This window comes from Cryptomeria japonica, chromosome 9, assembly GCF_030272615.1.
Source record: "Cryptomeria japonica chromosome 9, Sugi_1.0, whole genome shotgun sequence".
Lineage (NCBI taxonomy): Eukaryota > Viridiplantae > Streptophyta > Pinopsida > Cupressales > Cupressaceae > Cryptomeria > Cryptomeria japonica.
In genome coordinates, this window is record NC_081413.1 from 574,600,039 (window position 1) to 574,672,127 (window position 72,089).

Here is a 72,089-nt window from a genome sequence, read left to right on the forward strand (position 1 = left end):
CAACTTTAGTCTCCCTGGACCAGAATATCATCGGAATCAATATACAAATCTAAGATCCATAGATCTTCTGCTCGACGAATAGGTCTCTAGTAACAATTTGCACTGTTCTGCACTGATCCGGACTTCACCCATCCTAAATTTAGTGGAGAAGGAATTTACTAACAAAGATGAGAGTGACAGTATTAGGATTTGAAGAATTGAAGGCCTTGTATGACGATGACCCAGATTTTGTAGAACCTTGGAAAGAATGTAGAGAACTAGTAATGGTAGATAGAAGAAAGTGGTTGGATTACTTCATTCAGGATGGGATGTTATTAAGAGGAGTTCAATTGTGCATACTTAAGAGTTATATGAGGGAGAATCTGATAAAGGAGAAACACAGTGGAGGATTGGCTGGACATTTTGGTATTGATAAAACAATAACATTGGTGAGTGAGCAATAATTTTGGCCCCAGATTCATAAGGATGTTAAGAAATATGTGCAAAGTTGTAGAGTTTTTCAAGTTGCAAAGAGTAGTAGTAATAATGTGGGATTGTATAAATCTTTGACAGTACCGGTAAGACCTTGGGAGGATATAAGCATGGATTATATTTTGTACTTGGATTGCCTAAAACACTGAGAGGGAATGATTCTATATTTGTGGTAGTGGATAGATTCTCAAAGATGGCTCATTTCATACCTTGTAAGAAGACATTAGATGCATTACATGTAGTAGACCTATTTTTCAAGGAAGTGGTGAGATTGCATGGATTACCTAAGAGCATAGTTTTAGACAGAGACACTAAGTTTGTTGGCTATTTTTGGAGAACACTTTAGAAGAAGATGAAGACAGATTTGAAGTTCAGTTCTACTTTTCATCCACAAACTGATGGATAGACAAAAGTAGTTAACCGGAGTTTGGGAAATTTGTTGAGATGTTTAGTTGGAGATAAAACCGGAAGTTGGGATTTGATTCTTGCACAAGCCAAGTTTGCCTACAACAATTCAGTAAACAAGAGTACCGAAAGAACACCTTTTGAGATTGTTACCAGAGTGCATCCTAGAGGTATATCAAAATTGAGAGATATTAGTAGTGAATACCAGAGAAGTTCAAAAGAAGAAGACTTTGTAGATCACATGGTAGCCTTGCATTTTTAGGTTAAGAAACATTTGGATGACATGAACAACAAGTATAAGGAGAACTCAGATGAGAAGAGGAGACATGAGGAGTTTGAAGTTGGCAATGAATTGATGGTATATCTGAGAAAAGAGAGATTCCCGATTGGAACTTATAAGAAATTACAGATGAAAAAGTTTGGACCTTGCAAGATTTTGAGGAAGTTCAGTTCTGGGAATGTATATGAAGTGGAGTTACTAGATAGTCTGAGTATTTCACCTGTGTTTAACATTGCAAATCATCATGAGTATCATGAACTAGAATTCAATGAGGACAGTATTGCAGACTTGAAGAATCAGTTGCCCCGGAAGGAACCAGATCAGATTGAAGAAAATTTGGACAACAGGATTGGGTGTAGTACTCAGAGCAGTCAATATAAGGAGTATCTTGTGAAGTGGAAGGATAGACTAGTTGAAGATTCATCTTGGATTTTTCAGGCAAAGGTAGACCACCTTGGTTTTCCTCTGACCCCAGAAAAGTGAGAGGCTCACTTTTTCAATAACCCTAGATGTCTAAAGCAGGAGCATCCCTGGTTCATAGAAATATTGCATCAACCAAAAACATTTTCTTTATGTTTTGCTTTTTGTTTGCAGTTTCAACATCTCTTTCTGTGTGTCCCAGTTTTGGCTCATCTGATCCTGTGGAGTTGGATTCTACTTGAAGACTTGTTCATCTTTCTCATTTCTAGACTGCATTGCATTTGGATCATTTTCTGGCAAGATATCGTTATTGGTTTCCTTGACAGTTTCCTATTACCGGTTGACAGTTCTTGTTACCGATTGCCTGGACCTATTTTGGTGATCTACTAGAACCCTTTCGAAGCTTGTAGAGCCTTGGGCATTGATTTCGATGTTCCTTGGTGTATGGCTGATCTTTTCCCATGATCTACACTTCATCCTTTGGATTTTTTTGAGGAATCTCTTGGCAGAGGCCGAGCTTGTTGATTTTACACGTTAGGTCTTGTTCTTCGGGTTTTGATCCCTTTTTGGGCCGGCCGGATCCCTTGGATTGTATATATAATTATAATTGTGCATTAGAATGGAATCAATGGAGGAATCAGATAGCTAGACTGAGCATAGAAGATAGATCTTAAGATTCAATGTCCCGGTTGTGACCTATTCTATACTTTGAGCATGTTCTAGCAGGCCTTTGAGCTGGTTATGTTGTAACCCGGTTGTTATCGATTGGTTGTAATCAATTTTCATGAAATAAAATAATCTTTTTTGTATTTCCTCCATCATATCTTTGTGTTTCCGTTGTGTTTACTCTTGCTAACCGGTTTGGATTGATCTCTTTGAGGTCCCTCCTCACTGGTGATTGCTTCAGAAATGCAATTAAAATTTGTGATAGAAATAAATATTAAATGTTTTTACTTTCATGTCCCTTAAAACACTTTCCATGGAATGTGGAGACACATGAGAATGACATGGGAATGTAAGATTGATGCCAACTATCCTAACATTCTCCCACTTGACATTATATATTTCAATTAGATCCAGGAGATACAAATGATAATATAAATTATAATGATCAAGGCCCATAACCTTCCTACACCAAGACAACTTATCCGTGATCACTAACTTTGTAAGAGAATCTACAACATTATCCAAAGAGTCAACCTTTTCAATTAATACCTTACCATTCTCAGCCATCTCTTGCACAAAAAGATACTAAACATCAAAATTCTTAGTATAGTCATGATACATAAGATTTTTGGCCAAACATATGGCACTTTGATTATCACTTTGAATCATCAATGTCCTATGATTAAGATCAATATCATTACCGAGTCTCTATAACCATACCACCTCCTTATAGGAATGTGTAGCAACCATATAATTTGCTTTAGTGGAGAACAATGCAACTTTAGGCTTTCTTTTACTAATCCAACTCACTATCTCTCCTAACAAAGAAAATAAATAGCCAATAGTGGACCTCTAATTATACCATCCACGTACTCAATCTACATCAAAAAATACTTGTATGTTTAATGAATTGACCACACCATTATTAAAATGATAAACCAAATAGTAATTATAAGTACCTTGCAAATATCTAAACACCTTTTTAACAAAATTCTAATATCTTTGTCATGGTTAGAAATAAACCTACTCAAAACTCCCACTACTTGGGCTATATATCTAGTCTAGAGAAAATCATTGCGTACAACAAACTACCAGTGAAACTAGCATAAGGAACCTTAAAAATCTCATCAAAATTAGGACACATGTCTAAGCTCAACTTAGTACCAATTGAAAATGAAATATTGACTAGATTACAGTCCTACATATTAAACCTTTGTAAACTGGCATCCACATACTTTGATTTGACCAAATCTTTTTTTGAATCTCTAGTCATTGTTCATATCCATCCCAAGGAGATATTCTGCATCCCCCAAGTCCTTCATATCAAATATGCCAAATATATGAGCCTTTATCTCCCTAATCATCTCCTTTCTATTACCTACAAACAACATGTCATGAACATATAAGAAAATACTTAGTGTCTAATCATCAATAACCTTAATATAAACATAGTGATCCTCCTCACGCTTAACATAGCCCAAATTCAATGTAAAGACATCAAACTTCTAGTACCACATCCTAGGTGACTATTTAAAACCATATATATATATTTAACCTATAAACCAAGTGTTCATTTCCCTTCACAACAAAATAATTAGGTTATCACATACAAATCTCCTCCTCAAGATCCCCATGCAAGAAAGTAATTTTAACATCTATTTTCTCTATTTCAAAATCACAAGCAATAGTAATAGATGATAGGAATCTAATAGTATTCAACTTAGAAATAATAGAGAAAATTTCACCTAAATCAACTCCCTCTCTTTTGGAGTGTCCATTGGCCACCATTTTGGTCTTGTACCACTCTAATTTACCATTTGCACCAAATTTCTTTTTAAATGTCCACTTAAAATCACTAGGCTTTCTTCCTTTGGGAAAACTAACAAGATCCCAAGTGTCACAACTATCCAACACCATCATCACCTCTTGCATGGATTGCATCCGAGACTCATTTTATTCTATTGAGAAAGCCTCCTTGAAAGATCTAGGTTCATTGTCGATACTTAACAAAATTAAAACACAATAGAAATCTAGTGGACTATAATCGTCAACTGAATTATGTTATCTTTTGAACCTTCTCAAGTTAGTATAATGGTCTCTGCATTCTCTTCTTCTTCTTTTGTGTGCTCTTTATGCAAATATTTTAAATCCTTTGAACCCTCTTCTTCTTCTTCATTCTTAAGTCCATGTAATTATTATTCCACAAGTGCATCTTCCTACTTCTCAATTTTTATCTCAAGTGCACTATTTTTTGTCTTATCATTCTCCTTTGTTTTTTCTTCACCTATGTAAGTTCTAAACTCCATGAAAATCACATATCTGGAAAAGATAATTTTTACAGGTTAGTAGAAACAAATTTTATAACCTTTTACATTGTCATCATAACCAATTAAGATGCATTTATGAGCTTTTCGATTTAGTTTAGACAACTTCTCTTAAGGAACATGAATAAAATCCTCATAACCAAAGACCCTTAAGTATGAAACTGAAGTCTTTCTACCTATCCATACTTCATAGGGATTTTCATCCACAAAAGTTGGACAAGGAGATCTATTAATCAAAGGCTCTTTGATTGTAACCCAATTGTTTCTAAACTAAGGCTCTAAATTCCTTAAACTTAGTGAAAAAAATAGATTTTGAACACAAAATAAATCCAAGTGTATCTTAAGACATCATCAATGAAAGTAACAATATACCAGTATTCTCCAAAAGAATCAAATTCCATTAGTCCAAACATATTTTAATGAATGATCTCTATTAATCTCATATCCTTATTAGTACTACTAGGAAAAGATGATCTATTGTATTTATGAAACACATAATGCTCATATAAACTATTTTTGCCCATAGAATAATTAGAAATACCATCAACCAACTATTTACTAGCAATGGTCTTAAAACCTTTTTCACTTATGTGACACAATCTACGATTCCATAGTTGGTAACAAGGTAGTGAACAGAGAGGGAGGGTGAATTAGTTTGCACACAAACTCTACACAACTCAAATTTAAATTCAGATCTGATAATTAATAGTTAAAGCACAAATCAACACCACTTCAATAACACACATAACACCAAGATATTTGATGTGGAAAACCTGGTCAAGGGAAAAACCACAGTGGGAACGTACCCACAATGAGATGATACCCTATTAGGAGTAAATGAAATATTACAATGGGGAATGCACATGCATTTAGACACACTGCCTAGAGCTCACTCCTCAACACAATAAAAAAGAGGGCTACAACCCTTAGGAAGACTCATTGTCTTACAAAAAGATTCGGATTACATCCAAAGATTCATGAACTAATAGAATAGTATCTCCTCATGCCTAGTTATAGTTCTAGTTAAGCACAAACTGATCTACTCTACCACACTTCCTTCACACTTCCGAAAGATCAAAACACTTTCTCACACACTTATTCGATCACATACTTGTAGATACCACACAGATACAACTCACAAATGAATATTACATCAATTTATACAAATCATCAACCTATATTTCAAGGTTGGCTCAACCCTTAACACAAATTACAAAATATAACCTCACACACTACAATAACACATGTTGACCAAAACAATATCGGCTAAGACATAGTTTGGACCTAAATAATTTCCTCGAACATGAAACACCTCCAAGAATTACGCCTCAAACATCTGCAACACGCTACAACTATCATGAATGTCACATAACACGAAAAACGCCACCGAATCAAGAAAATGATCAATAACACGCACAATGATCAATACGGACCAACAATGTGGATAGAACATGATCTAGAAACATCCACAAGTAATGTGAATTACCACATAAACAACTGCAACATCACCACTTGAATCTTCATCACCATTATACCGAACCTCAAGAACACTAATTGAACTGATTGTCAAACTAAAAAATTCACTTGCGGACCTCCAAATCACAAACCATCAGAATTGAGGACACACGTGAACCTCCCAAACACTCTACCAAATCTGAAAAACTAAGATTTGCAATTTTGGAGAAATGTGAAGCAAAAAATAGAACACAAAACACCACAACTAGCTAAACAACCAACCTCAATACCGGACCTCACAACTCGAGAAAATCACCATGCGGACCACAAAAACTTATGTTGAATCAACTAGAGATACTTAATATAAAAATATTTTAATCCACAACAACTCAACTGCAACACACTGGCAAAACCAACTCATTTAATCTGATTATAACACTAGAACACACAAAAGAATATGTTGACATCAATGACAAAACACTGTTCCAACAAACTCTCAACAATATCCAACAATCTCCCCTTTTGGCATTGATGACAACATATGAATATGAAAAACAATCAATGCAAAGAAATAAAACAATCTCCACATATCAATTTTCAATACAAATATTCACTCTCTCCCCCTTAGGATATTACACTATTTTTCACATGACTCTCTCTCCCTTTGATATAAATGCCAAAGACATAAATTACACAAAAACTCTCAACAATCTCTAGTCAAACACTCGTTGAACAACTCACAACACTGACTACTCCCCTTGAGTAGCAACCACCACTCATCAATTTGAATCACAAGATATCTCTATCAAATTCATCTGACTGATGCAAATCCATGCATCTTAGTTCTCATTGGGAGGGGCAATTACCCCTATCTTCTCTTTGAGATACTCAAAGATATCTTTAGGCAAAGGCTTCATGAATATATTTGTAATTTGTTCCCACGTAGACATATTCTCCAATCTAACTTCCTTCTCATTTACCTTCTCTCTCCACAAATGAAACTTGATTGATATATGCTTTTTCTTGGAATGCAACACCATATTCTTAGAAATATCGATAGCTCTTAAATTATCACAATATATAGCATTAGGAACATCATAAACAACTCTGATATCCTTCAACATCTACTTCATCCAAATTAGGTATGTACAATTGCTAGCAGTAGCAATGTATTCACCCTCTACAGTAGATAAAGTAATGGTATTCTGCTTCTTACTTGTCCATGAAATCAATCTCTTTCCGAAGAATAATGCACCATCACTAGTACTCTTTCAGTCATGAACATCACCTGCCCAATCAACATCAGTAAAAGAACTCAAACTAAAGTCATCATCTTTAGGAGACCACAAACCAAAATCAACTATCCCTTTCAAATATTTGAATATCCTCTTCATTTTAACAACATGATATTCTTAGGATAAGCTTGAAATATAGCAACAAGACATACAACATTCATTATATCCAGCCTAGCCTGAGTCAAATAAAGTAGTTCACCAATCATAGACTTGTATCTAGTTTGATTTTCTTTCAGAGAATCATCATCCTTTGTGAAATTGCATCTGGTCACCATAGGAGTACCAACAAGCTTAGCATCATCCAAACCAAACTTCTTCAACAATTCCCTTACATACTTAGACTACGATATAAAAATACCTTTACCTAACTGAGAAATTTGCAATCCCAAAAAAATATCATCTCACCAATCATAGACATCTCAAATTCATTTTGCATATCATTAGCAAACTTCTTGCACAAACCATCATTTCCACCAAAAATAACATCATCAACAAATACCTCAACAATCAAAATGATATCATTGTAAATCTTGAAATACAAATTACTATCAACAGTACCTTTATTGAATTCAAGCTTCATCAAATACCTATCCAATCTGGCATACCAATCTCTAGGGGCTTTCTTCATCCCATACAATGCTTTCTTCAATTTGCAAACCCTATCCTTTTCATCTATCAACTGAAATCCATTCGGTTGCTCAATATAGACTTCTTCCAGCTCACCATTAAGAAAAGCTGACTTGACATCCATCTGATAAACTTTAAAATCTTTGTAAGCAGCATAAGCAAGAAATAATCTAATAGTTTGAATTCTAGCTGCCAAAGAAAAAGTCTCCTCAAAATCAATACCTTCCATCTGAGAATATCCTTTACAAACAAGTCTGGCATTATTCCTAACAACTTAACCTTGTTCATTTAATTTATTCCAAAAGACCCACTTAGTTCCAATTAAATTTTTATCCTTAGGTATGGGAACAAGAATCCATGTATTATTCTTTTCATTCCAATTCAAATCTTTTTCCATTACTTTAATCTAATTTTCATCTTTACATGTTTCATCAACATCCTTAGGTTCAATCTTAGAAATCAAGCAATACTCTTCAGTAATTCTTCTAATCATCACACCTTTATTCTTATCACCTATGATCTGATTCTATGAATGATTCAATCTTACATACTTGAGAGTCTTATGATTTTCTTGGTTTCTGGACTCTTGAACTCTATCTTCTGCACTAGCACCTTCTCCTTCATTCATAGGCTTTTCCGGAACACTCTGATTTTGATTCAGGGTCTGCATTTTCTGTTCTTTATCTGAACTGACATCCTAATCATCTGAATCATATCTGCAAGATCTAATCTTTCTTTCATTGCATTCATCAACTTTCACATTAGCACTCTCAACTATCTTCCTCAATCTCTTGTTATAACATCGGTAGGCTTTTCTTTTAGTAGAATAACCAAGATATATTCCTTCATCACATATAGCATCAAATTTTCCTAAATCTTCATCTCTTCTGATATAGCATTAACTTCCAAAAATTCTAAAATATCTAACAGTAGAAGCATGACAAAACCTTAACTCATAAGGAGTCTTACTGGTATCACCTTTAATGTTCACCCAGTTAAGAGTATACATAGCAGTACTCACAACTTCTCTCCAATAGTTATGTGGAACATTTTCTTCAATCATCATGGTTCTAGAATCTTCTTGAATTGTCATGTTCTTCCTCTCCACAACACCATTATGTTGAGGGTGTTGAGGGGTCCACATAATAAATAATTGTCTCCTCAGCCCATACTCTTCACAAAATGCATTGAACTCACCGGAAGTAAATTCACCACCTCTGTCAGATTTCAGACACTTCATCTTTAATCCTATCTCACTTTCAACCATAGTTTTGAAAATCTTGAACTTCTCCAAGGCTTCAGATTTCTCACTTAAGAAAGTAACCCCCATCATCCTTGAATAGTCATCAATCAGCAACTTGAAGTACATGTCTCCCTACAATCTTCTCACTCTAGAAGGACCACACAAATCAGTATGCACAAGATCCAACTATCCATTAAAAGTATATTATTTTCTTTTGAAAGTAACTCTTGTTTGCTTCCCTAATTGACATTCCTTACATACCAGATTAGAAGGCTTTATCAACTTAGGCAAATCTCTCAGTCCTCTTCCCTTTCTTCTTTTATCAATTCGGATATTAGTATTAATGGTTCCCACATATGGAATTATGCCTCTAAATGTAAATAAAGTATAGCTAAAGGAGTGATCTGGAAAGTTGGAAATGGTAAGAAAGTTAAATTCTGGGAGGATCCCTGGCTTTTTGATAAACCTTTGATAGAAATCAATGAATGGGCCCCCTATGCTCCCTCTTGTATAAGATCTTTTGGCTCCTTAGTTGCTGAGTACTAGACTGGTAACAAATGGCAAAATATTGAAAGCATCCACCCAAGCCTCTCTAAGCTCAAGATCCATTTGTCTGTGGTTTGGTTGTGTCACAACCCTCCTTTATCACTTTTTGATATGATGCAATTCTATTATATTTTTGTTTGAGCTATTGAAAATGATTGAATAAATATTATAAAAGAATAAATAATGGACCCACACACACACTTGGAGAATATAATTCAAAAGGCATTATTTATTTTTATTTTCCCATTCCCAATTATGGCACATGTTGTAGGAGGAATTAGAAGCTTCTAGAGGAATCTTCAATACCTTGCATGTAACTCCTCCACTAAGATTTTAATCAATTTTGCATGAGTCCAATATTGGAAAAGAATCTCATTCTTAATTAATTTCTCTAGATAGTGGAATTAAGGGATTTTTCCTATTTATTGTATGCAAGTTTTCATAAGAGGGAGTTGATTATGTTTTGAAGAAAATTTCCCAATTTCCTTCTTGTTAGTAGTAGGATCTTCTTTGGTAGTCACATTTTTCATTGTAGGATTGTTAAGTTGTTCTTGAAGATTTATCTCAAGTTGCAAGGAAGGATCTAAGAAGATAGCTAGAAGATTGGAGAGGATTCAACATCGAGCTTCGATAAGTCAGGTTCTCTTCTTTTATGAGAAATTTGTAATATCAAAACAAATATAGCTTCTAGATCTTTTCTTCACAAAAAAAATTAGATTGTAAATCTTTTTTCTATTTAGGGATAAATATTGATAAAGGTACTTTCCATATAATGCATGTAAAAGATAGCTTTATTATTTGTTTAATTTTCTTTAGAATATATATATATATATATATATATATATATATATATATCAGATCTTGCTTTTGCTTTTCAAAAAAAAAAAAAGAGATTTTCTAGATCTGTGCAAAAATCATATTTCCTTATTTAAATTTATTTTTCTGAGATTAAACTCCTCTCTGTGTGATTAAATGATAATCACTTGTGTATGAATCTTGTTCCTTATTATTCTTCTCTTAAATTCATTACTCTCGCTCTTGGAATGGAAATCTGAATGTAAATCTTATTTCTGTAATTAAATCTTACTTCCCTGTGAATAATCTTACCTCTGTGAGAATATAAGTTTGATCATCTGTATATGAAGTTATTTAAAAATCTTCTTGTGAGTAAAAACCCATTTCTCTCTCTCTGAATGTAGATTTGATCATTTGTGTGTAAAGCTTAATCCCTTAATTAATTCATTTTCCTTTGAGAGCAGTCTTACTTCTCTGTGAACAGAAAACATCTGGAAATAAAGTATAAACTTCATTATTCTCTGTGGAAATAAAGTATAAATCTCCCTCTGTGAATATTAGTTCCTGTAAATCTTTCTTGGAAAGCCTTGTTTATCTCATCGTAATCATCTACCTATCTCTGTGATAATTTAATTATCTGTACAATGTTGAAACAAATTTATTTCTCTGTATTATTTCATCCCCGTGATTAAATCCTTATCCTCATTTCTTTCACATTAATATCTCTCTTATACATATATCTTTGATGCTATTAAATAAATTAGAATAACAATAAAACTATATATATATATATATATATATATACACACACATTATTGTTGAAATTTATGCAAAGCAAAAATAAATATATAAAGTAGTGCATGAAAAAGTATGAAGAAATCCGTAGTTTTAACTTCATCCGAGCATGGAATAGCGGGCCAATTGCAGGAGGGGGCAAAGTTATTACCACCACATGGGAGTGGTACCCTCCACTAACCTTGCAGTCACTGTTACGGCAGTGGCCGCAGGGTAGTGGGGGGGGGGACCATGACAGTCCCCTCATCACTGTGGGCCTACTCCTGCAGGTCCGCAGTGGTGATGGGACCCGTGGGCCCCACTCCCACTTGCCCCTTTTTCTTTAAAAAAAAAAGCCACTATAAAATTAAACCATGGCAAATTTGGACTTTGTAAATTTATTTTTTTTAATTTTCAAATTTTAGTTTAATAAAAATTTAACTTAGGTAAATTTGAAATTTATCATCTTTAGTAAATTTTATAATTAATTTATTTTTAGCAATTTTCTAATTGTAAATTAAATTGTATTAAATTTTATAATTGGAATTTTATAAAAATTACTTAAGATTCATTGGGTCACTTAGATGACATTTTGGACTCATTAAAGGCAATTAATTCATATTGATATGATTTAAACCAAATGTCTAAGCTAATCGCTATTTTTGGGACTAGTGACTTTATAAGTGACTATTCTCATGATAGATATCAACACATTGCTTAACCTTGCATGTAACTTACACTATCCTTGCTTCATGCAAATAACTCATACATTATTTGCATTTATTAATGACAAATTTACATTTTCTTCGTCTCCATGCAAGTGACACATTTAATTATTAATATGCAAATTTCATAATTGTCATTCTTATGCAAGTTATATTTCAAGTTTTTAATTTAGTTATGGTTTTTATTCCACGTGGTTCATCAAGTAGTTATTTCAATTAATTAAACTTTGCAATGTCCAATTATGTACGTTCAATTCATAATTATTTTCAAGCATGATGTTTTTCATAGCTTCTTAGTTAGAAAAATAAATAAAGGAAGTCGGAAAACCAAAATCTAGCAGCGTTCGGTATATATAATGCCTTTGGGTCACGCTTATGGGTAATGTCGTCATGTTGAACTACTGCACTTAACACCTAATAAAGCTGCATCAACGACGTTTGTGGCATCATCCCTATAAATCATCGGGGAGTAATAAGGGACACTTGGAAGTTAAAATCCAAGGGGTGGGTAATCCCCCTTGGATCGATAATCTAATAAGATAATCGTTAAATAATTTTTACATCCGTTTAGTTAAACCATAGTAAACCCCCTTTAGGGTTGATTAAGTGAAATGCTTTTATGAAATTGATTTAATCTCGAAGGGTTGTCGATTGACAATTGGTCAAGGGTGACGCTTATGATAGGTATTAGGATCTAGTTGTTTTAGGCCACAAGCAATATGCCATCTTGAGCCTTTGGTTAAGTGCTACCACCGTGGGTAGAAACCACAGAGAAACTATCTAGGACATTGACCCTAGAAAGGGTTGCATACCCACTAATCAGTTTACATCAAACCATAGAGTAAAAAAAATAGAACTGCATACTTTATGCCTTGATCCCGTGTCGAAATGGGTATGTAGGCAGTCTAGGGATGGAGTTGTCCCTAGTACTCAGGCGTTCGTGGGTGGGGTCTAGGCTTGGTAAGAAGAAGGATTGAGTAGAATCCTAATTTGAAAGATAAGTATAATAAAAAGGAAAAAGTAATTCAATGCATACTCAGAAGGAATCCCGTATGGATTTGCTTGACTTCCCGAGGCTTTAAGCCAAATTCCGAGGCGGAATTCAAGCTTGTATTATGTTATTTTAATTTCTCCTAAGGACGGCGACCTTGGTGCACTCCTATTAGAAGAGTGTAGTACTTAGTGAGTGACTCAGGACTTGAATGGTCCTGATGAGTCTAAGTCTCTAGCCAGAGCACCTCCTATCCCAATTGGATAGTTGCCTACCCTGTATGGGTAGATGCCTATCTGGTATTGGATAGATGAAATCCCCTGCTCCGTATGGATAGATGCCTAACCCGTATGGTTAGATGCTCATCCTGGATGGATGAATTCCTAATCCTAATGGATGGATGCCCATAGTATGCGATTGAATCAAACACAAATGATTAAATTAAACAAAAAAAAAAAAGTGGTCGAATTTTGTTGGGTTAAGTAAAGTGGGTTATTACATGTGGTATGAGAGAAAAGGTTCAAATCTAGGCCTTGTGCTCACTTCAATTTACACAATTAAGAGAATGTTTTACAATGGTAGAAATTAAATTTTAAAATCTTAAATCAAGAACTAACTACATAATTTAATTTTCAAGTAAAACCCTAGAATGGCTAGAGGAAGAGGAAGAGGAAGGGGTAATGGAAGACATACTACCACTAGGAGACAAAGGGAAGCTAACCATGAGGAAAATCATGAAGAAAACCATGAAGAAAACCATGAGGAAGCCCATGAAGGAAATCAACATAACCAAGGGAATAACGAATATGGGGTCGAGGCTATAATCAACCTTCTAACCAAACAATGGGATAAAATCAACTTCCTGGAGCAATCAATGTAGGACATTAGGGCAAGATAGAATGACATTGAAAATCAAAGTGGTACTGAAAATGGGAACCCTGGTAGCAATCAGGGGAATATGGTGGGCAATAGAAAAGAAAATAACATATTGGAACTCTCTAAGGATTTGAAGAAAATCACCCCTCCTAAGTTCGATGGGAGGCAAATTGGTGAAGGAGTTGAAAATTGGTTAAATGAAATGGAAAAGTATTTTGAACTAAGAGATTTTAGCAAAACAACCAAGGCCTTATGGGGTTCCTATCAACTCACAGGGGAGGCAGCTAGTTGGTGGATCAACACCAAGGAACAAAATGGGTATAGCAGGGATACGATCACATGGGATCAATTTGTTCACCACTTCCAAGAAAGGTGGCTCCCTCAATTGTTCTTTGATGAGAAGGTGACATAATTTCATAATCTACATCAAGGTCCCCTATCAGTCCAACAATATTGGGATAAGTTCGCCAAATTGCTTAAGTATGTACCTATGTACCAGAAAGATGAAGTTCATTTTGGGACTAAATACCAACATAGGGGCAGAGGTTGACATGCATGGACCCAAAAACATGAATGAAGTACTTGAAAAGTCCCTAAGGCAGGAGAGGAAGATTCAAACACTAGTAGGGCAGAACTATAATGGGAACCACTCTTTTAAAAGAAAGCAGGAATTCAAGGGGAACACTAACTTCAACAAAGGTCAAAGGAATAATTCTTCTGAAAGAAGGCCACCCCCTAATAAATATCAGAGGAATGGAAATAATAATAATAACAGGGGCAATAATAATAGAGGAAACTATAATAGGAATGACTAGCAGAATAGGATAACCTATCCACCTAGGGCCAATGAAATAAGGAATGATCCCCCTAGGAATCAAGGCAGGAGGGGTCCTCTAAGTGGATGCTTCATGTGTGGGGGAAACCATTTTGCTAGAGAGTGTCCTAGGATGCAAGGTCAGATTAGGGCCAATCAACCCCAACAAGGGCCCCAACAAAGGATTCATGCAGCAGTTAGGAACCGAAGAGCAAGATTCCAGAATGTTCCCATGGAAACTACAGGTACACTATTTGAACAACCAATTTCAATTCTAATTGACACTAGGTCATCTGAATGTTTCATCTCACCTAAATTAGTAAGAAAATATGCATTAAAATTTAATCAAATGGAGTCATTATGGATGGTTCAATATGGGGATAAGGCAACTAGGGAAGTAACTAAGTGTTTGTCGAGGGCAAGGGTATAATTTCCTGAGTTTGAAACAAGGGTAGATCTCTATGTGGCACCCCTAGGATTATATGGTGTAATTATTGGAATGAGTTGGTTAATAGATCATCAAGCTAATGTATATTGCTATGAAAAAGTTATTGAATGCTTGGATGATGGGGGGAGAAGGGTCAAAATCCAAGGAAAGTTTAATCCCATTAATATAGAAACCATATCAGCCATGCAATTAAAGAAGGAAAGAAGAAGAGAAGGCCTAATCTATATGGTTGAAATTGATGAAGGAAAAGAGGAAAATACCCCAACCTTTGAAAATACCCCTTTCTTAAAAGAATTCAAGAATGTATTTCCAGAAGAATTACCCGGCTTACCCCCTAAAAGGAAGTTTGACTTTTCTATCGATGTACTACTAGGAGCAGAACCGGTATCAAGGGCACCTTACCAAATGAACACAACTGAATTACAACAGCTCAAAATGCAACTAGAGGAAATCTTAGCTAAGGGATTAATAAGGCCAAGTGTATCACCATGGGGAGCACCAGTCTTATTCGTTAAAAAGAAGGATGGAACCTTAAGGCTATGCATCGACTATAGGATGTTGAAAAAGGTCACAATAAATAATAGGTATCCCTTACCTCGAATAGAGGATCTTTTTGACCAAATGAAAGGAGCAGTAGTTTTCTCGAAGATAGACCTTCGATCAGGAAATCATCAACTCAAAATTAAGGAGGAGGACATTCTGAAGACAACTTTCAGGACTAGATATGGGCATTATGAATTCACAGTAGTTCCTTTTGGTGTAACCAATTCCCCAACTGCATTTATGAACCTAATGAATAGTGTACTCCATGACTACTTGGACAAATTTGTTTTGGTATTTCTGGATGACATATTGATTTACTCTAGGAATGAGGAGGAACATTTAGTACACCTACAAATTGTTTTGCAAAGGTTGAGGGAACATAAGTTATATGGGAAACTGTCAAAATGTGCCTTCTTCGAGGAAAAGATTCACTACCTTGGGCATATAATATCAAAGGAAGGAATAGTAGTTGATCCAGATAAGATAAAGGCAATAGTGGAATGGCTGATCCCTAAAAATGTTTCAGAGGTAAGAAGCTTTATGGGGCTAGCAGGGTACTATAGGAGGTTTGTGGAAGGATTCTCTAAGATAGCAAACCCCATCACCTCATTACAGAGGAAGGGTAAAAGGTTTGTGTGGATAGAACAAAGTGATAAGGCATTCCAAATTTTGAAGGGAAAACTAACTTCAACACCCATTCTAAAAGTACCAGATCTGAATGGACACTTCATAGTCATAACTGACACTTCTATCGAAGGTTTAGGAGGAGTACTTGTCCAAGATGAAGGGGTAGTAGCTTACGAATCAAGGAAGCTAAAGACGCATGAAGTTAATTATGCACCCCATGACTTAGAGTTAGCAACGATTGTGCATGCCCTACAAAAATGGAGACACTTCCTACTTAGGAAGCCCTTTGAGTTAAAGTCAGATAACCAAGGACTAAAGTACATCTTTACCCAACCCAACTTAAATGCAAGACAAAGAAGGTGGTTAGAATTTCTAAGTGAATATGATTTTGAAATTGAATATATTAAGGGGAAGGAAAATAGGGTGGCAGATGCTTTAAGTAGGAGGAGACACTTGATGACTATATCAACATTCAAAACATCTTTCAAAAGGCAAGTAATGGATGAGCAGGGACATGACCCATGGTATGAGCAAGTCAAATTGACTTTAAATATGATCCAACCGATCCTAAGGTTGAAGGGTATGCATTAGATGAACATGGGTTGCTCAGATACAATAATAGAGTCTATATTCCTAATTTAGGAGACTTAAGGAAAGTATGATGAATACTAAGAGAGGGGGGTGAATTAGTATGCCAAAAATCATTGCACTTAAACACCTAAACAGTCTGAAGATAAATTGGTAAATCAATTTAACAGACAGACCAGTTAATACACATGCAAACCAAAATGCAAATAAAGCATTCACCCACACAAGCAATACAACCATAACACAAGATATTTGACATGGAAACCCAACTGGGAAAAACCACGGTGAGATGGAACTCACAAGTCACTATCTGTAGAATAGAAACCAGACTGGTTAAGGTCTTACAATGTTCTTCACTAGAACAGATCCTGTTAGGAATCTCAATCTCTGTTAGGAGATAAGTTCAATTAAAGACTACCTTGCTAGAGGATTTTAGATTCACAGAGGTGAACCACCTTGTTAGAGGATTTTACAAAAGCTTTTGGGCCTACCCAGTTAAGGGCTACAGACTTGTCAAAGATGTGAGTAATCAACAAGTGTTTGATCTATCTAATAGCACAAACTGCTTGGTTAGATCTAGTATAGCTCATTGCTAATGCATTCCAACATTACTTCAGTCTTCTCTCTCTCTCACTCAATTACAACTTGATCTTCTCAGATAAGATCACTCTTACAACAACTCATCAACCACCTTAAACCCTAGTCACAACATAAACCCTTTTCCGCAACAACCTAAAACCCTAGACATGATGTCCTTTTAAAGGAATCTGATTTCATGTCGGTCCAATAAGATTACATTACAATTTCCTAGGTTCAATGAATCTAGACATACTCAGTAACACGACACAAGAAGCACCGTCAGTGTGTCAGCACCATCAAACAATCGGTGGATTGGTAACTCATCACAAAATGCCGGTTGGTAACTCATCACAGAGTATTACCGGTTCATACAAAATATCAGTTGCCGGTTTGGCAAATGAAGACTGGTAAGAATGTGTTATGATGCTTTGCTCCCTCGTACCACTTGGAATCTACGAACCGCTTGGGATCGACATGTCGCTTCAGACCGGGAAACACATTATGCAAAATCACCAACAGTCTAAAGACTAGAATACAACATACCGGTTGGAACAGATATCGGTTGAGCTCTAGCTCATATATATAAAGTGGATCTCAATGCAAGTGTGTGTCCATCAATGACAATCACAACATAAACATAAAAAATGCCAACAATCTCCCCCTTTGGCATTGATGGCAACACTTAGGAAAATAAAATTTTGACATCTAAGTGTTTTACAACAAAAACATGCCATTAACAAAATTGCTCCCCCTAAGCATATACACTATCCCTTAATCAATACAATGTATAGAAATTTTGCATACAGTGCATAAACATTGAGATATCAGAGCATAAAGCATATATCAAAATTTTAAAGCCAGATACTTCTCCCTATTCTTCTCCAAAATAGATAGAGTACTTCTCCCCCTTTGCCAACAATGACAAAGTATCGTTGAACAACCCTGTTTCCATTTGATATTAAAATAATAAAAGTTTATGACAACAAGGATTAATATTTGTCAAAAATTGATTTATAGTCCTGCAAAAATTGTTTCATGGATAGAGACCAGGACTCAAGTAGGGAGGTGGCCACTTCTTTCTCTGTTTGCATCTGGGATACCTATTCTTCCATGGCATCAACTGTGCTCATCTCCTGCGTAACACTTCTGAAGAATTTGTAGATGTGGAAGTAAAACCAGTTGAAGCTCCTGCAAATCCATAGACCGTGTACTGATCTCTTGCTCCATTTTGGCTGACTAGATCTAAAACTGGTGAACGGTTTGCCCATAATTTGCAAAGGAATCATAAGGTGGCTTAAATGTGCTTAAGTAAGACTGTAAGTTTGTTTGAAGCTTTTGCTTCTGGGCTAGCACATCATCGCAGAATAGATGGGGTTGACAGATTTTGCTTAGTAGCAGATTTCCCTCATCCAAAGCATCCCCTATATCCTTTTGGTCTTTCAGCAGTTCAGACCGGAGTTCATTCAACTTCTTCACCAGAGCAATGTTAAGAGACTTTTGATGCTCTTTCTTGAAATTTGCCTCAGCTGCTTCTTCCAGGCTCTGCACCTGATCATCCACTATAGTACATAGTAGCTTAAGCTGTGCTAGTGATGATTCAGTGTTGGGAAGATTGGTACTGGGGATCAAACCGGTAAGGGTGTCTATAGCCGCTTGAATTATGTCTTGCTCCTTTTTTCTTCGAATGATTTCAAGGTGCTCTTGAGAAACCTTGATGCTCTGCATAAGCTTCAACTCACTTGCAGACTGGAGATCGATAGGACTGGAGATATCAGCTAGTTTGTCTTGACTCCCGGTTGCCTTCAGAGTCTCCATCTATGTGCTCTTCATCACTTCCACTGCCTTGTCCGCTTTGCTTTTCTCCACTACCTTGTCTTCTTCTTCCTTCTTCTTTTCTTGGTCCTTGTCTTCTACTTCTTTCTTTTTCTTCTCAGCTTCCTTCCTCTTCTCCTCTTCTTCCTCTTCCTTCTTCTTCTTTTCTTCTTCCTTCTTCTTCTTTTCTTCTTCCTTCTTCTTCTTTTCTTCCTTATCCTCTTCTTCTTTCTTTTTCCTCTCATCTTCCTTCCTCTTCTCCTCTTCTTCTTTCTTTTTCCTCTCATCTTCTTGCTTCTTTTTCTCTTCATCTTTTCTTTTCTCCTCTTCCTCTTTTCTCTTCTCTTCGTCTTTCCTCTTCTCTTCCTCTTTCTGCTTTTTCTCATCTTCATCCCTCTTCTTCTTCTCTGCCTGTTCCTCAACCACTTCCTGTGTGTCCTTGGCTTGCTCACTGCCCTATTTGGCTTGTTGCCCCTGTTCTGTTCCCTCATAAGGTATGTCTTGAGTGACATCTTCTATGTCCAGGGCATCGACATCAATAGTGTCGATTGGTTTTTCAACCGGGTTTCCTTCTTCATCAAAAACTTCATCCGGTTTGGATATAACCGGTTCTTTTTTCACTTGTAGGTTGGCCATATGTGCTTTGTGAGAATTGATAGCATAATCCATATGCTGATGAGTGTCTTTTTCAATATCATCAATTCTCCCCTCTAATAGCCAGAGTCTTCTTCTCCTTGTGAAGAAGAGTCCTTTATTTTGGTCAAAAACATCAAATAATTCTGAGTTTGAGAGGTCGGGGAAGTAGTGTGCAAAGACTTTCTCCCTAATCTCCTGTTCTTGTTCTATGGCAATGCGCCATTTATTATCTAATGCCTTATATAATGAATCTGGTGTCTGAGATTTAATCTCTAGTGATCGATCAATTTTACACAAATAAATAATAATCTCCTGTAGTACTTCATCTTTCTCCTCACCATTAAAATCATCATAATAATCTACTAAATCGTGCAGTAATTGTCTCCTAATATTCTTTATTGTCTTTTGATAATGTGTCAAAGGTTTGTATGAGGAGATATCAATATTTACTAGTGCGGATGCTGTCGGTTCATTCTTCTTCATCTTCTTTGTCTGTCTGGCCTTCTTTGGCATCTCCTCAGACTCAGTCTCTTTAGAGTCTGGTTCATTTGACTTAGTCTTCCTTTTTCTTTCAAAGACTTTTGCTGGTGCCACTTCCAGTTTCTTCTTTGCAGGTGACCACTTGGTCACTCTTGGAGTTGCAGTAGTAGCCAGTGCCGATGTTGTAGGCACTGCCTTTGCTTTCTTTGTTGCCGGTTCTTTTCCTTTCTTAACAAAGGGTTCCTCGACCGGTGCAATCCTCTCCAGATAGGTTCTGGTCCTCTTAGCCTTAGGATCAAGAGTTGAGGCAATAAGGGTTGAGGCATACCCTTCTAGCATATCATACATCACCTCATAGCCCATTGGCTCCACTTCTTCCATTCTAGGCTCAACAACCTCCATTAAGCATTTGTCCACCTAGATGGTGAAACAGATGTCATCTTCATATTTCTTAACAATATCACCTGAGATCCTCACCCTTTGACTCATCTTCCTTCTGAACTCATCAAAATACTTGTTTAGCACATCAGGGTAACCGATTCCGATTGCTTGAATGCTTTCCTTGATCTGCTTGGTTACCGGTTGGTCAGGAGACCACTGAACATCTCCTACTCCAGGAAAGTAGCCTTGGAAATAGAAAAACAACCCAACCAATAGTTGTCCAAACTTGAATCTCAGTGCATTATCCTATTTAATCGACTTCAGATTAGACAGGAGTTGCCTTTGTATACCGGTGCACAGGTCAAATGATGCATCCTCTTTAATCATCTGGTAAGCGGCATTTACCACTGCAGTAGATACAAAATTAATCCTGTTGGCTGAGAATGTTCTGTAGCCTATCACCATGCAGGCGTACTTCACCAGATCATCCTTGATAGGATTAACTGTCATACCTCATGAGTTGCTTGTTGAACCGGTGAGCTTGGCCATTTCTGTTTTTCTTATCGTTCTTAGGGCTGGCACTTCCCCTGTGTTGCAGAAATCAGTGACTGCATGAATTTCTTATGGCGTGATATCATGCGTCCTCTCCAGGTACATCTTGTCACCATGGACTCTGCTCAAAATGATCCTAATATGATCCTCTATAAAGTCTTCTAGAAAGTATATTGCATTATGGAGTTTCTTCTTCTCTAAGATACTAAATTCCGGTTTGATTTTCTTGTCCTTGCTGCAAAATAAACCTAACTGGGTGTGAATAGCTAAAGACCCTAGGTCTTCTATTTTGCAATCAATATAGTCAGAGATTCCCTCTTCTACTATTACTCCAGCCGGAACTTGTGATAAGGCATTATATTTGGACTTCCTTTGAATGAAACTTTCTGACTCAATGGATGTACTAGAACTAGTATGAGATGCGGAAGCCATTGTAGAGTATTTCAAGAACACAAAAAATACCTTTAAAACATGAATTTAGGGCTTCCTGATTCTCCTTCACTCCACACTCCGTCGGTTGCTGAATCACCACTTTGTGTTCACCTGACCATTTGCAAATTGAATTTGAATCTCCTTCACGATTTGTCAATCTCTTGAAATCTTAGCTCAAATCGCCTTTTCTTCACTCTGCACTTTGAAAAACTTTTCTTCGCTCAAAAACAGATAGTGACAAATGATTTGAAATATGCTTTTATACATGTCTCTCACCTTCCACCATTAATACTCCTCTATTAGGGCGTAAACCCTAATTTGCCTTTTTACCATTTCCAGTCTTCTGCCAAGCAATGGGTATCATATACTGGTTAAGGTCTTTTACTGGTGTAAACTGGGGGTTCGAAAACATTTCGCCGTTTGCTCCCCCTAAGCCTTTTTGGAACTTAATTTGCTGGTTCCGATATTTCCACACTAGGTGCAGAAACCGGTTCCTCTTCCAACATTGTTGGTTTCTTCCTCCAGGTCTTGTTCATGTTCGCTTGAACTATTTCAACATCAATTTCTCCTTCCTCAGTGACCGTTATATCATCAGATATATTCTTTTTGCTTCTGCAGAATCTTGCAATGTGACCCGGTTTGTTGCAATGATAGCAAACCAATCCAGGTGCTCTCCAAGGTCCATTGTTCATGTTTCCATTCTTCCTTCTGCATGTAGCAACAGTGTGACCATGACCATGACAAATCCAATAGTTTTCTCTCCATTCAGTTGCTGGTGGATAACCATTGTTACTTGACTGATAATTGTAAGCATTAAACCGGTTAGGGTTCTGGTTCACAAAAGATTCCTAACCAGCTTCTTGGGTCCTCTGAGGATATCTTCCGGTGTTGTTCATGATAGACCTGCATTCAGATGCTCTATGCCCAAACTTGTTGCATGCATAACAATGACCGTTGAACTTATTGGATCTAGGTACATTGTTAATATACTAGGGAAATGTAACAGTTGTTTCCTTTTTTGTTTTAAACTAATCATGAACTATAGACTCTTTTGGATACATTCAATAAGTGCATCGGGACAATGCACAAATTAAGGGGGGGAGGATGTCACAACCCTCCTTTATCACTTTTTGATTTGATGCAATTCTATTATATTTTTGGTTGAGCTATTGAAAATGATTGAATAAATATTATAAAAGAATAAATAATGGACCCACACACACACTTGGAGAATATAATTCAAAAGGTATTATTTATTTTTATTTTTATTTTCCCATTCCCAATTATGGTACATGTTGTAGGAGGAATTAGAAGCTTCTAGAGGAATCTTCAATACCTTGCATGTAACTCCCCCACTAAGATTTTAATCAATTTTGCATGAGTCCAATATTGGAAAAGAATCTTATTCTTAATTAATTTCTCTAGATAGTGGAATTAAGGGATTTTTCCTATATATTGTATGCAAGTTTTCATAAGAGGGAGTTGATTATGTTTTGAAGAAAATTTCCCAATTTCCTTGTTATTAGTAGTAGGATCTTCTTTGGTAGTCACATTTTCGTTGTAGGATTGTTAAACTTGTTCTTGAAGATTTATCTCAAGTTGCAAGGAAGGATCTAAGAAGATAGCTAGAAGATTGGAGAGGATTCAACATCGAGCTTCAATAAGTCAGGTTCTCTTCTTTTATGAGAAATTTGTATTATCAAAAAAAATATAGCTTCTAGATATTTTCTTCACAAAAAAAATTAGATTGTAAATATTTTTTTTATTTAGGGATAAATATTGATAAAGGTACTTGCCGTATATTGCATGTAAAAGATAGCTTTATTATATGTTTAATTTTCTTTATATATATATATATATATATATATATATATATATATATATATATATAAGATCTTGCTTTTTCTTTTCAAAAAAAAAAAAGAGATTTTCTAGATCTATGCAAAAATCATATTTCCTTATTTAAATTTCTTTTTCTGAGATTAAACTCCTCTCTGTGTGATTAAATGATAATCACTTGTCTATGAATCCTGTTCCTTATTATTCTTCTCTTAAATTCATTACTCTCGCTCTTGGAATGGAAATCTAAATGTAAATCTTATTTTTGTAATTAAATCTTACTTCCCTATGAATAATCTTACCTCTGTGAGAATATAAGTTTGATCATCTATATATGAAGTTATTTAAAAATCTTCCTGTGAGTAAAAAACCATTTCTCTCTCTCTGAATGTAGATTTGATCATTTGTGTGTAAAGCTTAATCCCTTAATTAATTCATTTTCCTCTGAGAGCAGTCTTACTTCTCTGTGAACATAAAACATCTGGAAATAAAGTATAAACTTCATTATTCTCTGTGGAAATAAAGTATAAATCTCCCTCTGTGAATATTAGTTTCTGTAAATCTTTCTTGGAAAGCCTTGTTTATCTCAGTGTAATCATCTACCTATCTCTGTGATAATTTAATTATCTGTCCAATGCTGAAACAGATTTATTTCTTCGTATTATTTCATCCTTGTGATTAAATCCTTATCCTCATTTCTTTCACATTAATATTTCTCTTATACATATATCTTTTATGCTATTAAATAAACTGGAATAACAATAAAACTATATATATATATATACATTATTGTTGAAATTTATGCAAAGCAAAAATAAATATATATAGTAGTGCACGAAAAAGTATGAAGAAATCCGTAGATTTAACTTCGTTCGTGCATGGAATAGCGGGCCAATTGCAGGAGGGGGCAGAGTTATTACCACCGCAGGGGAGTGGTACCCTTCACTAACCTTGTGGTCACTGTTACAGCAGTGGTCGCAGGGTAGTGGGGGGGACCACAGTGGTGCCCTCATCACTGCGAGCCTACTCGCGCAGGTCCGCAGTGGTGATGGGACCCGTGGGCCCCACTCCCACTTGCCCCTTTTTCTTTAAAAAAAAAAGCCACTATAAACTTAAACCATGGCAAATTTGGACTTTGTAAATATTTTTTTTTTATTTTCAAATTTTAGTTTAATAAAAATTTAACTTAGGTAAATTTGAAATTTATCATCTTTAGTAAATTTTATAATTAATTTATTTTTAGCAATTTTTTAATTGTAAATTAAATTGTATTAAATTTTATAATTGGAATTTTTTTTAAATTACTTAAGATTCATTGGGTCACTTAGATGACATTTTGGACTCATTAAAGGCAATTAATTCATGTTGATATGATTTAAACCAAATGTCTAAGCTAATCGCTATTTTTGGGACTAGTGACTTTATAAGTGATTATTCTCATGATAGAAATCAACACATTGCTTAACCTTGCATGTAACTTACACTATCCTTGCTTCATGCGAATCACTCATACATTATTTGCATTTATTAATGACAAAGTTACATCTTCTTCGTCTCCATGCAAGTGACACGTTTAATTATTAATATGCAAATTTCACAATTGTCATTATTATGCAAGTTATATTTCAAGTTTTTAATTTAGTCATGGTTTTTATTCCATGTGGTTCATCAAGTAGTTGTTTCAATTAATTAAACTTTGCAATGTCCAATTATGTACGTTCAATTCATAATTATTTTCAAGCATGATGTTTTTCATAGCTTCTTAGTTAGAAAACTAAATAAAGGAAGTCGGAAAACCAAAACCTAGCAGCGTTTGGTATATACAGTGCCTCTGGGTCATGCTTACGGGTAATGTCGTCGTGTTGAACTACTGCACTTAACGCCTAATAAATCTGCATCAATGACGTCTATGGCATCATCCCTATAAATCGTCGGAGAGTAATAAGGGACACTTGAAAGTTAAAATCCAAGGGGCAGGTAATTCTCCTTGGATCGATAATCTAATAAGATAATCCTTAAATGATTTTTACATCCGTTGAGTTAAACCATAGTAAACCCCCTTTAGGGTTGATTAAGTGAAATGCTTTTATGAAATTGATTTAATCTCGAAGAGTTGTTGTCGATTGACAATTGGTCAAGGGTGATGCTTATTATAGGTATTAGGATCTAGTTGTTTTAGGCCACGAGCAATAGGCCATCTTGAGCCTTTGCTTAAGTGCTACCACCGTGGGTAGCAACCGCAGAGAAACTGTCTGGGACATTGACCTTAGAAAGGTTTGCGTACCCACTAATCAGTTTACAACAAACCATAGAGTAAAAAAAATAGAACTACATACTTTACGCCTTGATCTCGTGTCGAAACGGGTATGTAGGCAGTCTAGGGATGGAGTTGTCCCTAGTACTCAGGTGTTCGTGGGTGGGGTCTACGCTTGGTAAGAAGAAGGATTGAGTAGAATCCTAATTTGAAAGATAAGTATAATAAAAAGGAAAAAGTAATTCAATGCATACTCGGAAGGAATCCTATATGGATTCGCTTGACTTCTCGAGGCTTTAAGCCAAATTCCAAGGCAGAATTCAAGCTTGTACTATGTTATTTTAATTTCTCCTAAGGACGGCGACCTCGGTGCACTCCTATTAGAAGCGTGTAGTACTTAGTGAGTGACTTAGGACTCGAATGGTCCTAATGAGTCTAAGTCTCTGGCCAGAGCACCTCCTATCCTAATTGGATAGATGCCCACCCCATATGGGTAGATGCCTATCCCATATTGGATAGATGAAATCCCTTGCTGCGTATGGACAGATGCCTAACCCATATGGTTAGATACTCATCCCAGATGGATGAATGCCTAATCCTAATGGATGGATGCCCAGAGTATGCAATTGAATCAAACACAAATGATTAAATTAAACAAAAAAAAAGTGGTTGAATTTTGTTGGGTTAAGTAAATTGGGTTATTACAGGTTGAACAAAGAGGTTGACTCCCTAACCTGGAAACATTATCCCAAAGGTACCCATACTATTTTATCTATGTATAGTGTTTTGTCCCCTAATCCTTTAGGTAATCCCTTCTGGTCTAAAGTTTGGATTAGAGGCCTTGCCCCCAAGATCAATTTCTTCTTCTGGACCATCCTCCATAATAAAATTTTGACCCTTGACAACCTGAAATGTAGAGGCTTTGTTATCCCTAATAGATGTGCTTTATGCCTTCAAGAGGAAGAGTCTGTGGACCACCTTGCCATATACTGCCCCTTCTCAGCCTCAATCTGGGAAAGATTTCTCAATATTTTTAGCATTGTCTGTATGTTTCCCAACAGCATCACAGATCCCGTTTTCCTCCTGGAACATAAAATGGACTAATTCTTTTTTGAGATCTTTGTGGCAGCTCTCGCTTCCTTAGATCCTATGGGGACTATGGAAAGAAAGAAATAATCAAATCTTCAGGGATGTTTCCCTCAATCAGTATATTGTGTTCCAGAAAATCCAATGGGCGATTCAGGAAAATATAGAGATTATTGAGGGTCCTTGTTTTTCGAACAATTCACTGGAAGCAAATATTTTAAGGGTGTGGAACATGAAGAGTACCAATAGTCCAAACTTCAATCATAATAAAAGGCTTGAAGCCAAATGGCAAACCCCCCCTCATGGTTGGTTCAAAGTTAATTTTGACGGTGCTGCCAAAGGTAACCTGGGTCCTTTAGGCTGTGGAGCTGTTCTAAGAGATGATAAAGGAATGTGCAAGGAAATGGTTGATGTCCCTATTGGAATTCAAACTAATAATAAAGTCGAAGCTATGGCTGCTCTCCAAGGTATCCTCCTAGCAAAAAAATGGAATTGTCCCCACTTATGGGTTGAAGGGGACTCAAACAACATTATTATCTCTGCTAAAGACCTTATTAGTACCTTTAAAAATAGCTACATTTCCCACATTTATAGGGAGGCCAATGGCTCTGCTGACTGGGCTACCATTGCGGCTGTTAACAAGGAAGCAATTACCACGTGGATGAGAGAACAAGGACTCCCCAAAGATGTCAGGCAAATTATTTGCTATGATCATTATAGAAGTACTCTTAAGATACTTGATGGACAGGATAATTATGAAAAGAACTGACTTGAGTACTTTGAGTCATTATAATAATGAGAGACTCATTTATTATATTACCAATACCATAAGTTCCCATGCTTTCTGGGTGACTTTGATAGTTTTGAAAAGCTCACCAGCTAATCTGCTTTGCAAGCTTCAAAATTTGGTGTTGAACAGTGACAATATGGGTGGTAACATGAGGCGATTTGAACCAAGTAGCTGTAAAGAATGGAAATAGAAGGAGGAGGTTTGAGGTATTTTGCATAAGGGTGGCTTCTCGAAATTCATGGAGAGACTCCATGGTCGAGACGACATGGTCACCAGTTTTTTCTATAAGAATTGGAAAAAGGGCATGCTAAAAATGGGAGACCAAACTGTAGAAATCGATGAAGATTTAATTGCTCAAGCTACGGGCCTCACAAGAGAAGGGTGCAACTTATACAGAGATAGGAAAGTCAGTAGGGAAGCTATTGAAAGATACCCAGACACCAAGAAAGAGAAAAAATGACTGGTAAAGTTGAGCAAAACCTACTACCCGCACAGGGATTTTGCCAAACCCTGGCGGGAAGTCCTCTTTGTTTTAATGTGATACATCACTCTAGATGGTAGGTTCACTAAAGTTTATGGTTTTCACTTTGTTCTACTGAATCACTTTAGGCACAATGATAAGGTTATCTTCTCTTATTTTCTGCTTTGTTCAATGAATGCGTCCCTCAAGGCCTACAAAGAGAACCCACGGGGTGATACGGCCATGCACCAAGGCCTTATGGTTCTAATCTATGACCATCTTAAGGCCAACCAAATTGCTCAGATGCAGACCTCTATGGATTCTGAGGATGAGGGGTCTGACCCTGCCTTCTCAGAGGAAGAGGAGTCTGAAAGTGACCCTTCGACTAATACTGACAATAGCATGGATGTCTTGGATTATGAAAGTGGGAAGAAGAGGAAATACATCAAAACCAGACCCTCGTCCTCTAAGGGCAAAAAACCTAAAGGTAGACCCCTGATTAGCATTTCTTTGGAAGAGGAGATTTCAGATGACTCTGAGGAGGAGTACCCTCAAGGGCGGCTGAAGAAGAAGACAAAAGCTCACACCCAAGCCAGGAAAATGCACAAGAAGAAAGAGGAGACTGTTAAGGAACCAGAAGCCCACAAGCAGTTAAGGGCCCTAGAAGATTATCATAATCTAGAAAAGGAGACCATGGAAGAGGCTCTTAGGGTTGTTGACACAACCATCTAGCACACCCCTAAAGAGGAAAAGGCAACCCCTGGAAAAGTTGACACCCCCTCTAACCCTCCCCCCAAGGGTTTGCAAGGTTTCATGGAAACTATGGAGTGGCTCATCAATGGTTACAAGAAAGCTATGGACGAAAATAAAAAACTGTAACAAAATCTTGATCCTAGAAACCATCAATACAGGGGAAGGGAAGACCATGGCCAACTTCATAGAGGACCTGAAAAGCACCATTACCAAAGTTGAAGACATAAGAGATGCTTTCAACCCTAGGTTTGAAAAAATTGAGAAGGATTTGCTAGAAAGAAAGAATCTTGCTGACACTAACAACCACACTCTCACAGAAACAGAGCCTTAGCATCCTGAAGATTTCAGCCAACAACACCAACACTCTCATCAACAAACTGGATGATGAAAAGGAAATCTTGGACATTGACCTGGAAATGGAAGGAACAGGGGAAGCTCAAGGCCCCAGAACCTGCACCAGAGGCAAAAAGAAGGACAAAAAACATAACAAGGATCTGGAAGACCTTAAAGCTGTTGGGGCTACTTACGACGAGCTGGTGATAAAGGTAGAGGACTTGTTGAAGAAAATTTATGTGTAGCGCCTTCTTAGTTTCTTTGTTGTCCTTTCGGTTCACTGGCTTTTTGCCGGTCTTTTTGTATGTGGTTCTTAAGCATTGATCTTTTTGGTGTCTTATCTTAATATCTTTTGTGAAAGGTTTCGGGTCCTAAAAACCTTTTTTTTTAATTAATCAGAACTTAGGCAGATCTCTCACATCTTGAGTTGAACTTATCTTAACCAAGCAATCAAAATTCACATGACAAATCTTTCTATGCCGAAACCAAGTTTCATCAACCTAAGCAATCAAACAAATTTTACCACCAGCATTCAAGTGAAAGATATTACCTTTAGTCTTTGTACCAGATGCAATCTCAATTTCGTAACCACTTAGGATCTTGCACATGCCATTCTTAAATTGCAAATCATATCCCTTGTCAACCATCTCTCCAACACTTAAAATATTATTCTTTAGACCTTTAATCTATAAATAATCATTAGTATTATGCTTACCATCAAGAGAAATAGAACCTCTACCATGGATTATACTAGCTTTGTCATCACCAAATCTTACTACACCACCATCATACTTTTCCATACTCACAAACTTACTCTTATCACCTATCATATGATGATAGAAACCACTATCAATAGCCCATTCATTTTTCTCTTCAACTTTAGCAGCTAATGCTTTCTCCTCATTAATGTAGCTAGTAGAACCAGTAGTCACCAGATCATTTTCCTTGATAGCAATAAACACCCATTCATCTCTTGAATTAAGTTTCTTAGATTCACCATCAATCACACCTTCATCAACAACATAATAACATTTCTTCTCATATTTAGTCTTGTAAGGCTTAAGTGGCTTTTTAGGAACTCTTTCTCTTTTTGAACACCTAGAATCAAAATGTCCTATCTTGGTACGTGAAAAATATTTAAGAGAAAATTTACCTTCATACTTACTGACACCTTTAGATAATCTTTTACAAATCAAGGCTTCAAGCTCTCTCATCTCCTTCTTAAATTTTGGACACCCTTGTAGAAATTTCTCTCATATCATACTTTTGCTTCCTAGATATAGTAGCTTTGAATGCAGATTTAGATTTAGGAAGAGATTCAACTAATTTGCTCAACTCAAAGGCAACAAGCTTCCCAATCAACATGTCTCTAGTCACATTAGTCACTATTTGGATCTCCTTAATAGTAGCAACTTTGTGTTTGTAAGGAGACAAGAATCTCAACACCTTAGCTACAATCTCTTATTCTTCCAACACTCCACTAGCACATCTAATATTAAACACAAGCTCATTCACTTTCTGCATAAAGGAGGTAATGTTCTCATCTTCACCCATATTTAGCATCTCATACTTTCCGTTCAAGCTCTACAACTTTCACATGACTATCACCTTCATACAAAGTTTCAAGCGTCTTCCAGATCTCATGAGCAGTCAACAAATCCATTACATTAGTCATCTCAGAATTAGTCAAGGCACTCCACAATGCTTCCTTTTTCCTAATATTGTATTCAATTTCCTTAATCTCATCCAGAGATGTAGGACCATTCAGAGAAACATTATACACTTTCTTATCAATCTTCCAGTAATCTTCACCTATGCATCTCAAATGACACTCCATCTTATTCTTCCAAAGAGAGTAATTTGTTCCATCAAATCTCAGACTATCCTTCTTGTAAGTATAGGTTGCCATACTGGATCTCCTCAAGCGACCAAGCTTCTTCCGGAGGATCTAGCTCTGATACCAATTATGTTAGGATTGATGATAGTCCCAAAGATACTGAGAGGGGGGCTGAATCAATATCTAATCGGTTAACAAAATATTTGACCTTATTAATTATTTTGCATTCCAAAGCAGTGTACCAGTAAACAAGAATTAATTCAGTAAATATGAACAGTAAAGACAACATATAAAGCACACCATAATACAAGATGTTTAACGAGGAAACCCAGTGTGGGAAAAAAATCAGTGGGATTTGTGACCCACAATATTCACTCACTGGCCAATGAATGGATATTACTTACAAGAGGGGCCTGCACATGCAAGAAGGCCAACTACCTAGAGCTCACTGCTCAATTACAAAAGGAAGTCTCACTGACTTACAAAATTGATTATGAGAATCCAATATAATGTACTGCTACAAAATAACATCTGCTATGCCAGGTTTAGTACCGATTTAAGCTCATACAATAACCATAAACCCTTCTACAATATCTCCCTTAATATTTGATCTACATATTTATCATATCTATCCTCTATCATATATGTCTCTCAAATGATCTACAAGATCTCATACTTATATATGAGTCTTATTACAACATGCCATGTCGGCTTACAAAAAGATATTATAATTAAATACAAAATACAATAATCAAAATCCTGTCGGCTAGGATGTTGGTAAACATTATTGTCACTGTCGGTGAACTATTTGCCGATGTAGAGTCCATTGGTGTCAGTTCCTACCAGTGCCATAAGATTGCAAGGTTGCCATCAATGACAACACCTTAAATCACCTTTAACTACCATTAGAGTGTGGAATGCCAACAATCTCCCCCTTTGGCATTGATGGCAACACTCATGAGAAAAATCCAAAAAGTGTCCCCAAAATTGAAGTCCAAAAATCTTACCAAAACTGTGTGCTCCCCCTGAGCAGATGATCTTTTCTACAAGTCATTTTTCTCAATTCTACTACTCCCACTTTGACATCAATGACAAAGGTTGTCAAAATGTCAATGAGTGCAGTGCTTAGCTCGTACCTTGTAACCGGTTGGTTACAATCTGGAATAGGTCTACTAATACCAAATTTAGGCTCTAAGTGAACCTATTGCTGTCCTTTAATGTTGCCTCTATTCTCTGAATAGTACCAGTGAGGTGATGCATTTGCTCTTTCGGTGTCTTCTGTCCCTGAATAAGTGCCTTTGAGATCTCTTTCCTCAAAGAGATGAGGTTATCCAATTTAGGACTGAGTCTACATTTAAGCTCTTTTTCTTTTCCCTTTAACCTTTCCTTTTCCTTCTCTAACTTCTCAAGTTTCTCCTCAAATCCAGCTATCTCCTATTCTATAACTGATATTGGTTCAGATGAACCAATGATATTGTTAGCTATATCATCAATTTCTTTTTGCACTTTGTTGATTTCCTTATCGATATCCACTATCAAAAGATTAGTTTTATAGGTGTCTCTCTATAGTTCTTTGAACTTTGTAATTATTTTGTTCAGTGCCGGTAAGAGGGTATCAATATGTTCCGTGCACTTCTGTATTGTTTCTCCAAAGAATTTCTCTTTTTCCTTATCCCTTTTCTCCTTAAATGTCTCTTCATTTATTTGGTCCATAGTCAGTATATTGTCGGTGATGTATTTAGACAATGTGTCTAACTGACTCAAAGAATCCTTATTGTCTACATTACACTTGGGTGCAATCAATTTAAGAATAGGTATTGTGTCATCTATAGCCTTATAAGCCAATACATTACAATCTGTAATTTTCTTAATAGAATCCAAAATCACTTCAGTCACATTTGTTGGTTTGAATTTTGTCATGGAAGTACCAGATGACTGACCAACTACCTTAACAATCTCCATGCTGTCGGTGGTAGTAACAACTTTGCTTGTCTCGACCTCTGGTAGGTCAGTTTGTGTTTGCATTTCAACTAGCAAAGGTTTAGGCTTCTCAGCATTTGTTAGTGGCACTGTCTCTGTATGAACCTGTTTCTCAACCTGTTTCTCAGCTTGTGTCTTAGTCTATTTCACTGTTCTCTCTTCTACCGATTTTTATGATTGTTCTTTAGTGTTATCAGCTAGTTTTTCTGATGGTTTTTTAGTTATATCCACTGCCGGTTGTTCTATCTATACCTCTGCATTGTCCACTACCGGTATCTCAATTGGTTTCTCTGTATTCTCAGTTGCCGGTATCTCTATCTCTGTTGGTTTTTCAATGTTTGCATCAACAGTACTATTAGTAACCATTTTACTAACCCCAATCTTAATGTTATCAGCTGGTGTTTCAACTTCAACATTTTTAGCTTGTGTTCCAACATTGTTAACTGGTTGCTCAGTAGCAACATATTTCTTCTTTTCTCCAGTGCTTTCTTTATCAACTACAATATTGACCTCCTAAGTGTCTATGTTCATTGTATACAAGATTTCATATTCAGGGTTTTTATCGTCATGTGGTGTCTCCACATTCTCAGTAACTGGTGAATTGTCAATTAGTACCAGTGGAGTAACTGAAGGTGGTGGTAGATTATCTGTCACTTTTATATTAGGTGTTGGCATATGTGTAGAGTATGTTGACATAATGATATTGTATGTTGTCATTGATGTCAATATGATGAAGAGTGAACTGGTATATTGAAGTAAGCACTTGCAAGAGAACCGGTATATGTGAACAAGTGAAGCGGTATGGTTGTCCAAGTGAACTGGTATGTTGAAATGTGAACCGGTATATGTGACAAAGTGAAGCGGTATTTGTGACAAAGTGAACCGGTATGATGGAATGTGAACCAGTATATGGAATGTTTTGTATCAAGGTTTCATATGGTATGACTACCGGTTGGTAGTCTTAGCTTCAGGGTTTCCGGTTGAAGTGCTCTATGCCTATGTGATTCAACTGATGACATTGTGTGATGAGTTAGCATTGTAATGAAGAACAGATTGTGTTGCCATGTCAGCCTTGTGTGTGTGAAGGATCTTGCATGAAGGAAATTCATCCTATCTACCTCGGGAATGTGCGAAGACTCTGTAAACGGTGGAGAACGAGTGATGGGTTATCGCCTCCAAGAAGCGGTGAAGAACGTCTTGAGATTTGTTTAAGACCATTGTATTCAAAGCAAAGTGTTCAATGGTCAGGATTGAACCGACTAAATTGCTCAACCTAAATGTTTAGGGTTTAGGGTTTATGCTACCAACCTATCTGTTTCCTATAAGGTCGATGTTGTGTTTCATGTTGAGGTTGTTGTCAAATGTTGTGTGTGTATCTAAGTGCAAAGATACGTGATTGTTGCCAGACTAGATATGAGAATTGATACCTGCAGAGTGTGAGTGCAGAAGGAAGGAACTGAAGCGGATCTGCATTGGCATTGAGTGCTGTTACCAGATCATTGTAATACCTGCTGATCTCTAACCACTTCAACAGTTGGAAAATCCCTTAATAGGGTAGCTTTAACTAGCTTGCTATAAATACTTTAACATGGTGACTCAAAACCATTGAGTTCATAAAATCCTCTAACAAGGTAACCTCTAACAGGATTTAACCCTTAACCGGGTATTCTAGCCATCCCTTAACTGGGTGATCCCTAGAAGGATCAGTTCCTAACAGAAGCTATTGTAAAGTATTTAACCAGACTAGGCTCCTAACAGAGCGGACTTCAAAAGGGTTCAAAGAATAGCTTATGGGTATTCATCCCCATCGTGGTTTTTCCCAGTTGGGTTTCCACGTGAAAAATATGTGTGTTATGTGTGATGCTTTTCATGTGATGCTTTGTTATTCTTTGTTAAGTAGTAAAGCATGTTGAACCAATAAGTCTTTACATTTCTATTGTAGTATTACTAGTATATGCATATGGGTGAAGTGGAAATAATATGTTAGATTGTGTGAAAAGCTCAGTTACCGGTTTATGTCTCTCACTGTGCTTAACCGGTATTATTGCTTGTCAGTCAAAGTGCAGGGTTCTTAATCAAACCGGTTCAAGTAAAAGTGTTTTTATCAGTACTGATTCACCCCCCTCTCAGTACCAGTTTGGTACTAACTATTCATCATTGATTCATCAATTGGTATTAGAGCATCCTCCACGTCCTCTATGTTGTAAGCTTAAACACTTGAGGTAAAGATCCTACTCTAATGATGAAGAGGGAAGGTCCAAAGTTCAACAGAGATAACTTTAAAATATGGAAGGACAAAATAAAGATATACATTAGAAGCATGGGTGCTCAACATTGGAGCTATGTTGAGAATGCTTATGTTATCCCTACCGGTACTCTCACCAATGATCAAAAGAGAGAGATTCAAGAGAATGGGCAAGTCATGGAAGCCCTATTTAGCAGTTTATCTGACATTGAGTTTATTGATGTCCAGGACAAAGAGAATCCCAAAGAAGTATGGGATGCCCTTGAGAATATCTATGGCGGTGATGATCATGTGAAATAAGCTAAGGAAGAAAGCCTTAGGGGTAAGTTTGAAGACATGCAGATGGTTGAAGGAGAGACCATTCAACAATATGGAATAAGAATCAAAACTGTTGTTGGAGATATCAAGAGTGTAGGTAGTAAAATGGAAGATTCTACTATTGTTAGCTAAGTTTTGAGATCCTTATTACCGGTCTATGCAATAAGGGTTGCTTCTATTCAGGAGTTGAGGTCTATAGACAAGACAAATGTATCCCTAGACTCCATCATTGCAAAGTTAACAGCTTATGAGCTAAATAATTATGATGGTAGTATTTAGAAGACTGAATCAGCCTTCAGAGCATCTGATGCACCATCTAGAAAAGGCAAAGAAGCTAGTACCAGTGGTGAACCAAGATAAAGTAGAGAAATGGATGATGAGGAGATCCTGATGGAATTTGAAGCTCTTCTTGCCAAGAGACTTCCCAAGGGAACCGGTAAATACATAGGTAAGCTTCCTTTGAAATGCTTTTCTTATAACCAGATAGGACACATTGCTGTAAATTATCCTAATGATGAAAACAAGGATAAACCAGAGAGGTTCAAGAAGTTCAAAGGAGGAAACCAAAGAAACTATTTTGTAGCAGTTGATGAAGGTGTCACTGACGAGGAATCAGAATATGAAGAAAATGAAGATATTGTGTTTGTAGAAATCAAGGAAGATGTGTCAGACAAGAAGGCTCTTGTCTCCCTCTTTGATAATTCCAATGAATGGATTATTGACAATGGTTGTTCTCACCATATGACTAGTGACCGGAGTAAGTTTCTATCTCTGGAAGAGTATGATGGTGGTGTGGTTCATTTTGGTAATGATGCACCATGTATGGTAAAAGGCAGAGGGTCCATCTCTCTAAATGGAAGAAGCAGTGCTGACAATGTGTATTGGGTAGAAGGTCTCAGGCACAACCTTTTGAGTCTTGCTAAACTGAATGATAATGGACTCACTCTAGAATTCAAAAATGGAGTGTGCAAAATCAAGGGAAAGAATGGTGAACTGATGGCTACCGGTATCCAGACCAAAGGTAACCTATTTCAGTTGAATGCAAATGTCAGTACATGTCTAATGGCTAAGTTTGAGGATAGCTGGATATGGAATAGGAGACACTGCCATGTAAACTTTAACAATATTGTGAAGGCCAGTAAGATCAAGGCAGTTAGAGGATTGCCTATGCTAAGCAAACCGGAAAAACCTTTGTGCAGAGAGTGTCAACTGGGGAAAATGTCTTCCTCAACCTTCAAAGGTAAACCTTTCACTGCAGACAATTTACTTGATCTTGTGCATATTGATTTGTGTGGTCCTATGAAAACTAAGAGTGTGCAGGGAGATAGGTATTTTATGATTCTTACAGATGATTGCTCAAGAATGATGTGGGTCACATTCTTGAAGGACAGGTCTGAAGCCTTTGGAAAATTCAAAGCTTTCAGAGCACTAGTAGAAAAGGAAAGTGGTAGAAGAATCAAATGCCTTAGAACTGATCAAGGAGGGGAATTCACTTCTAGTTAATTCAACAAATACTGTGAAGAGAATGGCATCAAGAGGAAACTATCTGCCCCCCAGACTCCACAACAAAATGGCCTAGCAGAGAGGAACAATCAGACTGTGGTTGAAGTAGCGAGAACTATGCTGATCTAAGGAAAGGTTGCTCACACCTTTTGGAGAGAAGCGATGAGCACTACACTCTACACAATGAACCGGGTACTCATCAAAAAGGGCAAGGATAAGACACCTTATGAGTACTCGACCAGTAAGACAACAGTGGTAGGATACTTTAGAGTGTTTGGTAGCAAATGTTATATCAAGAGGAGTGAACATTAGAGCAAGTTTGATGCAAAATGTGATGAGGGAATATTCCTAGGGTATTCCACAAAAAGAAAAGCTCTCAAATGTTTCAACAATAGGACTCAGAGAATTGTTGAAAGCATAAATGTTAGAGTCGATGAAAGCTCTGAGAAATCTGAAGAAACCAACAGTGAGCAAGCAGGAGATGAACCAGTAGTAACCTTCTGGGAACCGGTTGCAAAATAGCCAAGCACCAGTAACAGTGCTCCTACACTGGTGGATGCTGATGCTGATGAAGATGAGGATGAAGAAGAAAAGCAAGAGGAAACAACTAAGATCATTCCTAGGTATGTAAAGCTGAATCATGATCCAAAACAGATCATAGGAGACAAGGATGCAGGAATTCTTACAAGAAGAAAGATCAGAGAAAACTCTTGCATGATCTCTGAATTTGAGCCTAAAACATTCAGAGGCACATAAAGATGAAGACTAGATCAAGGCAATGGAAGAGGAACTTGACTAGATAGAAAAGAATGGTACATGGTCTTTGGTACCCGGACCGGAGCATAAAATTGTCATTGGCACCAAATGGGTTTTCAGAAATAAGCTGCATGAAGATGGCTTAGTGGTTAGAAACAAAGCCAGATTGGTGTGTAAAGGATATGCCCAAGAAGAATGAGAAGACTATGGAGAAGCCTTTTCTCCTGTAGCCAGATTGGAAGGAGTTCATATGCTTTTTGCATATGTGAAATTCAAGGGATTCAAAGTATATCAAATGGATGTAAAGTCTACATTCCTGAATGGATTACTAGAAGAGGAGGTGTATATAGAGAAACTAGATGGGTTTGCCCTATCAGAAGACAATGACATGGTGGGTAGGCTACATAAGGCCTTGTATGGACTAAATCAGGCACCTAGAGCATGGTATGAACACTTAAACTCCCATCTTGTGAAGATTGGATTTGAGAGAACAAGTGAGGATAGTAATATCTACCTGAAGGCAGAAGGAGATCAGATTCTGATCTATGAGGTATTTGTTGATGACATAATCTTTGGAGGAGATGACAAGATGAGTCATGATTTTGCAGATGAGATGAAAAAGGAGTTTGAGATGTCACTTATAGGGGAGATTAAGTTCTTTATTGGACTACAGATTCAACAAATGAAAGATGGAATCCTTATCACTCAGTCCAAATATGTCAAAGAGGTGTTGAAGACCTTTGGCATAGAAGACAACAAACCAGTTGGTACACCAATGGTGACCGGTTGTAAATTATCCAAAGAGGATGACTCAGGGTTGGTAAATGAGAAGGAATACCGATCAATGATTGGTAAATTGCACTATGTAATACATAGCAGACCGGACATTGCACATGCAAGGGGCATTTTTGCATAGTTCTAGAAAAGTCCAAGACAATCCCACTTTGTAGCAGTCAAGCGGATTCTGAGATATCTGAAGGGAACTATTGACTTTGGATTATGGTATCCATATAGTAATGATTTCAACCTGAAAGTGTTTACAGATGCTGATTGGGCTGGTAATGTGGATGACCGGAAGAGCACAACCAATGGTGCATTCTTTCTTGGTGGAAGACTAGTCCCATGGATGAGTAAGAAATAGAGTTGTATCTCTCAGTCTACAGTAGAAGCAGAGTGTGTTGCAGCATTTATGAACTGCACCCAGACTATTCTTAGGCCCAATATGGAAAGCTAATGTATTGAGAGGGGAGGGGTGAATCAGTACTTCAAAACCTTTCTTCAATAATAACCTTACTATTATGCATAAAGAAAATAGTGCAGTAACATAAAATAAAGTTAAAACAAATAGATAACAATCATACATGATTCACTCCATAACACATGTATTTTGGTTATGCAGAAACTCTTGGTTAGAGAGAAAAACTGCGGTGGGGATGGCACCCACAACTTCACTACTGCAATAATAAAGATTGCTCGGTTAGAGCTACATTTAGCTATTTCTAATAGCTTACCCTGTTAGGAGTAACAAGATCTGTTAGATCTACCTTACTAAAGGATTTTACAACATTAATATGAATACTGCACCTAGTTAGAGGATTTACAATTTATAGACTTGGTTAAAGTCTTTTACCTTGTTAAAGGTTTCTCTTTCAACTTCACAATATTACAATAAAATCATTACAAAATATCTGCGACTTTACATCTGAAATGTTATAGCAGATTCTATGTGCTCAGAATAAGATTACCTTTCTTATAGCATACCTCGGTAACCCATATTGTAACTCGGTAAACCCTTCTATTTACTCTGTTCTTCGACTGTTGTCTGATAACCTTCTCGGTGACCTCTGTGTCTCTGTAATAGTCTTCCTTCATATATATATGCACACACACATACATACATACATACTCACTTCTTTTTCTCTCTTCCCATGCTGTATAAATAGATCTCTTAAAATGGTGATCTAATTCATTGCTTCAATCTTACAAACAAGATTCCTTGAATGAATAAATAAACAAAATATTTCATTGGTTAGATTGACCTCGTAATCATGCACAATCTTCTAGTGCAATTTCCAATGTAATAACGGTTAGATGTGCCTTGATCTTGTAACATGATTTCATATGCATGTCCAGGTTCAATGTATCTGGTAACACGTTTCACTCGGTGAATATCAACACGGTGTGTTAACTTTACTGCTTGGTGGCCATAAAAAGATAGTCAATAAATAGCTCGGTGACTACTGCATTTTGTGACTGCTTTCTTCTGTAACCGACTAGACTGTTCATACCGACTTCTCTGTGTGTACCGATTGCATGATTCAGTAATGCTAACCGACTAGAATGTATAGTATGACTTTGAATATAAAAATGAATGGCAATTTGATAAGTAGTAACAATCTTCCCTTTTGACATTAGTTGAGATGTTTGACAAAAACTACTTTCAAAGTCATAACTCAAAAATCTATATACTTTGCAAAATGACTACACTTGACAATATATACAATAGTCAAAGAAATAGTATATGCAGATATACTCCCCTTTTCATTATTTTGTACATAACTTCAAATTTTGCATGCTCAGTTCTGTTCTGTGCTTGTGTGCTCTGTATATTCTACTTGGTATACTCCCCTTGTATACAATACTCAAAACTGTGTTACCAAAACTGTGTCACTCTCCAAATATAGTATTACTCTCCCTTTGTCTAGTATTACTCCATAGTATCACTCCCCCTTTTTGACAAACATCAAAAAATTAATTTCCATCCGGGGGCGGTAGCTGATCAAAAATAGTTTTATACTTGTTTTGGGCGTCGGTGAGGGCGACTGAGAGTGAATCCTTTACACTTTCCATTAATGAATTTTGTTCTTGAATATCAACTAATATTGATATTAAGCCATCAAGAGTGCTTCCCTCTTGTGTAGTTGATAGGCATGTAGCTTTGTTGATATGTTCCTATACTGATGAGAGATGAGGAAGGAATAATGTCTGAAGGGTCATTATATCCATCCTGATTTTATGCTCTTCATTCCTGAGTTCTAACTGTTGAGCCATGAGCTGTTGAAGCTTGGTATAAAAATTCTAAACTGAATTAGGCTTGGTGGTCAACTTAGTTGAGAGATCGGTGATCTCTTTCTCAATTGCATCAGTTTTATTCTTGATATCTTTAATGAATAAGGAAAATGTTCAAAGTTTCTAAAATAAATAAAGAATATGCTTGAGTTGAGGGGACAACTCAGCAATGAATTTGACAAGCTTTACTTTTCCTATAGCTAGAGCTTTTTGTACCTCTTCAATCATCTTTGTTGTAAGCTCTTTATCCTTTAGCTTGCTTAAGTACTTAGATGCATCAACTCCATATGTTTCTATTTGAGTAAGGAGTTCATCCAGTTGAATGTGGATGGCTGCATCAGTCAACACTGTTGCTAAAGGTAGCATTTCTGTTAGTAGTGTCTTCACCTTCTGAAGTACTTTACTCTTCTTTTGAATAGCCAATTGTTTTTCTTGATCAGCTTTTGCTTTGCATAGTTCACCGAAATCAGTAAGTGCTTGCCCTTTTAATTTTGAGATATCCACATTGGGCAACACTATTGATTTAGTTAAATCAATTTTGAAACTATGCTTTCTCACCTTCTTCTCTTTTTCTTTGGTCGGTTGCACTAAGACAAGTGCTTGTGAGGCTTGCTGACCCTTAGTAGGTTTCTCGGTAGATGCAACACTTTGGTCAATTCCTGTAGCCATTGTAGTGTCCTTTGGTGTCTCGGTGTTAGGGGTCTCAACAGTAACATTTGCAGTGCTTGACGGTGCTTGAGACGTCTGATCTTTGGTTGTATCTTCTGCTGCTTCAGAATTGTGAGCTTCAGTGCCTTTTTCTGTATCCTTAGGAGATTCAGTTGAGACAGGTGGCTTCACCGGCAGATAAGATGAACTTATTCTAAAACAGATTCACTAGATACAAGTTTTGCATAGGTAGTGCCTTCAATCATTTCCTGCTCCGGTGCTTCTTCATCCATGACATCTTCATCAATTTGAATAGTGTCAGCCGGGTCTTGCTTGGTAGCATCAGGACCTTGCTCGGTGACATCAGGATCTTGCTCAGTGACATCAACAATTTCAACTTGAGATTGTTCACTGACATCCTTTAGTTTGAAGATTTCCTGCCACTTGGCATTTGTCTCATTTTCCACATCAATGTATAGCCCATTCATCAATTTTAAGGCTCTCTGTTTGACAAGAAATTTAGAATTGTATGTTGTCAAATGCTCCTTGATTTCTACTACAGACATATCAAGGAATAGATGGACTAGACTTCTTTCTCTTATTTGTCTCTCTGAGTCCATTGCATATTTCCATCTGTTATCAATATGTAAGTATAATTCACTCGGAAGTGACTTTACTAGTTCTAATGGAGCTAGCCAAAACTTTAGAAGTGTGCAAATGATAGCTTCTTCAATTTGTCGCTTCTCATCATTATTCCTAGTCTCATACTTAACATATCTAAATCCTACAAATCCACCATATTCTTTAAGATTGGCACATAAATTTTCAACACTATGAATATTTACCTTTTTGCTTTTTACAATCTGAAATTTGTTCACATCATCAGATTCTATATCACTAGACTCTTTTGCCAAAATGAGTCTCCAAGTAGATTTCTTGTAGGTTTTAGTTACCTTGGGTACAGTAACACTCTTTTGTTTCTTACTCGGTGATGCAGCTAATGCTCTAGTGTTGAGTCTCTTTGTTGGTGGAGTCGATAGGGCCTTTGAAATGTCCTGTTTCTTTCTTTTCAAAACTTTACCCTTAGGCAACTTAGTACTTAATGTTATTGCTGCCTCTTGAGCTTCTGATTCCTCTTCGGTAATGGCAAGAGTGCCTTTGACAGGTGTAGAGGAGGATTCTTCTCCGAATTTCTCAGATAAAACCTTTATCATCTTTGTAGCTTTTCTTGTAGCCTTGGGTACTACAATGCTCATTTTTAATTTTTCCTTCACCTCTTCATATGTTCCATATCTTAGTTCGGTAGCATGCCTTGGCAACGATAGATAGGCATCAATTTGTTGTTGTGTTGTATCATAGTCAATCTCATAACCCATTGGTGGCAAAGATTGAGTCCTTGGTTCAACGACATTCATATAACAATAATCAGTGTCTACCTCAAAACATATATCATTCTTATATTTTTCTACCAGTTGTAGTGGAATCCGGTACCTATTATGCATCTTCTCTTGAAATTTGCTGAAATAGTCATCCATGATATCATTAAAATTATCTCCCAATTTCTTGATAAAATCATTGATTTGATGGGTGATAGGTCGGTGTAGCTCCCAAACTACTTTACCAACTGAGGCAAAGAACTTCTCAAAATAGAAAAACATGCATACAAGAAGTGAACCAAACTTCAGTGTATTTGCTGAGTTGTTCTTCTTTGGCTTCCTTATTGTGTTCAGGTTCTCAAACAAGTTCTTCAGTAGCACTTCACATAAATCTACTTTCATTCCCTTCTTCACTATTTTGTAGGCTAAGTCAACTGTTGCACATGGTACACTATTTTCCCTTGCAGATTGGAAGAAATAGTAACCAATTACTCTAATTGCAAACTTGAGTTCTGCATCAGTGACATTGTTCAATTTCAGTCCTCGGTAATCAGATTCTACTCCAGTTAGACTGATTAGCTCCTTCTGCGATATCATTTTCTGTGCTCATGCATGATCATAGATAGGATACCCAGTGATCACATGAATGATTTCCTTAGTGATTTTGAATGGTTGCTCCTCTAGCCACATAAAATCATCATGTACTCTGCTCAAGACAAACTTAACCCACTGGGGTTTGAACACATGGGGATAGGCTAGGGCTTCAGTTAATCCCTTGATTTTGATATGCTTGAATTTGCTATCCATTTTGCCATCAGTACAAAGTTCATCATATGTATCACTAATCTCAACATGACCGAGTTCCTCAACACAGTATCTGGTGAAGAATCTAACATCTTCAACTAACAAGACTCGATCCGGGATGAGTGAAAATGCAGTTTTGTCATCCGGTTCAGAGGCGACTTTGGGAGTCAAAGAATATTTCAGCGAGGGCTTCTCCACATTTTTGACAACTATGGGATCTTAGATCTTGGGTGCCATTGTAGGTTTCAGGTAAAATTTAGCAAACTAACCTTAGGGTTTACAAACGACTAATGCTTTACACTCTATAGATAATAGCAATTTGACAAGATCAGAAACTAGCTTAACAGTGTGAATAGATTTGATGTAAATACCTTGAAATTCGCTCTGAATGAAGTTTGATCACCTCGATTCGCTCTGCTCTGCTCTCTTGAAAACTTTGTGAATGAAAATGACCGCAAAAATACCTTTAAGTACTCAAAAATACCTTATCGAGCTCCGTGCAGGTTAGGTCAAAACATTAAATGCACTCAGTTCACCTTTTACTCTTTTTTTTTGTTTTAACCGAGTAACCAAATTTCCTTCATTAACCGACTTGATAGGCTTCCTGTATACACCGACTTGACAGGTTTCCTGTAAAGTACTTTTGATAGAGTTTCAAACTGACTAATTGCATCTTAACTATGTAGATTTTGAATTTTGTACATAATAGAATAGGAACTGTTATGATTTAACCTTTAGAGAATGCAGTCCCTTCATACCTTTTCTGACTAATTTGGAATAGGTGCATCTAACTCGGTAGGTAAGGTGCTTTATTCATCTGACATGATTTCCTTCTTTTTCCAAATCATCTTGAATTTTTCTTTTATCTCTTTAGTGTCTCTTCTAGGTTTATCTCTGCAATCTCCAGCTAAATGTCCAACTTTGTGACAATAAAAACATGCCATACCAGGATTTCTCCATGATCTTCGGTTGTTCATTCCAAACCTTATAAAATAGTTGGCACTAATATGTCCATATCTTCCACAACATTCACACCATATCCTTGTATTGTAATCCCATGGTACTGCTGCATATTGTCAGTAAGGATCTATGTGAATTCGGTAACCTCTAGTGTTTGCTCAGTGTGCAAACCACATGTAATTCTTTTGCTTAGACTAGCACTTTTTGGTATTATGTCCATATCTATTGCAGTTTCTACAAAACCCTTTGAATTTTGCCTTCTAATAGTTGTTAACAGACTTTGTCCTACATTGATTAGATGTGTGACCATATTTATTGCAATTGTAACAATATCCATTGGACTTAGTGATAGTCGGTTGCTTACCTTTTCTAATCTGGCATATGTTGGCAGTATGACCTTGATTTCCACAGTAGTAGCAAATAGGCTTCTTCCTTTTGATGTTATTCCTATTTCCAACTTGCTTTGATGATTCTCCTCTCTCAGTAGTATGAATTCCTTTCTCGGTAGAGTTTTTTCCTTTGTAACCGAGTCCTGCATCTTTGTTGGGTCTTCTTGTATTCAGTTTCTCATCCAACATCTTTGATGCTTCATAACTCTTCTTCAATGTTTGTTTGGATTTCTTCTCTATTTCAATTTCACCAGTCAACCTTGATACTTCAAGTTTCAATGCTTGATTTTCATCATTCTTTAGAATTGCTTCATGATGTGCATAACCCAGTTGATCTGTTATATTTTGTTGAATACCAGTTAACCTTATGATTTCATCATTCTTATCAGATACTAAGACTTCAAGTTGTTGTTTCTCTCTTTGTAGATCTCTTGCTTTATCCTCTACTATTCTCAATGCATCTAGATTTTCAGTCATTTGTGTACTGAAGTGTTCATGTTCTCTTTTCATTGCTTTTAGTTGATCAGCCAATGCTTTGTTCTTTTCTTTCAACACTCCAATCATTTCTTTAGTTTCTTTAGATATACTGTTCTCAGATGATGTCTCGATTTGTTCCACTAGCTCTTGAGAATCCTGCAAGTCATCAGATAATCTTCTTCTTACTTTCAGAGATTTTTGCATTTGCCTTTGCATGTCTGCAATCACTTGATTTGCATGATCCATCTCTTCTTGTAGATACACAATCCTCCGAGATTGTTTATAGCCTTCCATTGATAAGATCTTTCTCTTTAGGTAGTTAAACCCTTTTCCAAGATTGAAGCTCTGATACCAATTGTTAGGCCCAATATGGAAAGCTAATGTACTGAGAGGGGAGGGGTGAATCAGTACTTCAAAACCTTTCTTCAATAATAACCTTACTGTTATGCATAAACAAAATAGTGCAGTAACATAAAATAAAGTTAAAATAAACAGATAACAATCATACATGATTCACTCCATAACACATATATTTTGGTTATGCAGAAACTCTTGGTTAGAGAGAAAAACTACGGTGGGGATGGCACCCACAACTTCACTATTGCAATAATAAAGATTGCTCAATTAGAGCTACATTTAGCTATTTTTGATAGCTTACCCTATTAGGAGTAACAAGATCTGTTAGATCTACCTTGCTAAAGGATTTTACAATATTAATCTGAATGTTGCACCTGGTTAGAGGATTTACAATTTATAGACTTGGTTAAAGTCTTTTACCCTGTTAAAGGTTTCTCTTTCAACTTCACAATATTACAATAAAATCATTACAAAATATCTGCAACTTTACATCTGAAATGTTATAGCAGATTCTATGTGCTCAGAATAAGATTACCTTGCTTATAGCATACCTCAGTAACCCATATTGTAACTTGGTAAACCCTTCTGTTTACTCTATTCTTCGACTGTTCTCTAGTAACCTTCTCAGTGACCTCTGTGTCTCTGTAACAGTCTTCCTTCATATATATATATGCACACACACATACATACATATATACTCACTTCTTTTTCTCTCTTCCCATGCTGTATAAATAGATCTCTTAAAATGGTGATCTAATTCATTGCTTCGATCTTACAAACAAGATTCCTTGAATGAATAACTAAACAAAATATTTCATTGGTTAGATTGACCTCGTAATCATACACAATCTTCTAGTGCAATTTCCAATGTAATAATGGTTAGATGTGCCTTGATCTTGTAACACGATTTCATATGCATGTCCAGGTTCAATGTATCTGGTAACATGTTTCACTCGGTGAATATCAACTCGGTGTGTTAACTTTACTACTCGGTAGCCATAAAAAGATAGTCAATAAATAGCTCGGTGACTACTACGTTCTGTGACTGCTTTCTTCTGTAACTGACTAGACTATTCATATCGACTTCTCTGTGTGTACCGATTGCATGATTTGGTAATGCTAACCGACTAGAATGTATAGTATGACTTTGAATATAAAAACTAATGGCAATTTGATAAGTAGTAACAACTATCTGGATGAAGAATGTATTTAATGGCTTCAAAGTTCCTATATCTAAGTCGGTAAGAATATTTTGTGACAATACAAGTGCGATTAACATTTCCAAGAATCCGGTTTTACATTCTAGAACCAAGCACTTTGAGCTTAAGTATCATTTCTTAAGGGAAAAGGTTCAGAACAAAGAAGTTGTACTAGAACATGTTTCCAGTAAGGAGCAGTTAGCAGACATATTCACCAAGCCTCTACCGAAGGCTACCTTTACCTACTTGAGAGGTGAATTAGGGGTGCTGCCCCTTCCAGAGGTAAACTAAAGGTGTGCTCCACATCAGTCAGGACTTACATTGATATATGTTTCTCAGGATTGGTGTGTTGAAGGATGCTACTCCTTAGGGGGAGCAGCATAGTAGAACATAGATGCTTATGCCTTCACTTTGGCATTGTTGTCAAAGGGGGAGAAGATGTGAAGCGGTGAAGATATCTGCAGTATTGGGGGAGAAGTTGTGAAGCTCAGAGATATCTTTGTATATTGCCATCAATGTCAAAGGGGGAGGTTGTTGGCATATGTGTAGAGTATGTTGACATGATGATATTGTATGTTGTCATTGATGTCAATATGATGAAGAGTGAACTGGTATATTGAAGTAAGCACTTGCAAGAGAACCGGTATAGGTGAACAAGTGAGGCAATATGGCTGTCCAAGTGAACCAGTATGTTGAAATGTGAACTGGTATATTTGACAAAGTGAAATGGTATTTATGACAAAGTGAACCGGTATGATGGAATGTGAATCGGTATATGGAATGTTTTGTATCAAGGTTTCATATGGTATGACTACCGGTTGGTAGTCTTAGCTTCATGGTTTCTGGTTGAAGTGCTCTATGCCTATGTGATTCAACTGATGACATTGTGTGATGAGTTAGCATTGTAATGAAAAATAGATTGTGTTGCCATGTCAGCCTTATGTGTGTGAAGGATCTTGCATGAAGGAAATTCATCCTATCTACCTCAGGAATGTGCGAAGACTCTATAAATGGTGGAGAATGAGTGATGGGTTATCACCTCCAAGAAGCGGTGAAGAACAAACGATGGAGAACGTCTTGAGATCTGTTCAAGACCGTTGTATTCAAAGAAAATTGTTCAATGGTCAGGATTGAACTGACTGAATTGCTAAACCTAAATGTTTAGGGTTTAGGGTTTATGCTACCAACCTATCTATTTCCTATAAGGTCGATGTTGTGTTTCATGTTGATGTTGTTGGTAAATGTTGTGTGTGTATCTAAGTGCAAAGATACATGATTGTTGCCAGACCAGATATGAGAATTGATACCTGCAGAGTGTGAGTGCAGAAGGAAGGAACTAAAGCAGATCTGCATTGGCATTGAGTGTTGTTACCAGATCATTGTAATACCTGTTGATCTCTAACCACTTCAATAGTTAGAAAATCCCTTAATAGGGTAGCTTTAACCAACTTGCTGTAAATTCTTTAATAGGGTGACTCAAAACCATTGAGTTCATAAAATCCTCTAAAAAGGTAACCTTTAACAGGGTTTAACCCTTAACCGGGTATTCTAGCCATCCCTTAACCGGGTGATCCCTAGCAGGATCGGTTCCTAACAGAACCTATTGTAAAGTCTTTAATCAGACTAGGCTCCTAACAGAGCGGACTTCAAAAGGGTTCAAAGAACAGCTTGTGGGTATTCATCCCCAACGTGGCTTTTCCCAGTTGGGTTTCCATGTGAAAAATATGTGTGTGATGTGTGATGCTTTGTTATTCTCTGTTAAGCGGTAAAGCATGTTGAACCAGTAAGTCTTTACATTTCTGTTGTAGTATTACTAGTATATGCATATGGGTGAAGTGGAAATAAGATGTTAGATTATGTGGAAAGATGAGCTACCGGTTTATGGCTCTCACTATGCTTAATTGGTAGTAATCTGGTTTAGACCGGTGTTATTGCTTGCCAATCAAAGTGCGGGGTTCTCAGTCAAACCGGTTCAAGGAAAAGTGTTTTTATCAGTACTGATTCACCCCCCCTCTCAGAACCGGTTTGGTACTAACTGTTCATCATTGATTCATCATTAGGTAGTCCACCTACCTTTCCTTTTCCTTTGTCCTTATCCTTTTGGTATACCTTGAATTTTTTAGGTCTGTTCAGTTCTTCTTGTTTCTCTTTCTCAACAAAGAAAATGTCACATTTGTCATTTGCCTCTTCTAAGATTTCATTAACCCTGTGGGCCATTAGACTTACATGCCGGTGTCAACTAGAAAAGATTATTTTGTTAGCTTCACTAATCAATTCATCAATTTCCTCAATTGATCTCACAGGGTGAACAACTAGTTGTTTCTCAATCTTGATTTTCTTGTCTAGTTCCATAATAGCTAACCTTTTAGTATCTGGTCGCCTATACAAATCACTAGGCAAATCATCTACAACCTCTATCAAAAATTTCTTATAAATATCAAGGTGTAAGATGATACTATTTTCTATGCTTTATTTCTCCTTATTTGTAAAAGTATCATACAATTTACTTACATGTGATAAGTTACCATCATTTGTTATCTCATTTAACAAGTTGTCAAGTGGAGGAATGACCTGTTTTTCCTTTCTCTTTCTAGGTGTCATCTTCTTAGCTGGTGGCCTCACTACTTGTTGCTTCTGATTGGTTGTCCTAGTTTTCTTAGGAGGAGGAGAGGGTGTCGGTGAGGTTTTTCTCTTCCTATCAACTCTTATAAAGTCAACAAGAATTTCACTGTCAGAGGATGTACCAACCGGTGAGAGATGAGCCTCCTGTTGTAATCCTTCTAGATCACTTTCCTTGATACCAGTGATATTCATTATGTTTTCCTTAATTTCTTTAACCTGCTTAGATGCACTCCTTATATATTTTTCTCTTTTCTTCCTTTGTTTAAGTGTTTGAACACCACTCTCTATTGTTTCTACACTACCAAAAACCTTTTCTTCTAGTTCTGCAGGGGCTTCATGTAGGGCTTTTGCATATGTTTCAATTATGTTTACATCAACCTCATATCCCATCTCTGTCACCCAAACAGTTCTAGGAAGAACTGCCTCCATCCAAATTTCATCCTTCTTAATCACAAAACAAATTTATTTCTCATACTTGTCGACAATACTTTGTGGTAACCTTTCTCTTGTTTTCATTTTTGCTTTAAATGCTTGGAAATACTCTATTATTTTGTTTTCCTTGTCTGTCCCCATGCCGGTGAAGATATCTAACAGTTGCTTCCCTACCGATATGTCATAACCAAAGTCTTTCTTGCCTATATTGGGAACCTATTTTGTAAGATATAGCATTAAGCATACAAGAAGATTACCAAAACGGAAAGTACATTTCTTATCTCCTTTTATCTTCTTCAAATTGTCAATCAACTCATCTTTCAACCATTCACATACATCTATCTTAGCATCATTGTTGACCATATCATATGCACTTTTGATACATAGATTGGAAACTGAGTTCAGTTGGTTAGCATGTGTGGTTTTGTATCCTAATATCATGCTAATGAATCTAACATTCTCATCCTTTACATCATTAACTCTTAGGGATCTGTTGTCATAGGTTGCACTAGTTAAAGTCATCACTGTGTTATTAGGAATCTTTTTAGTTTTATCTGGCCTGCTACCAATAGATGGTAAGCCAGTCACTGCCCTAACTGCTTCTCTAGTGATTTTATGAATAGAGTCAAGCCAAAATAATTCTCCATGAACTCTATTGAGTACAATCCTTACAACTTCCTTAGGAAATTCTGGAATTTCAAGGATTTCCACAAAACCTAGGGTCTCTATAACCTTATGCTCGGGTTTTATAGTTCTATTCTCTACATAGATAACATTCTTATACATTTTCATGATTTCCTCATGACCTAATTCCTTAATGTGGCAATGTATGTAAATTCTAGGGTCTTCTACATATGCAACTCCTTTAGGGATTTTTGAAAAAACACCTAGGTTATCATCCCGTTTCGCTACTTTGGGGGTAATCTTGAAAATGGGCCTAGGGCATTTAATTACTCATATAACAGTAGGGTTTGCATTGAATTCTGGAGCAGAGGAGGAAGCCATTGATAAATACCTTAATCTGCCTGATAGGTTTGGATGCTTGAAATAACTTGCCTCACTTCTCGCTATGGATGCCTTCGCTCGGGTTTTTCACGCTCTTTGAAAGTTTGAATGCTCGGTGAATGAAAAAGAGGGGAAAACACTGATTTATAATGTTTTTTCCTTCAACAACCACAATAAATGCTTGCCGGTTAAGTGAAACTTAACACATCTACCGGTAAAGAAGAAGTTCATCTTCTCACCATCAACCAAGGGTAAACTTGCATGATTTTCAATTTGCTGCAATACCCCCAAGGGTTACTTCTCAGTTGGATGAAGAATCTCCTTCCAGTGGAGTGATACTCTGTTCTACCAATGAAGGAATAGTCTCATCAACATTCTCGTGTCTCTTTCTAATCCATTGTTTTGAAAATTCTTGTTTTACCTCATCTACCTTCTCTTTGCCTTTCAAACTGGGTCCTCTATTATTTTTTGGTGATGCCTTACTTCTACAAAATTTTGCAATATGTCCAATCTTGTTACAAGCGTAACAAGTCACATTGTTTTTCTGAATAGCCTTTCCATATCTTATGTTGGTTTGTGTTCTGCATTGGTTAGACAAGTGTCTAAATCTTCCATAAACATAACATCTTACATTCATTTTGCAATTTTCTGAATTATGACCAATTTTGTTGCATTTGGAACATTGATCAGTGGGTGCATTAGTGTTCTGATATTTTCTAGATCTACACTGATTTTTTCTATGACCATACTTGTTATAGTTAAAGCATTTCCCATTAAATTTGTAGGCATTAGGTTGTCTTACCGGTTTTCTGTGATCATGATTGTTTGCAGTACTGGAGCTTTCACTAGCTTCAAATCCAAGTCCATTAGTGTCTTCATTAGGTTTCTGACTTTTTAGCATATCATCAAGTTCTTCTGAACTTTTCTTGAATTTCTCTTTATGTTGATTTGCAGTAGGCAACTCATTTTCCAAAAATTCCTTCTGTCTCATAAGTTCAGTTTTATCATGTTCCATGTCAATCAGATCTATCTTCAACATATCATTTTCATGACTGAGTCTTAGATTTTCAGTTCCAGCATCATTGAGTCTCCTAGTCAAGTCATCTTTATTCTTCTTTCTATCTTCAGTGTCTTTACAAAATCTCATAGTCATGCCTTGCATCTCATTCCTCAAGGTCATGTTTTCTTGCCTCATCTTTCTTACAAGATCATTAAGAGTTTCCTTTTCATCATCATCATTCTATATCTTCTCATGAAGTTCTCTTCGTTTGTTTCTAGCAATAGTGAGATTCTCTTGAAGTCCTTGAATGAATTCTTGTGCAGTCCTTAGATCATCTTCAAGTTTAATATTCTTCAACTTTTCTGCATCAAAGTCTGTAAGAGTTGTTTCCAATTGCTTTCTCAAGTTTTCCATCTGTACCGGTGTTAGAATCTTTCTCAAGTTGTTAGGCTTTTGAAAATAGAGGACCAGACTCTGATACCAATTTTTAGGATTGATGATAGTCCCAAAGATACTGAGAGGGGGGGGGTGAATCAGTATCTAACTAGTTAACATAATATTTGACCTTATTAATTATTTTGCATTCAAAAATAGTGTACTGGTAAACAAGAATTAATGTAGTAAATATGAACAGTAAAGACAACATAGAAAGCACACCATAACACAAGATGTTTAACGAGGAAACCCGGTGTGGGAAAAACCTTGGTGGGATTTGTGACCCACAATATTCACTCACTGGCCAATGAATGGATATTACTTACAAGAGGGGCCTGCACATGCAAGAAGGCCAACTGCCTAGAGCTCACTGCTCAATTACAAAAGGAAGTCTCATTGACTTACAAAATGGATTATGAGAATCCAATATAATGTACTACTACAAAAAGCATCTGCTATGCCAAGTTCAGTCTCTGCCATATAATAACCATAAACCCTTCTACAAAATATGCCTTAATATTCACTCTACATATCCATCATAACTATCCTTTATCATATATGTCTCTCAAATGATCTACAAGATCTCATACTTATATATGCGTCTTATTACAACATACCATGTCGGCTTACAAAAATATATTACAATTAAATACAAAATACAATAATCAAAATCCTATTGGCTAGGACGTCGGTAAACATTATTGTCGTTGTCGGTGAACTATCTGTCGGTGTAGAGTCTGCTGGTGTCGGTGCCATAAGATTGCAAGGTTTCCATCAATGACAACACCTTCAATTGCCTTTAACTACCATTAGAGTATGCAACACCAACAAATTATTGGTAACAAGGAAGCAGATTGAGAGGGGGGGTGAATCAGTTTGAACATAGACTCTACACAACTCAAATTTAAATTTAGATTTGATAATTAACAGTTAAAGAAAAAATCAACACCATATCAATAACACACATAAAACCAATTTTGACGTGGAAAACCTGGTCAAGGGAAAAACCACGGTGGGAACCTACCCATAATGAGATGATACCCTGTTAGGACTAAATGAAATATTACAATGGGGGATGCACATGTATTCGGGCACACTACTTAGATCTCACTCCTCAACACAATAACAAAGAGGGATACAACCCTTAGGAAGATGCAATGTCTTACAAAAATATTTGGATTACATTTGGAGATTCATGAACTAATAGAATAGCATCTCCTCATGCTTGGTTATAGTTCTGGTTATCCATAGACTAATATGCTCTGCCACACTTCCTTCACACTTCTAAAAGATCAAAACACTTGCTCCCACACTTATTCAATCACACACTCATAGATACCATGCAGATACCACACACATACAACTCACAAATGAATATTACATTAATTTATACAAATCATCAACCTATATTTCAAGGTCGGGTCAACCTCCAACACAAATTATAAAATATAACCTCACATGCTACAATAACAAATGCAAACCAAATTTTTTTTGGCTAAGATATATTCTAGACCCAAATCAATTCCTCGAACATGAAAAACCTCCAAAAATTTTGCCTCAAACATCTGCAACACGCTACAACCATCTTGAATGTCACATAACATGAAAATACCACCAAATCAATAACATGCACAATAATCAGTACAAACCAACAACACGCATAGAACATGATCTAGAAACATCCACAAGCAACATGAATTACCACAACAACAACCACAACTTTACCACTTACTTGAATCTTCATCACCATTATATCGAACCTCGAGAACACTAACTAAACTGACTATCAAACTGAAAAATTCACTTGCGGACCTCCAAATCATGAACCATCATAATTGAGGACACACATAAACATCCCAAACACTCTTCCAAATCCACAAACTAAGATATTGCAATTCTAGAGCAATGTGGAGCAAAAAACATAACACAAAACACCACAAATAGCTGAACAACCAACCTCAATAGCGGACCTCACAACTCGACCAAATCACCATGCTGACCATAGAAACTTTTGTTGAATCAACTAGAGATACTTATCATAAAATTCTTTAATTTGTAGCAACTCATCTACAACACACTGGCCAAACCAACTCATTTGATCTGACTACAACAATGGAACACACAAAGGAATATGTTTACATCAATGACAAAACATTGTTCCAACAAACTGTCAATAGTATCCAACATCAACAACATACGTGCATTTTGAATGTCAGTTATACTAAAAGAGTTATAATTAAGAGAGGATTAAGCCTACAAGATTACCCTAATTGGGATATTTAAAGAACCACCAAACTCCCCTTTACCAACCTATAACTAAACTTATCAAATGCCACATGAATTCTAGAGTCATTCAACTTGGATACTAAAATTAAATTTAGGTAGCAAGTACTAGAATATGCAAAGCATTGTCAAGGGTTTGAATCCTTCCATCACTAAAACACAACCTTAGCTTTCCCTTACAAATAATATTATTTATATTTTTATCACCAAAAAAATATCTCCTTTATCATATATTAAGTATGTAGAAAACCACTTCTTGTGAGGATTCGTATGGTGGGAGTAACCTAAATCAATAAGCCAAGCATCATTACTAATAGTTTTAGCCAAAATAAATAAAGCATGTTAGAATCATCATCAAACAAATTTTTGGTGGAACTATTTTTCTAATTTTTTATACTCCTTCACATACCCTATTTTGCCACAATTTGAACACTTTATTCTTTTCAGGGGGTTTAGAGTGTCCTCTGGACTTATCCCTCTTTCTATTCCCTTTATTTTTGGACCCATCCCACACATGAAATACATCTTAGAAGCTACCATTCATAGACTTCATCCTCATTCATTTTGAAATAAGTATGGAAAAAATGTTTTCCATCTTTGACTCTACATTACCACTAATGTACATTCCAAGATTTGGGAAAAGAACAAAGAAAGAAGATACAATTATTTTCATTTTCTAATATAACATATAATGATGCAATTTCACTTATAATCAATTTAAATATATTAAAATGATATATATTGAATCACCATCTTCTTTATTTTAGAAAAAGTCAATAAGCCTAAATAATTATATTAATATGAGTACTTACAACATATATAGCTTGAGTATATGACAATGTTTTTGAGCTGATTTTGAAAGGGTCATAGCCAAAACAACAAAGAGATGGATAAAAATTCCCTAAAACCATGATAAGACTCATTAATAATTATAAATGCCTATGCTTAAAAAACATAGAACTGACCAAAAGGACATCACACACCAAAATTATGAAACACGGATCATTGCATCACACAAGTGGTTATTTTCCCCTTTACCTTTAATATCCATCTTCCCTTCTTTTATGCCTTCATCCATTTTTTTTTTAGGACCATCAACCAAAGCATTTGCTTAAGCTGGTGGCAAAAAGAAAATGTAGAATGAATATGCAGAATGATATGTGGCAAAAGGCCTCCATTTATGTAATGTTCACACACTTTCTAGCAATGGGAGTTGATTTCATTCAGTGCCACCATAGTAGAAAAATACTGCACATCAAACCTCAATGAGAAATGTAGAAGGAGAGAAAGTATCACTTAATCAATACCATTCATCTTTAAATAATTCAAACATTTTTAAATAAGACATAAAGTTTTGCTAGACAAACTTTTAGTTTGATAAATTTCACCTATCCTCTTTCATGTTGACCTACATGTGGTATCTTTTGTGGAGACTTTGAAGATGAAATAAATCACAAGACACAATTGAATGGTTCCCCATTCCTTCTTGCCTATCTTCTTCCACTTTTCATCTAGCATTGTAGATGTATTTGTTTCTTGTGAAACTAGAAACCACTAATCTCTCTCTTCAAGGAAATCCTACATCTTCAATTTCCATATCTTGTAGCGAGTGCCATCAAATTTATCAATATCCCAACGATAAGAAGTGGTCGTGGTATAAAATATTCTTCGCAAATTGAAAAACCCACAATACAATTACTTTGACTACAAGCAAAACCCTTCAACACTTGAGAGAAAGGTATCCCTTTCTCAACAAAACTATTATCTCTAATACCAAATGTTGATTAGAAGATGAAATAAAACAGCCATAATAATTTATAAATGTGTTTGAAAATCTGAAAATTATATTACCATATGAGATTATGTGTTGCACATTCAATGGTATGTAAAAATTAGCAAATGAAAGATACCATCAAATTTATGTAGAGAAATTATTTGGTCTGCAAATTTCTTGTTTCATCCTATAGGTGGATATGGGATCCCTCCAAAATAATCTCTCATTTTTATCAATTTGACATCATTTGATCATTCAAATATCAAATGTATTCTTGTAAAAAGAATCATTTGAGAGTACTGTAAACAAGTCAATCAGAATATTTGTGTTCCATGCATCATAGGTCCAAACTGATTGTGTCAACACGTTTTGGTGGGTGGGTGAATTTTATTGGATTTATTAGTTCATTCCTTAGGTCTCCAAATCCTCGAAGCCGAATTGTTCTAAGTAAATAATTTAAGATCCAGAAGAACAAAAAATAACCAAACTATGATGGAGTAATTCTCATTATAAATATTCGATCTATACCTACAAGTGGATGTTGGGCCTTTCCATAATATCCTCGCCTATTTTAGCCTGACTTGACATCATTTGACTATACCAAGAACAAACACATTCTTACAAAAAAAACATGCATCATGGGGCCAAATTAACTACACCAATATATTAGAGTGGGAAAGTGCATTCTACTATAGGCCTTTGTTTATTCCTCAAGTACTATGATCCTTCAAAGATATATTATTTTAAGGTAATCTCTCAAGAACCTTGCAAGAATTTGTTTTACAAAACTATGATGGAGTAGTTCTAAGAGTTCAAGATGCCTATGAACATTTTCTATAGACCTAAAAGTGAATATGTAGTGTCTCCACAATAAGCTCTCTTATTTTTATTCAACCCAAAATGATTTGACTATACCAAGAACAAATATATTCTTGCAAAAAGTGTCATTTGAGAGTACCGTAAATGTGTGAATGGGAATATTCTTCTTTCCATGCATCGTGGGAATGAACTAACTATGTGAACACATTGGATTGGTTGGGTGAATACTATTGGAGACGTTGGTCAATTCCCTAGGTCTCTAAATCCTTCCACAGTACATTATTTTGGGATAATCACTTAAGAGTAAGAAAAAACAAAACCATGATGGATTAGTTCTAAAAGTTCATAGCACTTACAAATGTTCCATATAGACCTATAAGTAGATATGGGTTCCCTCCATAGTAACCTCTCTTAATTTTGATCAAATCAATGTCATTTGATTGTACAAAGAATTAATGCATTCTTGTAAAAAGTGTCATTTGAGGGTAGCACAAATGTACCAATAGGAATATTTAATGTTATGTGTGCCATAAAGATAAAAGAACTATGTGATAACATTACGGTGAATAGATCAATACCATTAGAAGCCTCAATTTGTTCCTTGGATCTCCCAATAATTGTTGACTACATTATTTTAACAAAATCTCCTAGGAGCCCTTAGAGAAAAAACCTACCTAACTATGATGGAGTAGTTCTTAGAGTTTGTGGTACTAACAAATGTTTTGTCTAGAATTAAACATGTATGTAGGGTACCTCCATGATAAACTTTCTTATCTGTGGTCAAATTGACATTATTTGATCATTTCAAGAATGAATGCATTCTTACAAAAAGAATTATTTGACAATAGTGTAAATGAGTCAACAAGCATATTTTATGCTTCATGCATCATGATGCTAAATTGAATAGACTAACACATTGGGGTGGATGGTTAAAATATTATTTTAGGAATCATTTCATTCTCAAAGTCTCTTGATCCTTTTAGGTTATATTACATTGAGGTAGTCTCTTAAGAGCCTCAAGATGAGAAACTTGCCAAATATTTTTCTATCTATTCTCTCAATCCATGGCACATTAAAATATTCCATAAAAACCTATAGGTGGATGTTGGGTCCCTATACAATAACTTATCTTATTTTTGGTCAACTCAAAATAATTTTGACCATGTCAATAGGGAATCCATCTTACAAAATTCATCATTTGAGAGAAATATAAAGATGTCAAAACATTTTTTTTTCTTTCACATTGTAAGACTAAACTAATTATACCAACATATTTAGATGGGTGAGTAAATTACACTAGATTCATTAGTTCATTAATCATTTCTCCTAATAATTTTAGGCTACATTTAACGAAGGCAGTCTCTTAGGATCTTGAGGAGAAAAAATTTCCAAACTTTTGTGATGCAATCAAGGTTAGATGGTCCAAAATGGGCTGTCCAACTTTGTACCCAAACATACACATATCCATGCATAAAATTGAATGTGAATAAGAACAAGACTTTTATTAATGAAATAAAAGGGATCACATGTTTTTAGACATTTTCATATCCCATACATTCAACTAAATAACCCCACATGTATTTGCATAGGCCATCATGGGCTTATTACAAAGAAACTACTATTTAGAAATCTCCTAGATCTACCTTCCCCTAACTACTACATCCAAACTACTTACTAGCTACTATTGATGATCTCCTCCACCTTTAGATTTGTTTAAATATCAAATCCTTTTAGTGGAAGTGAGTTGTGTTAGCCTCCTAAGTCCCATATATGGTTTAATGTGTACATATGTTCTGGATGCTTGAAGAGGACCTAAATCTAGGTGCCAATAGGTGTAAACCTATCTAAGTGATGTTTGGCTACATATCCATCTCCTGCCTAGCTCCATATGCTCTACAAGGCTTGGGAAAATTTTTCATTCTTATGGAATTAGGTTTGACATGACTTCTTCTGGGATGCTCCTATGCCATTCACCCAAGGTTATTTGAAAAGTGTGCTTCATACATTGCAAGGTGTGCTCCAAACTACCTCAATTCATTCTTAGAGACCCAAGTTGCATCTTCCACTAGTTTTTTCTTCCATTTGGCCAAATATTCCTTGTACTCCTTGTTCCAGGAGTTGCATTTGGTTTGGTTATCCAAGACCTATTTGATATGTTCTAGTGGTATTTTTGGTAGGCATTGTTGTGAAGTTTCTTTTGAGTGGTCCTCTCGAGCTCCCTAAATATGATAGAGATTCACAATGTTGAATATTGATGAAATGTCCACACTCTCTAGTAACTCTGCTACATAAGCTTTTTCATAATCAAGATACTAGATTATCTTGCAAGGCCTAAACCTTTTCATCTTTAGCTTATATGTTCCTACCAAAAATATCTCCTTTTTGAGATGTACCATCACTTGATCTCTAACTCCAAATTACTTCTATCTTTTATTGGTGTCTACTCATTCCTTGTATTGGTTGTTCATTCTCTCAAGGTGTTGCTTGACCTCTTACTAAATTTTTGAATTCAAATTTTTCTTGTGGCAAGAAGTCTTAGGTCTTGTTGGATGTTTGCTGCAAATATGTGCCTTAATGATATTTGAGAGATGTGTTGTCATTGATGTCAACATATTTCTCTATTTGATGTAGTGATGCAGTAGTGTTCAATTAGACCATTTGTTTTGTGTATTGATGATCAGTGTTTGTGGATTAAAGGGTTTATAGATAATTATCTATAGTTTATCTAGTGCAAGATCAGAGGTCCGCATGAAGATTTGAGTGATTTATGTGTATCTATGTTGTGGCCAGTTTTTCTGTTGTTCAGTATTGCCAATGTTCAATATTTTAATTTGCATTGCTCCCCATTGTAATAGCTTGATCTGTGGATTTGGAATTATGTTTGGGAAGTTGATGTGTGCCTTCAATTCAAGTGGTTCATGGTTTGGAGCTCCACAAGTAATTTTTCCAAGTTGACAATCAATTTGGTTAATGTTCTTGAGATCTGGTATGATGATAATGATGATTCTAGTAATTTGAGTTGGTGTGAATGTTTTTGTGATAATTCATGATGCTTGTGAATGTTTCTAGATCGCATGATATTCATGTTGGTTCTCCGCATTGATCGGTGTGCTTCATTGATTATTTTCTTTGGTCTGATGGTGTTCTTCATGTTCTTGGCCAATGTGATGCTTGTAGCACGTTGTGGATGTTTGAGACTTAATTATTGGAGTTGTTTGATATTTGAGGTGGTGATTTAGGTCAGTTGTAATTAGGTGATATGTGTTGAGTTGACCTTGATGATATTGATCCAAGGTTGATGTCATGTATAAATAAATGTAATAATTATTGTGAGATGTGTGTGGAGTGTGCGAATAATGTATTAATCATTCGAAAGAAAAGAAGAAGTGTGAGAAGAGGATGAAATTTGTGTGCTTAATTGAAACTATAACCAAGCATTGAGGATGCTATTTCTCAGTTCATGATTTTCTGAAAGTGATTTGAATCTATTTGTAAGGCAGTGAGCCTTCCCAAGGTTGTTGCCCTTTGTTGTTTTTGAGTAGTGAGCTCTAAGAAGTGTGCATGAATGCATGTGCATTCCCCATTGTAATATTTCATATACTTCTAATAGGGTATCATCATATTGTGGGTAGGTTCCCACCATAGTTTTTCACTTGACTGAGTTTTCCACATAAAAAATATTGGTGTTATGTATGTTCATGTTGAGTTGTTGATTTATACTTTAATTGTTAATTATTAGATCTGAGATTAAAGTAAGTTGCTGCAATTTTTGGTGACAACTGATTCACCCCCCCCTCCTCAGTCGTCTGCCCTATTTTCATCAATTAGTATTAGAGCTAGTTCCTCCAGAGAAGTTTAACAACTTGAGGTGATCCAAGATGGAAACTTACAAGAAGGATAGTCTGAGATTTGATGGAACAAATTACTCTCTTTGGAAGAGCCAGATAGAATCTCATCTCAGATGCATTGGTGAATCTTATTGGACTATTACAAAGAACAATTATATTGTTCCTAAAAATGGACCTTCAACTCCGGATGAGATTAAGGAAGTTGAATGTAATATTAGAGCTAGGGAAGCATTGTTGAGTGCCTTAACAGATTTTGAAATGACAAATATCATGGAATTGCAGACTGCCCATGAGATTTGGAAGAAATTGGAAACCCTATATGAAGGTGACAACTATGTGAAGATTTCTAATTACAAGACCTAAAAGGAAAGTATGAGATGTTGAGGATGAGTGAAGATGATAACATTACTTATTTTATGCAAAAGGTGAATGAAATTGTGTGTAATATCATATGTGTCGGTGGAAAGTTAGAACAATTAGAGATTGTTGCTAAAGTGCTTAGATCCTTGCTTGCATCCTACAAACATAAAGTTGTTGCTATTGAGGACATCTGAACCATGATTGATGTAACTAGAGACATGTTGATTGGTAAGTTATCAGCCTTTGAATTGAGTGAGTTTGGTGACTCCCTTCCTAAGGTAGAATCTTCATTCAAAGCCACTATTTTTGGGAAGGAGAAGCAAATATTTGATCCAAGTGAAATTTATTCAAGGAGGATATCTAGATATGAAAAAGAGATGAAGGAAATTGAAGAAGAAGAGAGAGAGCTTAAGGAGATTGAAGTTCTTATTACCATAATATTACCTAAAGGAGTCAGAATGAGGGAAAATTGCCTCTTAAATGTTTTTCATGCAATAGGATAGGACATTTTGATTCAAGGTGTCCGAAAAGAGTTCCTAAGAAAACATACAAGAATAAATTTTAGAAGAGATGTTATTATGTTTCTGATGAAGGTGTGATAGATGATGAATCTGATAAAGGAAATTCAAGTGATAATGAATGGGTGTTTATTGCTATCAAGGAAGATGATCCAATACCTACTGATTTTGCTAGTTGCATATTAATGAGGAAAGAGCTTTGGCTGCACAGGTTGAAGAGAAAGATGAATGGATGATTGAGAGTGGATACTCTCATCATATGATAGGTGATAAGAAAAATTTTATGAGCTTAGAAAAGTATGATGGTGGTGTTGTAAGATTTGGTGATGATAAAGTTGGTATAATTCGTGGTAGAGATTATATTTCTCTTGATGGTAAGAACAATATTGATGATGTTTTGTATGTAGAATGACTAAAGCATAATCTTTTGAGTATTGGACAGATGGTTGACAAGGAATATGATCTTCAATTCAAGAATGGGAAGTGTAGAATCCTTACTAGTTTCAAAAATGAGATTGCATCAGGTACAAAGACAAAAGGTAATATCTTTCACTTGAATGTTGTCGGTAAAAGTTGTTTGATTTCTCATATTGATAAAATTTGGTTGTGGCATAGAAGGATGTGTCATGTGAATTTTGATAGAATGATTAAGATAAGTTCTACTCAGGCAGTAAAAGATCCCCCTAAATTGATGAAGCCTACCAACTCTATATGCGAAGAATGTCAATTGGGGAAGCGAACCAGAGTTTCTTTCAAAAGTAAAAAGAATTTTTCTAATGGATTGTTGGATCTTGTGCATACTGATTTATGTGATCCCTCTAGAGTCAAAACTTTGCAAGGAGATAAATTTTTCATGTTGTTGATTGATGATTATTCTAGGATGATGTGGGTTACTTTCTTAAGGGAGAAGTCTGAAGCCTTAGAGAAATTCAATATTTTCAAAGCTATGGTTGAGACTGAGATAGGATTGAAGCTGAAGTGTCTAAAATCTGACAAAGGTGGTGAATTCACTTCCAATGAGTTCAATACATTTTGTGAAGAGCATGGGGTAAACATAAAATTATCTGCTCTGAGAACCCCTCAGCAAAATGGAGTTTTGGAAATGAAGTATAGAACCATTCAAGAAGATACTAGAACAATGATGATTGAAGGAAATGTTTCACATGTGTACTGGAGAGAAGTTGTGAGTAATGCAGTTTACACTCTTAAATGGGTGCATATCAAAGGTGATATTTGTAAGACTCCTTATGAATTATGGTTTGGTCATACTCCTATTTTTAAATATTTCAGAATTTTTGGAAGTAAATGCTATATCAAAAGGGATGAAGAGTTAGGAAAGTTTGATGCTAGATATGATGAAGGAATATTTCTTATTTTTTCTACTAAAAGCAACGCCTATCGATGCTATACTAAGAGATTGAGGAAGATAGCTGAGAGTGCTAATGTTAAAAATGATGAAGGTACGGAGAGATAGCCGAGATCCTCCGTATATAATTTAGATGATCAAAATAATAGCTTTGATAAATGAAAGCAAGTTTAGACCCAGAACCAAGTTCAAGGTTGTTCCGATGAATCTATTAACTCAAGGAGAAGGAAATAGTGCAAGTGCAGAAGAAAGAACACAAGAGTATGAAAATCAAATAAATCCTAAGACTTCGAGGCATGTAAGATTGAATCACTCAGAAAATCAAATTATAGGAGATAGAAATAAAGGTGTGAAAACTAAGAGAAGAATTGCAGAAGATTAGATTGAATATTGTTTGATTTCAAAGATTGAACTTAAGGATGTGAGTGAAGTGTGTAAAGATGAACATTGGGTAAAAGCTATGGAAGAGGAATTGAATCAGATTGAGAAGAATAATACATGGATTCTATTGGCTTGATGATGATTGTACTGAATGACTTCATATGTTGTCATTGATAGAACATGTACACACACATATGTTCACATTAGCTACCAGAATTATTTTTAAAGATTACTTGTATTACAATCAGTATTGAAAGCTTAGTTTTTGATGGTGTCAAACTGGTACATGTAGACAACCGGTATATACAAGAATAACTTGACACGAACTTGAAGATCCAACGAAGATTATCAAAGAAGCAATGGAGGACAATCGGTTTATATGTTAACAAAGGTTAACTCCATCTGGTTTTCATTGATTGTGTGATGAGTTATCACCGATCGTGATGAGTTATCCTAACCGACAAATTTTGGCAGTAATGTGTGATGAGTTATGTTTGATTGTCTAGATACACTGCACCTAGGAAATTGTGATATGATTTCCAAGACGACATGAAATCTAAATGTCTATATAATGACATTATAATGAACTATTTTAGATATATGATATGAGATTTTTTGATGCAAAGATAAAAGTGTTAAGTTGTAGAATATGTTGGTAATTCAGTTTTGAGTGCGTAGAAGAGGATCTATTCAAACAAGTTGTGCTACTTCTAGATCATACCGCCTGCTATTTTCTAATCACTACAATAGTCAAATCCCCTAACCGGGTAAGCTATAACAAGCTTCATTGTACAAATCCTCTAACCAGGTGATCCATTAATTTGGATTCAGAAATCCTCTACTAACGTTACTCCTAACAGGGTACTACCTTTAACGGGGTATAGCTCCTAACAGAGCTTTGGGATATTTAACAGGATTCGCTCCTAGTAGAGCACTTTTGTAGACCTTAACTGGTCAGTTACCTATTACTGTAGATAGTTAACTTGTGAGTCCCATCTCACAGTGGTTTTTCCTATTTGGGTTTTCCATGTATAAACACTTGTGTTATGGTGGATGTTTTACTTATTGTGGATTCTTTAATATCATTTTGGATTTCATGCATAGTGTTGAGTAAACTTGTTAAGTATATCTACCAGTCAGTGTTTAAAGTAGTATTGTTTTTGGTGTCATGGATTGACCCCCCTTCTCAGTGCTTTATAAGTCTATCAATTGGTATCAGAGCCTAACTTCTTTAAGGCTTAATCGCTTGGAAGGGAAGCCTAAAGTTACCATGGGGGATATGAGCTACTTTGAGATGGATAGAGTTCTTGAAGCTACTAAGGATGAGCTTGAAACCCTAAGGGTCAGATTTAAAGCTTCACAAGTCAAAGGAGAGAGATAACTAAACAACTATTGGAAATATCTGATAATAGTTCTTTAGATCAAGCTAACATTGATGCATTAGCTGAAGAAGCTGAAAAAATGAATGGTGAGAAGCTAAATCTAAGAAGAGAGTTAGAAGCCTTAACTATCTGCATAAGTCAAGAGCTAGAAGCTAGGAGGGTAGTTGAATATCTTGTCAAAGAAAGAGATCATAAGATTTCTAAGATCAAACAAGAGAATGCAACTTTGTATGAGCATTGGCATGCTCAAAAAGAAGAAAAAAGAGGCTTTGTAGCTAGATCTTGAAATGGCACCATCTCTGAGAGAGACCCTTTCAAAACACAATTAAGATCTTACCAGAGAACTCACTAAGGCTAATGGAAAGCTGGAAAAGTTCTACCATGCTGGATGAGTAGATTCAATAAAAAAGGATGAAAGGTGATACATCTGGACTAGGCTTTAACACATCTAAGAAAGGAGAGTCTTCTGGAACAAAGAGAAACATTCACAAGGACAAATCTGCTCCTAAGGCTAACAAGCCCACTGGTAAGAAATTTTTTAAATCTGTTTGCTTTGTCTATCATAAGCCTAAACATACTGCAAATGTGTGTAAAAACAAACCCAATGGAAATACAAGCTACAATGCAAATACTAGGTATGTAACTCAGAGATTTGAAGGTCATTGTTTCACATGCAAAATGTATGGACATAGATCAGTTGAATACAGATATGGAGAAAATAATCTAGTACCTCACATGAATCTAAGACCTAATGGTGATTGGATGAGAACCTATGATAACCGGGGTAACATGAACTGGTAGAGACCCTATGTCAACCGGTTTAGTCCATTTGAGATGGAAAAGGTAACTAATGTCATTTGCACCATTTGTAAAAATTATGGTCATGTGGCTATGAACTGCAGAAGGAGAACTGGAAGAGGCAATGTAGGACCTTGGAGATCATCTAGAATGGTCTTCTATCATTGTCATAAACTGGGACACATGGTAAATTTTTGTAGATCTAGAAAGAACAAACAGGTTAATCATTCTAAAGATCAAAAAGGAAAGAAGAAGGTAAATATTGAGGAAACCAGAGAAGAGATGAACTGAATTTGGAAAAAGAAGAGTGATGATATACCTACAAAAGAAAATAATCCTTCACCCAGGGTGGAGAATCCAGCACCAGTGAACTGAGCCTTTCAACATGGCTAAGGGGAGAATAGCAGTAAATCTACTTCAAGAACCCTTAAAAGATGAGTGGTAAGAGAATTTGAATTTTGAGTTGTTATGTGAGAAATATTGATATCTTTTGTCAATCGATTTTCCAAAAGTTTATCAACCGGTTTTACACTTGTTAGTATTGTATGCATCGTAAAGAGGTGTATTAGGGTTTGTAACCCTAGTGGTCAAACATTTAATGTAATAGGTAAAAAGGATAAAAGCAAGTTTTACTATGTTATTTTTACCCTAAATGCATTCAAAAGAGAGTTCTTGAGCACTTGTAGAGTGAAGAGAGAATTTCTAGTTGGTTTTAGTCAAATCTGTGTCATGATTTGCGTGAATGAAGTTGATTCGAAGGTTAGTGAAGGTTGAACTGGTGTGCATTTGAGTAATCAACCGGTAACTGAGGCAACACATGTGGATTGAGGTATTTCTTTGTAAATCTCCTTTCGAATCTAGTTTATCTGAAATGGATTCATCATCTAAGCAAGTAGAGAGGCTAATGATCACATCAGAACCTATGGAGGTTGTGGAGTCAGAATGAATTGTGTCTTATAATGCTTTATCTCAAGTTCCTGACAGTGTCATTGTAAAAGGTGATTTGTCTAGCTACATTGATTGTAAAATTGAAGATTTGGGATCACTATCAATGTATTCTTAGTTGAAATCCCTTTGTGATAAGAGCGGAAAGATTCAACTCGATTATATTAGGGTTTATGAGAAAGGTTTTCATAATGCAGCTTATTTTCTTGAGGATTTTGAAGAGGATCATATCCATATTATTTGGAGTCATATTCATGGTGAAAATATGTATTTGGAAAGGATGCACACTATAACCAAGGAAGCTATGCCTAGTTTTTGGTCAACCGGTAAAGTTCCTAAGTTGAGGTGAATTTATAAAGAAACAGTAACCACTTTAACCTCATCTACCTCTTATGGGTGTGCTTTCTCTGTTAATAACATTAAGGACCCAGCGGTTAAATTGGCTACTATGGTTATAGGCTACTGGATATTCTATTCGAGTAGAATGAACACTGTACCATCTGCAGCAGTGCATATTGCCTATAAAATGATTGTTGAGAATGCAGATTATGACCTTTGCGAGGCCATAAGGAGTCAATTGATTTTCAATCTATAGTCAATCAAGAAGGACAGCAGTTAGAAGATAAAATTTGGTCAGTGATTGATTGGTTTATTCTTTTACTTTTAGAATTTCCTACTGGGAATTGGTGATCTTGAATGGTCTAAAGACCTACTGATAACTGCTCAGATCAAGAACAAAATTAAGGTTGTTAAGAACACTTTCTTTTCTGCAATGAACAAGTATTTCAATTAATTTCAGAAGAAAATGAGTATGAGGGTAAGGCTACCTGAGGATGTGGTGAAATTTTTTGCTAAGGACATCATTTTCACAGTCACTACTGATTTCTATTTGATGGAAGCTATTGAACCTAGAGAAGATGAAATGGAAGACATGAGCTATGAAGTCAATTATGACTTATTGATTGGTTATGCCAATAACCTATTGGCATCTCCACTAGACAAGAAGAAGAAAAGACTGGATACTATTGAGGAGCGAACTACAAAAGCTGAAACTAGTAGTGCTCCAACCAGTAGTGGTAAAGGAAAGAAGAAGAAGGTTGAGTAAGTGCCTCTGATGTCAAAAATTACTAGAGTGACACGAAGTGTCCAAACTAAAAAGGAACCAACACCTAAGGTATACATAAAGAAGCAGACTGCAACAAAGAAAAGAGGTTGACAACTGATTCTTCAAGTAGAATCTGATGATACTGATACTAAGGAAGAACCAAAGAAGGTAAAGGCAACTAGAAAGAATTCCAAACCAGTTGAAGCCACCTTCCAGCAAACTATTCCTATTAATTCTTCGTCTTACAAGCCTATGATTGATTTTGAGAGAATGGTAAAGACATTGGGAAGGAATAGATTTGATAATGTCAAGGAATGTTTTGATTCATTTAATGAAGATCAAAAGGAACAAATTGTTCAACAGGTAATTAGCTATTTGTGTCATTACAGTCGATTACCTCATGATCTTAAGAAGGATATTTTTGATTCTTTATATACTATTCTTTTGAATAAATGGGAAGAAGTTGTAAAGAAAGAAAAATAAATTATTGATAATGTGTTTGTGCAATATTTTCCTGATTTGTCAAAGGATGAGTTAATTGCATTGCTTGATAAACACAAAACTTAATTTCATTTTAAATCAAGGAGATTAAGGTTATTAAGTGGAAAGGTGCAATCTGTTGAAGTGGAAACTCGTCAGATAGCAAAGGAAATTCAAAATATGTGTAAACTGATAGAGTCCCAAAAGGATAATGAGAAAGATACTGTGGATATACTAAAAATGGATGAGGAATACATAGTGCAAACTGATATTGTCTATCCTATCAAGGAGAAGGATGACACTACTTCCCAACCAATAATTTTTGTTGATGATATTCAGGATACAATAGATCTATCTAGAAACATCATTGCACCAGATATGCAACCACCTAAAATTATTAATTCATAGGTTAATACAGTGGAGATACCGACAACTCAACCAAGTGTGGATATTCCACCCCCACCGATAAAAGATCAACCAGTGAAACCCCAACTCCTATTGGTTTCATAGGCTACTTAGGAGGAACCTGCTGAAAAAGTTGTTGTACAGACCTCTGAATAGAAGAAGGAGAAAGGACAAAAGGAAGAGAAAATTGAGAAGGAGAAATCTGTTGAACCGGAAAAGGTATTAGTCAAACAACAAAATGATGATGATGATGACTCATTTTGCATCAAAGGGCCTATTTTTGATAGTATGAGTGCGTTAGAATTGTTGGAGTTTGCAAATGTGATGTAATCTAGATCTTAGAAGAAGAGGCTTAAGGAACAGAGAATGGAAGCTGAAACCATTCAAAATGTTGTAGATATTCTCTCAAGCCTTCTACTGGAAACTGCTACAGGGAACTTGTCAACTCCCATTGGCAAGCTTGGCCAATTGGTTGTTGATGCTTTGACCAACTTAAGTCCCCTAAGGAAGCAGTGCAAACCTATGCAGAGAAGAGCTACAGGAAGAAGCGAGGAGAACAAATCATGAAGGATATTGATATAGGGAGAATTGCCCTATCCCTGAATAAAGATCTGTTAAGAAAAGATATTGAAACGGGAGGGAAAATTCTTGCACTTACATCCAATGTTTCATTCTTTTATACTAATATCAATCAAAGGTGAACATAGACCGAGCAAGAACTAGAAAAGATATGTAATGCTTACATACCTTTATAAGATTCAATCTTAGTTTTTGGAAAATATGTGGATGATTTGAAAAACCGGTTAGATGTCTATGATTGTGAAAAGGAAAAAAGACTCTAATCCTTGAAGGAGTTGAAGAATTTACTCAGACCAAAAGTGGACATGTTACAAAGAGCATACAAGATTACAGAAACAATTTTGGCTACTCCAGAGACATGTACACTTGATGCAATGGAATAATTTTGTACACAAGTCATGACTACAATAGAGATCACTGAAACCTTGTTGGAGACATGAGAAAATGATTTTTCTCAACTGAAGTGTACTATTAGTGACATTTTTATAAGAATTGCAATGAACAATCCTTGATTCACATTTTCAAGTTTTTGAATATGTAAACATTTGATGCAAATTTTTGCTATATATGTATATATTTTACTTTTCAATTTGGCATTCTTGTCAAAGGGGGAGTAGTAATATGTATGTGTGCTGTGAAAATTTTGTCCATATTAAGGGGGAGCATGTATTGTGATATGTGTGATATATATTTTTTTTGTAAGCACACTTAGCTGTATAGTTTAAAAAATTTCTAAGTGTTTCCATCAATTTCAAAGGGGGAGATTGTTGGCTTGATGATGATTGTAATGAATGACTTCATATGTTGTCATTGATGGAACATGTACACACACACACATATGTTCACATTTTCTACCAGAATTTCTTCTAAAGATTACTTGTATTGCAATCAGTATTGAAAGCTTAGTTTATGATGGTGTCAAACCAGTACATGTAGACAACCGGTATATACAGGAATGACCCGACACCAACTTGAAGATCCAGCGGAGATTAGCAAAGAATCAATGGAGGACAATTGGTTTATATGTTGATAAAGGTTAACTCCAACCAATATCATTGTTCCAACCGGTATTCATTGATTGTGTGATGAGTTATCACCGGTCATGATGAGTTATCCTAACCGACAAATTTTGGTGGTAATGTGTGATGAGTTATATTTGACTATCTAGATACACTGCACCTAGGAAATTGTGATATGATTTCCAAGCCGACATGAAATCTAAATGTCTATATAATGACATTATGATGAACTATTTTAGATATATCATATGAGATGTTTTGATGTAAAGATAGAAGTGTTAAGTTTCATAATATGTTGGTAATGCATTTTTGAGTGCCCAGAAGAGGATCTATTCAAGCAAGTTGTGCTACTTCTAGATCACACCACCTATTTTTTCTAATCACTACAATAGTCAAATCCCCTAACCGGGTAAGCTCTAACAAGCTTCATTGTAAAAATCCTCTAACTAGGTGATCCATTAGTTTGGATTCAGAAATCCTCTACCGAGGTTACTCCTAATAGGGTACTACCTTTAACAGGGTATAGCTCCTAACAGAGGTTTGGGATCTTTAACAGGATTTGCTCCTAGAAGAGCACTTTTGTAGACTTTAATCAGTCAGTTACCTATTACTGTAGATAGTTAACTTGTGAGTCTCATCTCATTGTGGTTTTCCCCATTTGGGTTTTCCATGTATAAACACTTGTGTTATGGTGGATGTTTTACTTATTGTGGATTCTTTAATATCATTTTGGATTGCATGCATAGTGTTGAGTAAACTTGTTAATATCTACTGGTCAATTTTTAAAGTATTATTGTTTTTTGGTGTCACTGATTCACCCCCCCGCCCCTCTCAGTGCTTTATAAGTCTATCATATTCTTGTTCCTAGACCTAAGGACAAAAATGTAATTGGAACTAAATGGGTCTTCTGGAATAAATTAAATGAGCAAGGTGGAGTTGTTAGGAATAAAGAAAGACTAGTTTGTAAAGGATATTTTTAGATGGAAGAAATTGATTTTGAGTAGACTTTTGCTCTAGTAGTGAGAATTGAAGCTGTAATATTATTTCTTGTTTATGTTGCTTATAGGGATTTCAAAGTCTATCAGATGGATGTCAAGTCAACATTCCTAAATGATGAGTTGGAAAAAGAAGTGTACATTGAGAAACTGGATGGATTTCTATTGACTAATCATGGAGATATGGTGTGTCAGTTGAGGAAAACATTTTATGGATTGAAGCAAGCTCCCAGAGCTTGGTATGCTAGATTGGATAAGTATTTGTTGAACTTTGGATTCAACAAAGGTATTGTTGATAGTAATCTATATTTCAAGATTGA